Source organism: Rousettus aegyptiacus, unplaced genomic scaffold, assembly GCF_014176215.1.
Source record: "Rousettus aegyptiacus isolate mRouAeg1 unplaced genomic scaffold, mRouAeg1.p scaffold_m13_p_3, whole genome shotgun sequence".
NCBI lineage: Eukaryota > Metazoa > Chordata > Mammalia > Chiroptera > Pteropodidae > Rousettus > Rousettus aegyptiacus.
In genome coordinates, this window is record NW_023416306.1 from 121,613,192 (window position 1) to 121,685,280 (window position 72,089).

The 72,089-nt window shown below is 34.5% G+C and overlaps 1 protein-coding gene across 8 annotated transcripts; it reads right to left on the reverse strand.

Annotated features, from left to right (window-relative positions):
• Nucleotides 1-2,387: 2,387 nt before the first annotated feature.
• GABPB1 (GA binding protein transcription factor subunit beta 1) lies at nucleotides 2,388-58,010 on the reverse strand. 8 transcript variants are annotated; one of them, XM_016128623.2, is made up of 9 exons: nucleotides 57,798-58,010; nucleotides 29,106-29,213; nucleotides 24,878-25,045; nucleotides 23,521-23,715; nucleotides 22,327-22,438; nucleotides 21,833-21,946; nucleotides 12,596-12,781; nucleotides 9,667-9,782; nucleotides 2,388-3,890 (listed from the first exon to the last, which is right to left on the reverse strand). In XM_016128623.2, the coding sequence occupies exons 2-9, from the start codon at nucleotides 29,211-29,213 to the stop codon at nucleotides 3,738-3,740; spliced, it is 1,152 nt and encodes a 383-aa protein (XP_015984109.1). In that variant the 5' UTR covers nucleotides 57,798-58,010; the 3' UTR covers nucleotides 2,388-3,737. The 8 variants fall into 8 exon arrangements, with proteins under 8 accessions (XP_015984109.1, XP_015984102.1, XP_015984104.1 ...); XM_016128616.2 differs by having other exon boundaries at nucleotides 22,291-22,438; nucleotides 57,798-58,006; XM_016128618.2 differs by lacking the exon at nucleotides 57,798-58,010 and adding an exon at nucleotides 56,988-57,145 and having other exon boundaries at nucleotides 22,291-22,438.
• Between the last annotated feature and the right edge of the window lie 14,079 nt (nucleotides 58,011-72,089).

A 72,089-nucleotide genomic window follows, 5' to 3' on the forward strand; every position in this document is an offset into this window, starting at 1 on the left:
CTATATATCAATATACTTAGAAAATACTATTAACAAGTCATAAAAATATTGGTATCAAAATTTTTATTTGGAACCTGAAGTATATTTCCAGTGATGATATTGTTTCCCATCACAAATTACACAAAGTAATCTGAGACTAAATTCAGAGAGCTTACGTCAAACTGAATCCATCTACATTGAGATGTTCTCATCTAACATAGAGAAAGCAAACAGCAAACATCATTTAAAACTACAACAGACTAGCTATCTATAATAAAATCCAAGTACGGTAAATATTACTTAATGAATTAACAAATATATTAGTTAGTTCATTCCTAAGTTGACCTGACATGATGGAGGAGTTATTTATTCAACAGAAGCTAGGTGAATAGAAAAGATTTTTTTTCTATTTGCTGTATAAGCCTGAGTGCTTACGCCTTGGGAACCCATCCATATGGACATAGAGGTTCCTACAATTGTTTTGATTTTTATCTGAAAAGGTTTTTCTTCTTGATATATTTTGACTCGGTTTTCAAGGTCTTCCAGGTATTAAAGCACAAAGAAACTATAGATTTTATCTAAAAGAAACTTTGTATGGAGTAATATAGAAAAAAATCCGTCATATCAGCATAAAGTATCCATGTATATGTGTATCAACTCATCAATTCTCATTATGGGGAAGGGTTTCTTCTAATTTTCAATAAACAATATCATAAATGATTTTTTTAAAGAAACAGGATCTATGCCACATACTGGCATAGATTTTCATTAGCAATGTTTTGGATAAAGATATTTGTACACAAATCTTGTTGTAAACAAGCATATTCCCCTAACTTTGCTCTTTTGAATATCATAGTAGAAAGCTCCCCTACTCCTGACCTTCCACCATCATAAGCAAACAGGGCAATCCAGTGGCAGAGTAGAACAGTGTAACTACTCTGCCATTCTTATCATGCAAGATTGAAGAAAATAATTCCTAAAAGCCAAAGGAAAAAATAATCACAATCCCTTTTGGGAAGTAATTAAAATATGATATAAAACAAATAACACTAAACGAAAATTAGTTGAGAAGCATAGTCCCTACAGATGACTCTCACCAGATGAGGTTTTCCCAAAGCATCACAGACTCAACTCAGAATTTGTAACCCTAGAGTTCTAGTACATAGGGAAGTGTTAAATCTGAATAAAGAAATTAGGCAATCAACATCTAACGAGCTCAGTGTCTAAGAAAGTACATAACCAGTATTATTCTAGGTGTATAGGAAATAAACTAATTCATTACAAGAAATTAATTCATTAGGCCCTAATACTTAGTGCATTAGGGCTTGATTCTCTCACAGCACCATTCTTGAGAAAGACTGCTCTGGAAGCTGTTGGTTTGCACATAAACAGAAATAATTAACCATCAATGTGGCAAATCCATCATTACCTAATAAAAATACATTAAGTGTGGATTTCTGAAAATTTTTTTATTCTGTGAGCTCTTTTAATCCTCTGCTCAGAGCACCATTGAGAATAATTAGAATGTAAAGCTTTTCTGGCCCAAACGAAAATAGAAGCTAAAGAAAAAAAGAAAAAGGCAACCCATTGTTAAGTTTTATACATTCTTGCCTAAATAATTTCAGTAAATTAGGTGTAGATGAGAAGTTACACAAATCCAACATATCATATCTAAAGTGACTGTCCCCCCAAACAGCTGAATATCCATCTGATACAATCATAGACTTAACTCCTTTTAAGTAACAGTAACTTCCTCCCATCTATGCCAAATGTTCCTATAGATCAACATTCTTTCTTGCACCAGGCAAGTTTCTAGAACAGCAGACTAAAAGCCAAAGCATTAAAGCTTTCAGAAGCTTGTTTCCAACAGTCTCAAGGTTCTTCAGGGCCGACCTCGTCTAGAAATAAAACTATACATTGGCTGCACCCTAAGGTGAACACTCTAGCCTTTCTCTGCTCCAGCACTGCGTATGCCAGGGCACTCTGCCTAACAAATCCATAAACGCACTAAATGAAAAACAGACAGAAAAAGAATCTTCGTGCTACTGAAAATATGTCCTGGCATTTGTAAAACATAGTTTTAGATAATATAACATATATATACATGTGTCAAATTTAGTGGAAAACTGAAAATAGATTTTTTCTCTTCTTTACAGAGTTCTTAATTTGTCCTAAAACCTAAGTTTCCAAATAGTAGCTATCAGGCTGATAGTCACAGATCCTTTTATTACATTCGCAACTACACTGATAACTCCAGTGAGAAATAACAAATTCCCAAGTTACGTCAAGGACTTTTAAGACACAGTGTGAAGATGTATTTTCATATGGTGAAATAAGGTTTTAATAAACAGAATAAAATTTTTAATGTGTGAATAAAATGTGGTCAAAATATAAGTCTACACTGAACATATGTGGAAAAGATATTTAATTGTAAAATAGAAAAGTAGACCAGAGTACAGTTTTAAGGGTAATAGCTTCTTTATACAGTATAGGTAATCTAGAAGGGTTTTAGGGTTAAACATTTTCATAAAGCAATAAAACATCAAAAAATAAAGAAAAAAGGTTTGAAGTTATGTTTTACAAAAAAAGAATGAATTGACAGAGTTTAATATCCATACATTCTGGAATTCAACAATATTGTGATGAGAGCAAATCACAGCACATACAGCTTTCACAAGACAAAGGAAAAGTTATGGTAGACATATCCCATAGCATCACTATAGTACAAAAAGTTCTTGTTCTAGATACAAAAGCAATTTTTTTCCATAAGAATTTCCTGGGGGGGGAGGGGGGTAATGAGTCCATGAAATATTTCAGACATCCATATCCTTTGAATTTTCCAAAAACATTATCTTAAAATTTAGTGCCTTAAAGTGCTTTCATGTGGAAATCATGATGAAAGGCACAGAATACAGTTTCACGTCCCCACTATGAAATTTTCAAAAAAGAGCATAGAGTTTGCAGTTTGCAAATTCAAGTTATCTTAAAAGCTGCTCTTTCCAAGAACATTGTCATTCCAATAAAACCAGCTGCTAGCTTACTTAGTTGAGCTACAGAATAAAAGGGCTTTTATTTCCCCTAGTAACTTTCATCATCTTTCTGGGAAAAAATACCTTTGCAAGTGATGCATTTTGAAATTATAAAACATGCAGAATATGTACAAACACAAAGTTTAAAAAATATTTGCTTCATATACATGTAAATCTACTTGGATATAGCTGAAGTTGAACAAATATAAAAATCTGCTTTCTAAAAAATGTTTTCAGAGAATCTGAGACAACTTAAAGCTGTACAAGATTTCCTGGGAGAAATCTTCTCTTCATACAGAAGTTTATACCTACAGGAGTAATTCCAGCATCAGTCCACCACATAATTACTGCACATCATTTGGTCTAATTAACAACGATCACCTTCAAAACTGCTCTTTCTGAGAAATTAAGGTTTGTACTAAAATCAAAAAGAATTCACAAAAACAGTGGCTTATTGTGTTTTTGGATCTCTTCAACAATCTTTATCAACTCATTTGGAACTGTAAAAAAAAACAAAAACTATTTACAGAATTCAGTTTTAAATACATTTCACAACTTCTAATGTAAAGTTTTATTTTACAAGAATTCAGAGCTCATGGCTTAAGTCCAATTATCAACCGGTAGTCTCTTCTATTATCCTGTCTTCCCATGACTGCACCTTATTGTGTACAGTTCAAGATTGTATGCTTTCTTGACCAAAAGTAAACTCAAACTACATGTTCATTTCAATTAAACAGCTTCTTTATTAGTCTGAAGACGAGTCATAGCTTCTAATTTCTGTCTGTAGGCCTCTGCTTCTTGTTCTTTCTTTAGAAGCTGCTGTCGATATTTTTGTGCTTCTCTATTTGCTTCATCCAGCTGTTTCTGAAGAGCTTCTCTTTCCTAATTAAAAAAGAAAGTTTCTTTTCAATTTTTGTACAAAGACATTAACACATATAAGCATGCATCCTTTAAATAAAAAAAAATCTATGGTAGCTAAAAGTAGCCACGAATTGATATTTCCTAGACGTCTTGCATTTTCAACCGGTTTGCTACTAAAGCTCCTAATTTTTTGCTCCACACTGTGCGATAAAGATTATAGTTCCTCACTTCGAGGAAATTATTTCCTAATTAGAAATAAGACTAACATAATGAACCCAAATTGGGTACCTGTACGTTTATAGGTACTCCAAAAAATACTAGTGAAGAGCTTTAAGAGGAAATATGCAACCATTATCTCTTTACATCTCTGTGATGCTTTTGTCTAAAGTTAATACTTATATACAATATTTATTTAGCATCCATTGTATGACTAAAAAAGGTGATTTCCAATAACAAGCCTCAAGGATAGATTTTACAGATGAGAAAAATAATGCTCAGAGATGATATAACTTTCTAATGGTAACCGAATAAGGGGTTGGAGTTATGAGATTCTAATATTACTGTTTTTGAAACTATTTTCCTCTATGATAGCAAGGAAGATTCCTCATCTCTAAAAGAACAAGTTCTGGTCGAGATTATTATTTCCTAAATTATACTCTTTTATAAATCAATAAAATACTAATTTTTCTACTGTGACATAATGAATTATAAGGTATAAAATACATGAATTCCTCAACATATTGAGAGCTGAAACAAATTATTTCCAATGAAAATGGTATTCTTTCTCCTCCTGTCTCTATTCAGTTGCCTCACCAAAAAAAAAAAAAAAAAAAAAAAAAAAACGAGGGAAAACATTTGATTCCTCTCCCATGGAAAAAACCAAGCACATGGACAAAAGCTCAACTTGCACAGGTCCAAGCTTAACCTCATTACAAAGGCCCAGGACCTCTTAGCGGGGTGGTAGACCAAGGTTAGGACTATTAATCACAAGAAAGGCCAGGCTCACACTGGTCAAGACACTTGACTAGAGGGAACTGAACGCAAGGGGTCAGCAGCTTGCCGGGGAAGAGGACAGTATGAATTTCTTTTCTACTGTCTCCTTGACCCTTGTCCATTGTGGACACCAAAATGTTCCCTCCTTCACTATTCACATAGCCCACAAGGAGCATATTTAAGAGTTTTGCCTTCTTGTGATACCACACTGGGAATGAAGCTAGATCCAAGTTATTTTTCCCGTGGAGCCATCAAATGTGGGAGTGATTGATTATACAAGTAGCCTTCAAATCTTGCAATTACTCAAAATGTGTAAGTAGGATAAAGGTGTGACCTTTGTCTCCAACTGAAGAAATGCCAAACTACCCTGCCACCCTTTTCTTACCCCGCTCTTACCCTTATACTCCAGGCAAGATGACAAAGTAGGAACAAGTCAGAAAGGACACCCAAGAGATGAGCCTCATCTAAGCAGTCAATGCCAGTGCCCTGGCAGTGAACTATGGAGGACTTTGAGCACATCAACGGGAAGGGTGGGTATTGGGTGCCACTTCCCCAGGAGCCAGACCAGACTTCTGGCAGGAACACTCAAAGCCATCCATAAGTGTTTTAAAATTTTACATGTGTTAAGAAGATCCTTCTGTAGCCAAAGTTTTGAATATGGATAGAAAACTTGCCCTGACTTGGTGGAAAAGATACTCTAAGGTATCTTCTGGTATTAGCTATTTATTAAGATTTAGAAACAGCAAAAGATTGTTTCGGAACATAAACACAAACCAAGTAAGGCAAACAATCTAACAGTGAATACAATTTAATACTATTTTCCTTATTGGATATTTTTATTTCAATTAGTAGAATATATCTTAATATAAATGAAAACATAGCTCCCTTCTGCTACTAAGCCAAACAAAAGACTCATTTTACACTGCATTTCTTGAATAAATCTGTAAAATCTGAAAGACAAAGATTACTAGCACTACCCTTTGAATAAATTTAATGCTCAAGACTGAAAGCGCAGTTAAATGTTATTAAGGTTTTTTTTAAGTGTTTTCACTTTTTACTTCTCAGAAATATAGGTATTTAGGAAGAGAATCTTTTTCTCATCTCACTTTTCAAAACAAATAAAAATATCTAAAAAGTTAAAAAATATCACTTATTTTACTCAAAAAGATCCTTTTTCCAAATTTATTTGTCAAATATTTACTTAACATATATTACTTGCAAGACACTTCCTTAAGGCCAACAGTAATTTGGTTGTTTCACACATAAATAGTGCCGCGGACTGACATTTGATATTTATGTTTAAATAGATATGCTAATACAATGGCTTTGACCTTTTGCAACAAAACCACAAAAGAGGATTTTGACATTTTAAAATATGCGTTAGCTGACTAATATGTAGTACTAAAGAATTTTTCCTTTAACAGTATAACATTGAAAAATTCAAAGAAAAATAAATCCTGATAATAATCAAGATTTGGTAGCAATAAAAAAAGGTATTTATCTTATACAACAATTCCAAACCCAAGCAATATATTAATTATATTAGGCAATGAAATAAGAGAGCAAGGAAAAACTTAAATTTGCTTCTTTACTTTCAAACAAGATTCCTGAATTCTGCCTCAGCTAGTAGCAATTATCTCTTAATTGTTTTATCATTTTTAATATATAATTTTCTAATATTCAAATTTATTTTACTTTAGCTATTATAAGGCAAAAAAAAAAGTCATTATAGTGATTTTTCTCTACCATATCCCAATATAAATTTTAGAGGATAATAATAGCAATTAATATTTACCAAGCATTTACTGTATGCCTACCATAGTACTAGTCCTTCACATGTATTCTCCTTTAAATCTTAAAACATGCTGATAATGTAAATATTGTTTTCCTCTTTTTACTGAGGGGGAAGCCAAGCCATAAAAGATTAAATAACTAGACTAAGACAATCAGAAAATTATAAAATATAATTCAAACTTAAATCTGATTCTAGATCCATATTCTTAATCATTAATTTTTTTAAAAAAAAAAAAAAAGAGAGAAACTGGGCAGGATGTGTGTGCTGTCCATTTGCTTGCATGTAAGCATCAATTTTCTAACTGCCATGGGCAAAATATGATCCTGTTTTTACAAAGTTTTATCAAAGTACAGCTCTATCTACTCTTTTCCAAATTGTCTATAGCTGCTTTCCTGCTACAATAGCAAAACTGAGTAGTGAAACAGACTGTATAGCCCATAAAGCCAAAACTATTTGCTATCTGACACTTAACAGAAAAAACTTTGCCTACTCCGGCCCTACAGAAAAATGAAACACTGTATAAAGTTTACAGAAACCAATTTTTAAAAGAACATTAAAGATCCCAATCTATCACTAGTTAAAAGAAACAAAGTCTATAAAAATAAATCAATAAAACTTGCTAATAAACCTCCATAGCAAAGAAAAGGTAAAACTATTTCCTGAATTCACACTAATAGAAAAAAAAAAATGTGCCTCCTAATGTACTAGTTACATCTCTTCTCTCCTACATGCACAAAGAAAGTGTTAATTTCATCAGAATAGGATATTTATGGAAGAAATTCATAAACAGTACACTTCTTCCTAATATATGTTGTGTAGTAATACCAAGGAATGATAACAAAATGATATACAGTATTGCAATTTGGTCTTATTCATACCTCCCCTCTAAAAAACAAACCTATTTCTTTTCCTATATTGTTATAATACAGATGTAAAAACCACAACATTTACAATACATTTTCTACACTTTAAATGGATTTTTCCAGAGACTATTTGATAAACCTCTCCACTGTTAGCTAGGAAACTGTAAACATTAATTCTTAGCACTTTCTTTATTGCCACTCTTGTAGTAGTGGACACACAGAGAAAATCCAAACATGTTAGATTCTGTATAAAAAGTCAAGTTTTAAGTTCCTTTACAGCAGAGTTTCTCAGTCTCAGCACTGATATCTTGGACCAGATAATTCTTTATTGTGAAGGTCTGTCCTGTACATTGTAGGATGTTTAGCAGCATCCCTGGCCTCTACCCACTAAATGTGGCACCCACCTAGCTGTGACAACCCAAAATGTCTCCAGACATTGCTGAAGGTCCTGTGGGGTCAAAACTTCCCCAGAGAACCACTGCCATAGAGAAACATTTTGGATGAATGGCCAAACTATCACTTAGAGAGGAGTATAAAATCTACCCCAAGACAACTCTATTGGTCATCTAAGGAAACAAAACCAGTTCATGTACTACAAGGAAATAATTACGAGGGGTCTCTCTTCAGTCTACACCCCTAGCCCACCTCTACCATCTAAACTCACTGCTTCAAGGTCTCTCAGTAATGGCTCTAAGAAATCACACAATCTTGGCTTGAACATTTCTGGTGATGAAGAACAAGATTTCTATTACCAGAAAGCTCTAATTACTAAAAAACACCTCTTTACAGGAAGCTAAAACTCCATCTCCCTGAAGTTCTATCTTCTTGGTTCTAATTTATTGATATACCTCAATTCATACTTTCCTGTTATTTGCAATTATTCTCCTTAGTCTCTGAAAGACTGAGAGGAATGAAGTGGAATTCTGAGGAAAACAGCAACTCTTACTGGCTGTTAGGTAAATATGTAGACAGACTACACAGTCAATGTTTTGAAAATACAATTTGTTGAACTGGGTAAGTTTATGTTTAATAAAAATTCAAGTAATTTAAAAAATTTTATTAAATAGTTAAAGTGACGTACATAACAAAAATATTTTTTACTTTACATGCCAGAAAAAAAAAAGATTCTCTGACATACCAGAAAAAGATATTAGAAAGATCAATTTTACCAAATATTCTGGCTATACCATGAATCAGATAATCTTTTTAATTCAGTAACATATTCTTTGTGATTGTGGCCAAAGATATACTGGTCTTACATTTAAATTAATTTGGGCGATGACATTTTCTAATTTTCCTCAGAAAGATTATATTGCCTTTTAGTGATTTTTTTCCCCAAATCCTCTCTTTTCTATGGTAACAGAAACCTTAAATATTCACCAACATTTACTATTCACATATATCATATATTGTGAGTATGTATATAATGAGTATACTTTTTCAATTCTCATAAAAACTCCAAAATAACTTTTTGAATAACTTTATTTTCATTTGATATGTAAATATAAATTTTCGAGGTCATTATTTTATTTACAGTCATGTGAGAAAAAATGCTCTGAAGTTACCATGGGTTGGTTATACTTACACACTGGTTTACACTCACAGTCTAACGAGGGAGATAAAGAAAAAGTTGAATCCCACCAATGGTTAGTCTAAACTTAATTTCCTCAAAGGACTTACTAGTGAAATAAGCAGCTGTCTACAGCTTTTTAATAACCCAGCTCACAAATATCAACCTTTTTTAAAAGGATCCTCCAACCCAAATAGGCATTTGCATTTTACTTTTGAAAGAAAAAATTTTTTTAGTCAATATATAGTGATATTTCCCTCAGTGAGTTGTGAGAATGATGCATGTAAATTAAGGAAAAACAAAGGATCAAGTGTAAGAACCAAAGACATTCCAAAGTTACCAGGGTGACAGACTTTGTTACAAACAAATTCTTCACTCATTCATTCATTCATTCAATATTTATTTATTGAGGGCTTCTAGATGTATAAGGCAAAAATTAAACAAAAGAATACTAAGTACTCTCATTCTGTATCAAAACAACACTGTCAGTAATAAATATATAAGACAAAAAAATAAAGGCAATTGAATTTATTTTGGATGACTGCAGCAAAACACACCGGGCAAAAGACTCCTTACTTCTATTTCTGCAGATTCCACCCGATTTTCAATTATTTCGATACATTGTCTCTTAGCTGGTGGTTCTTCACTTATAACAGTTTCTTCAGCAATGTCTGTTGCTGGTACTGTTAATACTAAAATGAAAAAAATATATGTATTACTTAATTTTCAGAAAGGTTTAGTAGAAATAAAACTAGTTGACATTGTTGATGCAACTCATCTAAAATATATTCCAAAACAATAAATTCAAAACACCGATTTGCTTTCTATGAGGATGTCCATACTTGTCTTCACTCTCGTTTTTTTTTTTTTTACTAAAAATCACTTTGTTTAAAGTACCTATTTATTTTTTAAAATTATTTAGAGATAATACTTTCATGTCTCAAAATCAAAACAATATTTAACAAACATATTTTGAGGTTTTACTATACTCCTACTAACACAGATAATCACTTTTATTTCTGTATTGTTCTGGTGTTATTTACATAAAAACACAGGTATACACTCTCATTTTCCTTTCTTACACAAAAGATAGCATACACACAAAACATGGATACACTGTTCTGCAATTCCTTTTTTCACTCCATGCATCTACAATATCTTTCATCACTACAAAGATTTCTTTTATTTAGCTGCGTAATATTCTACTATGTGGCAACACCATTTGAATGTCATCTGTTTATAAAATTTGCTTATTTTTCTATTAGGTTATTGTACTATGTTCCAATTTTTAGTTATCTCTTTAAATAAATGTAAATATAGAGAGAGAGGCTGCCCTTGCTCCACATAGCACTGCAGGACCATAAAATGACTATGCAAGCTCAAACCATGCAAAACAATCTTAATAGTCAACTGGGAAAACTGTAATTGTTCCTGCCTTTAATGTTTTTGTCATTTATAAATATAAACAGAAATGAAAAAAATAAAATTAATGTGTCTTTAGTGCAATGTAATTTAAAACATTAGAAACAGAATTAAAGTGTTTTATTTCTTTTAATTCATATCATATTTTGTTACACTTTAACTCAAGAAGAATCTAAGAACCTTTTATCTGTTTCATTGGACTGTCTACATAGTGGGTATATTTGTGTCATTTACAGGTTTTGACTTATAGAGTCTTTGAAAGTTTAATATTTGGTAAGTTCCTCTTACTGTTCTTCTTTTTCATAGTTTTCCTTATTCTTCTTCCCTCCTCTCCTCGACAATATAAACTTTAGACTCTGTTTGGCTATTTCCAGAAAACGATCTGTTGGTCTTTGTTATGGACTGGACTGAACTGTGTCCCCTCAAAATTTGAATGTTTAAGTTCTAACCCCTAGTACTTCAGAATGTGACTGTGTTTAGAGATAAGGGATTTAAAGAGGCAAATAAGGTAAAATGGGGTCATTTGGATGGGTCCTAATGCAACATGCCTGGCACTGTTATAAGAAGAGACGATTAGGACACAGACAACAAACACAGCCAAGGGACAACCAAGCGAGGACATAGCAGATGGCTAAGGGCAGCTATCTGCAAGCCAGAGAGAGGCCTCAGAAGAAACCGAACCTGGCAATACTTTGACTTGGACTTTAAGCCTCTGTTAAGTCACCCAGTCTGTGGTATTTTGTTATGGCAGCCCTCGCAAGCTAATAGTCTTTTTTCCATAACATGTTACATTTATAAATTAACTCAGGAAGTACTGACGGCTTTATGAAAGTGAGACTTCCCATTCAAAACCATAAGTTTCCTTCCATTTGTTCATCAATGAGATTAGTTTGTATACATGTCAGGTTTGGAAAATAATGTTATTATCTGCTTTATATAAATACCTTGAAAGTTTTCCTCTTTTTTATACAATTAGAATTAGTTCTTTAAACTTAAAGCTTTGTGAAAGCACCTGGGCCTGATACAAATCTTAGAGCAGCAATCGGCAGATTTCTGCAGGGGAAAAGCCTTTCAGGCTTCACACATCAAGGGTTTCCTCCTCTAATGCTACTGTGACAAACCCTTTCCTTGAGATCTGGTCTGTCTATAGTGTCACACCTTCTCTGTCACTAAACCAAACCTAGTTTAGGAGAACTTCTACCTCCAGCCCTTCCCTTTCATAATTCCTTCACTGACCATGAAAAGATATGGTCTTCACAACCCTAGTCATTTTCTAAAAGGTATGTGTATGCACATATTTTTTTATTTCAGGGACTGGGTGCAAGACAGTGCTCAGAATTTTCTGCACCTTTTCTTTCTGCTTCCTCCAGTTTTCATGCTCTATTCTATCTTAGCCTTGCTTGCAGCACTCAATCTGGGCCCTGTCTTTCTCGGAGTGTACATTTATTGCTGATTTCTGAGTTCAATCCTTTTCTTTTCTTGATGTACTACTGTGAGTTTTCATGAGAGTTCTCTTGCCCTGGTTATAATGGACTTAGATGTTTTTGGCAGCACTTAAAATATGGAGTTTTGCATTTTCCTCAACCTTTTAGTTTTACTGAAAATACAGTTGGGGCTTCTATTTCATCCATCTTATTGCTCTCTACAGTTTTCAAGAAGAAAAAAAATGGGAAAATTATCAACGAAGCTGCTAAAAGTTGCCAACACATTCCCGCTTCAAGTCTTCAAGGACTTCTTTTTAAGTAGCCTTTCTTATATGGTATTTCTAAAAGCCCATATATTTTTCTGAATTGCATTAAATGGACTAGGAAATTATTGCCCAATGCTGATTTTGAATTATTTATTTAAGCTCATCTTCCAACTAGAATGCTTTAGAGACAATTCCTTTTTCCATCTAGTACACACTCAGGAGAAAACAAGCTAATTTTAATATCACCCTAAGCAAATAAAATTAGGCAGTTAAATCTGTTGCAAAGGGTTATAAAAATATAATTTAAGACAAAGATAAATGCTTTGAAAACATATTACAATTTCCTGCAAATTGAGAACACACACAAACTTTATACAAATGCCTACTACAAACCTTGTTGTCCATCTGGCATGGTCACGATGATGGGCTGACCTATTCCACTGGTTGGAATGGAATGCAAATTTCCAAGCTGAATTCCATCTGTAACTATTGTGATGACTTGCTGACCCCCTGAACTAACTACTTGTTGAATTGCACCATCCACAGATTCTGCAGTAACTACTTCCTCTGTAGCCACTACTGGAAAAAAATATATATATATGCAAAAATCAGTGAACATATATAAAAGAACTTTCTTTATGCTTTGTTACCTTTGTTTCCCTGCTTCTTTCTTACACAGAAAAGCTTTCACATGGTTTTAAATTTTAGTCTCCAATGATGCTATTTAAACAGTTGATTACAAGTCACAATTAACAGTAAGTGAGTTCCAACTATCTATACATATATGTGTTTAAATAAACAGTTCTTCATTTAGTTAGATGATGTACAAAATTTTAAGATCTCCTAAGGTCACAGATATGACAAAGTTTATATCTGCTTAATAAAACTCCACAATCCAAAAGAGAATTTTGTACGTGGTTATATTCCACTTACATTTACATATGAGTTGATAAACAATTCCATATTTAATGAAATATCAAAATGTATTTTTTCAAGTAGACAAAAGAAGCAGTATTCTCTTTTTGGATTGTGTGAGCAAAGGTTGCCTTGAGAGTACGTGGAATATAGATCTGGTACTGTTTGCTGGTGAATAATACAATATATTGACATTTGTATCGATAAAATCCAAAACTATGCTCTTAATACTTTATGGAGGGCTCAGGGAGGTCTCTGGCACCTGAAAAGAGCACCCCTAACTTTATTTAGGTAAAGAAATCATAAGTTAATACTGCCAAAATCCTTTCCCACAGGCAATTCTATGACCAACTACTGATCCTAAAAAAACACACAAAAGCATTCATAGCAAGTACTTAAAAGTCAAAAACTTGAAACAAATGAAGTATCCATCAAAAATAGAATAAAAAGTGATAGATTCATATATTAATACTACACAGCAATTTAAGTAACTAAATGCAAAACATAAATAAATGTGAAAAACATAATGCTGAGTGATATAAGTCAGACACAATATATACTGTGTACTTTCCATTTATGAACTGAGCAATGATTATACTGCATACTTATGATTTACACATGTTCCTGTATGCATGTTATACTTCAATTAAAAAATGTCCAAAGGAATAATGACAGTAATGGACATTGAATTTTTAAAAATCTATCTAGAATAATACCTCATGAAAAAGGAGAGGAATAGGGATAGAGGAAAGGTCTTCTTGATAAAAGAGTCATATCTAATTGGCAAAATAAGAAACCTTACTATTATAACCCCAATGTAATAACTGATTCAAGCAAGGATGACTAATGGATGTTAAAACCGTTGGTGAAATTTGTGGAGGAAACAAGATATTCAAATGTTCTCAGAGTATCACACCAAAGATTAGTATTAGTTACAAAAAGAAAAATGTGCCTATCAAGACCTGGCAATCACCACTCTCACCAAGGGGTCATTATCAAGATGGCCTGACATTATATACTCTTAATGTGATGCAATGAGAGATTATGAAATATCATTTGTGTTCTTCCTGGAAATGTCTAACCTGAGTCTAATTATTAAACAATAAATAAGTCCAGAATATGGGGGATCCTGCAGACAACTGACTTAGACTCTACAAAGAATTCAATGTCATGGAGGCAGTAGAACTGTCCTAGATTGGGGGAGTCAAGAGAGACACAAAAATCAAACATATGAACTTTGATAGACTCTTGGATGAAAACCAGTTATAAAGGACATCTTGAGGATATTGGGGAAACTCGAATTACAGATGTCAGATAATGTTACTAAATTAAGGTTGATGTTTTAAGGAAATAAAATAGAGCTGTGAATATGTAGGAGATTGTCCTTGTTCTTGGGAGATACATGCTGAGGTATTTAAGGATGAAGTGTCATGATGTCTGCAGCCTACTATCAGATAATTTAGCAAAATAAAAGTGTGTGTGTGTGAAAGAGAGAGAGAAGATGCAGGTGTGGCAAGATGTTAACAGCTGTTAAATATAGGTGAAAGGTAGAAAATTCATCTTCTAATGTTTTTACGGGTTTGAAACTGTCAACATAAAAAATGTTTTAATAGGATTAGATCTAAACAAAGAAATGGCATAAAAACTATTTCTAAATGATATGACCCTATAAATGTGTTATTTGAGGCAACACTTTACCAAAAGTGTAATTAAATAAAGCCATTATCTCCAGAAGTCATGCCACCATTCAGATATACAGCTGCTCTGAAACATGTTATACTGCTACCGGTTTCCAGCAGAACATCATGGACATCAATGACCACAGGATTTATTAAAGACAGAGGTCCTAGTTATATGAACTTTTTTTTTTTAAGGCAAGATAAGTACTAGGACCCTGGTTTTCAAAGATGCATTCATGGCAACAGGCCTTGCAGCAACCCTGTTATGGTTTATTTGATAATCCAGGGTCACAATACAAACTGCAGAAGTAACATTTAAAGTGCAAACAACCTTTGTGTTTTGAGTTCTCTCAGTTTTGTTTGTCTTAAACTATAATTAGGCTTTATCACCAAGCACTTAAGAAAATTTCAGGAAGATAAACATAAAATAAAATACAGGGGATAAAACAGTAATATATTCAATAGAACAACTACTAAGGTTTTCAAACACATTAACTATAGCTTTGATTTTTAAAAACATATCCATATGAAAAAGAAATGTTCACTCTGGTTGAGTGATAACTACAAGTAGTAAATATTTTAAAACATAATCATACCTAAGAAATTTCTGAGATCACACACAATCAAGGCACAACTCAAGAACTTTCATCTTTGCACTACTTGCAATGACTATCATTAATAGAGTTCTTGCCTTTCATCTAAAAAGCTTTCTTTTTAAGTTGTGCTTTGGTAAGGAATTTTTTAAAAAATTATAAGGAAATCAATTACATAAAAGACAAAGTGCACCCCCCACCCCAGAAATCCTAAGAACAATAATGCAATGTTGAAATAATAAAAAAATCATAAAAATTTTAATTATTAAAAAAACATATATAATATTCAAGTAATGATATATATACATACACAAATATGTACATATATATAATATTTTAGGAACAAAGAACTATGTGCAAAGGAGAACTGATTCAAATGTCACTATTAGGAGAAAGGAGGGAAATAACCACCAGATACATTACATCTTTGGAAAAACCACCTTATTAACAATTAGAGGAAGGGTGGTCATAGATGTCTACTTAATCAAAGGATTATATAGCTGGGCCACAATGAAGAATAAGGCTAACCAAAGCAAAGTCAACATACGGCTACAGGCTACAGTCGTATGAGCTTATCTTAAAAAGACCAAACTACACTGCAAATATAAGGTCTCTATCTAACCAATTATAACTTCTGATTCTATGTTCCAAATAATTTGCAAATGTATTCATTTCTCATCTCTTTGCCAAATCCTAATCCTAGCTACCAATATCTCTTCCCTAGCTGACTACATTAGACTCCTAACTAAATTCCCTTCCAGAGTCTGCCAAGGTCATCGTTTTAAAAATCCTGTGTAATATTACTTTAACCACTGTGAGTTACTACTCTCCCACTCACTAGGCTCGGCTACACTGGCCTCTAAATCCGCTGAAAGGACAAGTTCTTTCCTGCCTCAAAAACTTCACATGTCCCTCTTCCTAAAAAATTCTTTCCCCAAGTTTTGCTCTATTAATTCTGATTGAATCTTTAGCTTACATCTTAAATGTCTTTCTCTGGGAAGATTCTCTGATCCACCGGATTAGGTTAAAACTTTGTATTCTTTATATGTAGCACTAATCACAATTATTTATCTGAGTAAATAACTGTTTAATATCTCATTCTACCAAAAGACTGCACCTTCCATAAAGGTTGGGAATGTATCTGATGGTTTGCCATTTTCTCTCTAGCACCTAGCATACTACCCAGGACATGAGAGATGTTTGACAAAAATCTGTCCAATGAATGAATAAATATTTTCCTCATTGTAAATGAACAGCTATTGGTAAACCAAGAAATGGAAATTTTAGCTTAATACTTTTGAGTTACTCCTTTAACACAAAACCTGATATATCCCCTCCATGAATTATTATTTGTACATTTTTCTTTTGTTTTAAAGCAGGAAGAAAGGGAGTAGGGTGTGAGTTTCCTGGAATTTTGATTTTTCAAATAGAAAACGCCTATAACAGAGTAGCCTACAAGCTTTGGTCAAAAGAAAGGACTGCTTCTGCTTATTAATAAATAGTGTACTACACAGCAGTGGTTTTCCTCCTGAGGAAAAAGGCAGTTGCAATACTCAAAAGAAAACTTTTACTTTTCTGTGTCCTTATTCTGGAGTAACTTCCAAAATGGAATAACTTGAATGATTTCTCATCTATCTAACTCCCTAAATCCCATCCACACTTCAGGGTGCCACCCCACTCCACCTGCTCTGTGCTCAACTTCAGCTAAAAATAATGTCTTTCCTCTGAAGAATGACAACAGTAACTGTCTAAATAATTTATTTACAAATCTCCTATATAACAATTCTCAAACAATTTAACCTCTGACTTTTCATGTTTGTTTCTTGTTTCTCTAATAAGATTATATGTTCCTAACTGTAACTTTCCCCTTGCTTTTTCCCTGACTTCAGTCTCCTTCTTACATTTCCTAGACTGAAATGCTAAGCTTCAAATTTGTTGACAATTCTTTGGAAAATAAGCCGCTAAGAGCTGGCTCCAAAAGAGCTGCCCTGTCATTCTACTTCTGGAGTACAGACATCTAAGAACCAAGCTTAAAACCCTGAAAGGAAATAAAACCTCACTTTAGTTTCATGCACAGGAAAATATACTATGAGAACACTTCAAATATCTATGTTTCAAGAAAATGCTTGTTTTCCAAAATTAGTAAAATGAGAACATAAGAAAAAAATAATAAAGTATGTTAACAGAATCTCTGTAAATCTTGCCAATCCAGGGAAATATTCAATTGTGCCTAAACACATAGAACTAGTACATTATTTTCTGATGCTAAATCTCCTACCTGGCTAGGTAATTACCACAACAAATCGAATAAAGCAAAGTACCTAAATACTAAAGAGGAAAAAGGAGCCAAAACTAGACTGCAAATTAGACCTGTTATATGATACAAGAACATGAAATATCAGTCAATAGAAAAGTGTAACTCCAAAAATCATCAAGCCTAATTAAGGGAACTTCCAGAAATATGGTAGAAACCTACTTAACTTAGAGACCAGTAAAATGTATATGTTCTCTTAGTTTAAGTAGGTAACCACACTAGTACCCTGAAACAATTCTTTTTTTCTTAATAAAACAGAGGTCAATAATATTAATTTTCTTTAAACTACAATTTTCGCAATGCTCACTGATCAGTATCTTTCAGAGATACAATTTCATAGGAATTCCCATGAAATACAAAAGTTTTCTGATCTCTCTGAACAAAAATCGATGTATTAGGATAATAGTATATATAAAAATGGAAAACTTATAGAGGCACATAAATTAGAGATAAGTACATCCTACTGGGTCTACAGCCTGTTGGCAATGAATAATTAATCTGTTTTGTTTCATTCTTAAAGTGCACATCATGATAAACACTCTTTTCATCTCGATATGAGTAATCTGGTCTTGATAATCAATGTTATATTTTTGTTTTAATTATATCCTAATTACCTGAAGCCTGCTTCTTAATTATCCAACTCCTGAAAAGATTAAGTAGCAAGCATCTAAACATATTTAACTATTAAAGCTATTACAAAAGGCATTCCTCTCGCTCATATCTTTTCCTTAATAGAGGTCACTTATGTGACCCATATATAATTGAATATTAAATTACAGGCAAAAATAACATACATTATTTAAGCAAACCTTCGGTATAGTACACTTAAAATCTTCAGATATTGACTATACCAAATTTAGTAATAAAAATAGACCTTATAAAACTTGGGTCAAATTCTTAAACCTTGGTATATCATCAGAATCACATTTGGGAGTATGTTCGAAATACAGATTTCAGGGCCCCACCCCAAACCTACTCAACCAGAATCTACTGGGCTAGAACTGGAACAAATGTATTGTTAAGAAGATTCTGATTCACACGAAATTTAAGGACCCTGCTTGCTATTGTCACCATTATCATATTAAGTCTAAGTGAGAGGAATTCAAATTAGTAGAAAACTAGAATTAGAGACTATTTAAAGGAATATAGCCTTCTAATCATTGGGTATATAAATTAATAAGCTAATTCCTAACTATTTCCAAGCAGAAGTTCTACTAGTTTGTTTCAATATATAAAAGAGAATTAAAATTACTGTATTAATGTTGAACTACTTGGTATTTCTCCTGAATTACTCTAAAATTCTGAAGGATGGTTTAAACAAATTTTTGAAAATTATGTGTGTATAATTTTTAAAAGCTGTAAATTTTTTTTACTGATTTGTTTCCAAAATGAGTAAGTTAATTGCACGTATCAAAAGACAACTGCATGTTCTCTTAATAAATAACAGCCTTTTGATTTACATATCCCCTTTTTATGAGTTGGCTGAATGTGAGTCAGTCCTTTGTATGAACTGAGGATACACTAATACAATATTTTTGCAATCTCAAAGCTGTAACTTAAACCTTGGTCAATGGTCAAAAATAGTACTTTAATTCAAATGACTACTATGGGAACAAAATGAAACAATGTATGTAAAGCACTTAGCACAGTAACAAGCATATAGCAAGAACCCAATAAATATTAGCCATTTTTTTCTATAATTCATTATGCCAAATTAAATTTATGGTTAATATCAATTGTTTTATCATCTTTTCTTTTTTTTTTTTTCTGGCCTGGTCTGGACCCGGATAGAGCTAATGATTATTTAACACAGTTATGAACACAGCATAGGCCTATGTGCTCAGGAACTAAAATACATAATTCCTAACAAAATCCATCATTTATTAAAAATGAGCATTAGCAACAAACTCCTCAGAGCATATTAAGACTTACCAAATTATTTTCTATACATTTATTAAGGAGATAAAGAATCAAAAAAATTATGCATGGAAATTTAAAAATAAACAATTTAAATACTTGATAAAATAAAAGTTTATGAGGAAAGAATAAAACTGGAAATATTTACATGAAAAAAATTCTAGTAAGAAAGCAATTCAATGAGATATTATAATCATCAAACAATGACAATCTGCAGTTATATTTGCTTGCAACATAAAGAAAAGACAGCAATGTCATCTGGTTTTATAATGAAAGCATTAAAGACTGATGTCCTTTATAAGGTTCCACTGGACTAACATTAAGATTAGTTTTATTTGTGAAAGATGGTCCTAATGTAATCATGAGGTGCTATTTAAAGCCATAGTTCCCAAGTGAAATGGCATGGTATCCTAGACTATCACAAATACCTTCCCTCTATATATAGGACCATGTCAGCCAGCCAGCCTCCATTTCAAATGCAGTCCATCTGCTGCTACATTCTGGCTATTTGGTATCCAGATGTGTTTATTGTATTACTTAGCTGGTAAAAGAAAAGAATATGAGCAGCACCAATTAGTGTACTATGGTTCTTATATTTTGGTTTTCAATTATTTAAAAATGGCAAAAGTAGAAAACATTTCAACAGACTCTTCAACAAACACACCTCAGTAGTAAAAGCAAGAATAGTGATACTTTTAAGACAAAATGATAATTACACAAATATTTATTCCTATCACAAATCAAATTATAAACATTAGAGGGACCAGTCCTCGGATCACCTGAAGAAACTGTATAGAGGAGACAGTATGTTATAGTGGTAATAGACACACAATTTTGGAATCAGACCTTGAGCACAAAGCTCCTTTTACCATTTAATAGCTCTGTTATTTTAGGCAAAATTACTGAACCTCCATGAACCTTGGTTTAATCATATTTAATATGGAAGTACTACTTTATTTCCCACATCCTAAGATATCTTTTGAAAAATACATATAAACATTTCTCAAATGAGGTTGAAAAATGACAGCTAATGTTAAAAGAAACTAGAGAGGCAAAAGGCAGAAAAAAAAATTTGCCCGATCATATGTAAATTGAGCTGTGGGAAGATATTTCTTTAGATTATATACTTCGGCTGAGTTGTTTAACTGGTGGCATTGTAGTCACCGGAACTTTAACTCAACTCAAGCTCTTAAAATATCTTCAAAAACATTCGACTATGACATAGCACTAAAAGGAAAAATTATTGTGCTCATAGAACACTGTAAGTCCCATGCAATAAAAGTCTATTGAAATTACTAATTCACTCAGACTAGACCACACATAACACTTTCAAAGGTAGAAGTTAGAGAAGTTAGTATGACCAATTCATGGAGATAAATATTCAAATGTCAAAACTTCTAGAAGGCTTTCAAGAAAAATTATTTAATTTTCAGATATATACTTTAAATAAAGACAAAAAAATTATAAGTTTAACCAAATAGAACCCCATCAATGAAATTAATTTTCTTTGACACGCTTATGTAATTACAAAAATGCTAAAGAAATCTAGGCATGGATTATAAAAGCAGCACGTCAATAGGATACACATAACTACTAATAGCCAAAAGTGATTCAGAAAAATCTGAAGACTCTCAAAAACAAAAGCTTAAATTAAAACATTAATTATGATGCTAGAGAAACTGGAGAATGGATAAATGTTTATCACTAGTTAGTAGAGAAACTATCAGTTATTAATACTGTTTGTTATCCCTTACTGGTGGTGTCGGTATGCTATTTCCTAGTTCTGTCAACCATTAAATTTTATATCATTCTCACTGAACTGACAAAAATAAAAAGTTATGAAAAGACAGCAAATTCCTATGTATATATCTACATACTTTATTTAAACGAAAAGACTAATAAACAAAGGCCAAATTGGGTACAAAGACATATTTTCTGTGAACCACACATTTGTTTTTAATTGTAATTAAGTTTTAATTAATTGTCAAGATTTAATATGCTTTTAAAATCCAGGTTTCCAACTTCCCATCAAAAAACAGAATCTGGCATCACTATAATCAGCTACAGCTGAATGACCCCGGCCTTGCCCCACTCCTTTCAGATGGCCATAATCTCAATGCTGTCCACTTCAGCCTTTTACATTACCTTCTTGCACTTTGTAAATATTTGAATCACCAACTTTTAATGTGCACATTTGACTTATCTTTCTAACCTGGAGTTTCTGAAGAATTGGACAAGGGAGCAGATGCTTCAGCTAAGGCAGCTAATGTAGCTAATACTGACGTAGAGGAGTTTCCGAACTGAACAGCAGACACACCCGTTTCATCTACGAGAAGAGAGAAGATTTGAATTTTTAAGAAAGGTAACCTAATGCATGCTTCTGATATTGTGTTTTACTTTATTCAATTCTTAAATGAGCTTGGAAAATATTAGTTTTGTGAAAACAGGCTTGGATAGAGTTAGTTTTTGGAAGATAATATGGTAATACGTTTTGCAGTATCACATTCTTTAGATAATTTTGTCTAATAAAAATTTGTGTTGTCAATTATATAATGAAAACCAAGATGGCTAAAATATTCTTACCCTCATTCTCCAACTGTCCTTTCTTAAAAGGATGAATATGTACTAAAGCATAAAATCCCAACAGCTATCCTATATGCATCTCAATACCTGTTGCCTTGGATGAATTTTCTGAAGATACCAGACCTGTTAGGTTCACCACCCCTCCAGGTCCAATGATAAACTGTGGTGTTGCAGCATGTATCGTCACAGTGTCGGGACTCTCTGGGTTTGTGTTGATTTGGTTCTGCATAGCAATCTGAGGGACAAATCACAATGGTTTCAGGTTATAATCAGAACATATTGCACTGACTCTCAATGTAGTACAAACATAAATATAAAGGAACATTCTGTAATTTAAGAATCATATAATACAAATGGAAATCTTTATTTATGGTCTACTAAGGTACAGTGGTAAATCAGAGGTATGAACTTATATTCTAAGTGTCCCTGCTAAGTAAAGCAGCTAAATCCCATGAGAGGAGAAATAGGTAGCTGAAAGGCTTTTACATAGAACACAACTGAATGATATTCTGCTGCCCTGTGACTAAAACACTATTTACATCAAATTATTTCCTCTATACTATATTCAGTAATATATAACACTACATATATAAAACATGTCCTTCCCAAATAATTGTTCTCCATCTTCGACCTTAACCCCAAAACTGCACTCCTAAGAGTAAAAGAATTAGAAGAGGACGGGCAAAATTCACTTTTCTCAACATATAACATCTTTTAAGTACTAGTTGAAGTTCAATAGAGTCAGACCGTCTTAGAGAAGAGTTTAACTAGGAAGGAAAACAAGATAAGCAAGAAGAGGAAGTAAGTTAAAGAAGTTAATTTATATCAATGCTGAAAAAAAGAGAAGTAATGTTAGTTATTCAAAAAATTTGCGGAAATGCCATAAGTAACCGTGCCTCCAGATTTTTCGAGAACGGTGAAAAATAAACCAATCAGATTGATAAAGACAGTATCACTCACTCAGGGGACATTATTATGGTTGCTAAAAAAAAAATTAGTTTTTAGTGGAAGCATAACAGACTTTGAAAAACCATATGGTATGCAACAAAAATAATAGAATAAAATATCTTAAAGGAGATTCAGCAACTTAAAAACACAGAAAAGTAATCATCTTATCTAATATTCTAATGTTACATGCAAAGTGTATGGTCTTACAGTCAGGAAAATGAACAGTAATGAACAAAGAGGAAATGCAAGAGGAAAAGGCCTGTCCAAAATAACCAATCCAAAATCAAAAGCTACAAACTAAATAGTTCAAATCATCCACAAGACAGAAATCCTTTTGTTTATTTTCTTAAATTCAAAGTCAAAACTTACCTGTAATATTTCTGCTAAATCTTCATTCCCATTGTCTATTGAAATATCAAATGCAGTTTTACAAAATTTACTTTGCGTGTGTACATCAGCACCGTATTTGATTAAAAGTTCCACCACCTCTTGATGATTGTGTTCTGTGGCCCAATGTAGGGCTGTCATCTTTAACATGTCCTTTGCATTGACATCAGCACCATGCTACAAAAATATTTCAAAATAAGAGATTTCTAATATATGAAATATTTTAAATTCCTGAAAAAAAAACTAGATATTATACTTTAAAGAATTTACTATCAATATGATCAACTCTTTTTTTTTTTTGCTGAATAATATACACATCCCAGAAATCACCACACATCTGTCATTTAATGTGCTTTCTATCATGCTGACTTTCCTAACTGCTTTCTTTCTATTTTCTTAGGAGTGCAGCAGTTGTTTTTTCAGTCACCAGCTATGAGCATGAAGGGCTAGACTGGCATAAGAAGTGAAGGAAAACTATGAGCATTCCTCTCAAACTCTCTTTAATTCTAGTTCCTTATGTACACAAAAATATCCTTTGTTTTCAAAAGCAGTACAATATAAAGAATTAAAAGGGAGCTAACTAGAGGCACACTGTCCAATATGGTAGCCACTAGACACACATAGCTATTAAAGCATGTAAAATACAACTAGTCTGAAGAAAGAAGTGCTATATGTATAAATATACACTAGAATTCAAAGACAACACCAAAAAATAATGTAAAATATCTCATTAATATTTTATATTGGTTTCATGTTGAAATGACAATATTTTGTATATGTTGGGTTAAATAAAACATAATATTAAAATCATTTTTTTTTATCTTTTTTTAAGATAGCTAATAGAAAATCTAGAATTACATATGATTCACATTTGTGGCTAATTACATTGCATTTCTTTTGGACAGGTTAATCTAGAGGCTAGACTATAAAAAGGATTAAGAATCTAAATCTATCAGTCTGTTTCAGATTTTTCTCTTTGGCATAAATTAATTAAAGAAAAATTCCCATTTGCATTATTTATTTGTTTGTTAATCATCCAACCCTAACAGTTCCTCCATAAGCATTTTAACTGTGTTGAGTAAAACAAAACTGTGGTACCTCACCATGGCAGAGACCAAGGTCTAAAATCAATTGTTTGACTTAACAAAATACCTAGAGGAAGAGGTTTTCCCCTCACAAAGGAAACCTTTAAGATAATTTTCACTTGATATTCTTACAGATAAAAAAATGAGATAACAAGACATTCAACAAAATTAGTTCCCTTCTCCCTCTTATAAAACTATAAAATCTTTGGGTGCTTACTTTTAAAAAGCAAAGTGCAAAAAGAGAGAACACATACCTTAAGTAAAACTTCTACTATGCTGGCATGGCCTTCAGAAGCTGCCATATGTAATGGCGTTCGGTCCACTTTGGTTCTGGCATCCCTACTTACACCAGCTCGGAGTAGTACTTCTGTGGTGGAATAATGTCCGTACTGTGCTGCCAAATGAAGTGGAGAAGTTCCCAGCTATATCCCAAGGAAAAAAAAAAAAACCCACATTGACAGTCACTTTTAATACACTTCTATTCCTACCTTTTTAAAAAATATATTTTGTTTACTTAACAGATGATATTATCTGTTTACATAGTAACTCAAAATTCAAAAGAAATCATTTGTTATTGCATTCTCTTCATAGAGGCCTTCAAGAGTTCCCACACTTCTCAGTGAGGAAGAAGTCAATATTTCATTTAGCTCAAACTTGCTTTCTTCATTATTTTTAATCAGATAAACAGCCTAATCAAAATTATTTTTTATCAGGAGTTAGAGATAATTAGGGTTTGAGAAATTTTTCTGAGTATTAAAATCTTCTGCCCATATCAGAAGATTTTCCTCATACAAAATTTATTTTCATCTATGAAATTCATATCAAATAAATGTTACAGTGTACTGTTTTACATTAAAATTGTTTTATAGGACTTAAAAATAAATTAATTAAAGTACCTCAATGATATTTTTAAAGGAGTTCATGTAGTCATTTTTCAAGGGAAAAATCTGATCTGAGGTGCACTTGCCAAATGTCAGTCAGGACAGAACCAAAATAGAGCACAGTTCTCCTAAAATTGATTCCATGTGGTCTAGCACCACATTAACACTACATTCACAATATGCAGGGAAAGTACTAAAATGTGAGTGAAGAATCTATTAGAGGCATAACTTTTAATAGGTGGAAATTAGAATTAAGTTGTATCACACACATTTAGAGGCACAGAAAGTACCTACAACTCTCTAACTACTAAGGCACTGATGTTCTAAAGAACCAAAATAGTTTGCTAGAACATGAAATTTGTTAAGACCAATACTGTAACAATAGCAACTAAGGCTTTTCTTTTTAAGCACTTTCCATGGCAAGCACTATTCTAAGACCTTTACACATATTATCACTTAATCTCCTAAGTACTATTAATATCCTCATTTGGCAATAAAAGAACCTAAGACACAATGAGGTTACTAATTTGCCGGAAGTCACACAAGTTAAGAGTCATAATGCAAAACTATGCATGTACTCTCAATTCATGGTAAAAATAAGAATAATTTATCCTGGGAGTAATTATTTTATTACTGTTAAAGCCTTGTATTTTTAAGGAAAGGTCTTTCCAGCAGATCAAAGAGGGTTCTTAAACAGTCCTTTCTCCAAGCTTTTTCATAATTTTCTATTAACCAGCCCTTTCTACACTCATAAATTCTAATATTTCGTGAAGCATCTCAACATCCCATTTAGCAAATATGAATTCCGCTCAGTGTAATAATAGGGTTTACTTTGCACTTTTTCTTCTTGAGATTTTACCTTTTTGGCTAATAATACCCCACACACACACACACACACACACACACACACACACACACACTTTAAAGAAAAAAAAGGTAAACACTCATGAAATCACCATCGCAGTCCAGAAAAAAAAATACTGCCAGCACTTTAAAGTCTTCCCATGTGCCACTCCCCTCCCTCAACCTGAGGTAATTACTATTCTGAATTTTACAATAAATATTGCTTTATTTTGCTTTTTTAAAATCAATTATATACCCTTAAATAATATACTTTGGTTTTGCCTGTTTTGAACTTTATTTAAATAAAAACATTCTGCATATATTTCTCTAAAACTTACCTTTCTTTGATTAGCATTGTGATCATGAGATTCACACATGTTGGTGAATATAAGTATAGTTCAATGATTTTCTCTGCTCTATAATATTCCACTGAATGAATAAATCAAAATTAATTTAACCAATCTACTGATGAACATTTGCGTTATTTCAGGTTTTTGTTATTATGAATAATGTTACTGTTAAAAAGTCTTATACATGTTCAAGTACATGAACAAGAGTTTTCTTGGGAATATTTTTAGAAGTTCAATAGCTACATCATAGGGTATTTACATGTTCAAATTTATTAGGTACTGTCAAATTGTCTCCAAAATGTTTGTAGCAATTCACACATCTCACCAACACTTGGTACTGAGAGATCTTTTTTGGCTAAACTGGTGGATATACAATGGTATATCATGATTTTACTTTGAATTTGTTCAATTATTAATGTAGTTGAGCATCTCTTCTCGTTTACTGGTAAAATCTTCCCTTTAGTAAAGTACCATATCAAATCATTTGCCTAGTCTTGTCTTTTTGTCTTTTTATTACTGTCATGAGAATTCCTTATGTATTATGAATACCTATCCTTCTTAAGATCCTTTTGTCTTGACGTACTTCTGGATCACTATGATATATCTAGATACAAATTTTTTTATTGATCTCGCTGGAAATTTGATGGGTTACTTGAATCTATGAGCTGTCATTTTGATCAGTCCTAGAAAAATTTCATCCCCAAGTCTTGAAATTATTTCATCCCTAAGTTTCTCTCTTTGTGGATTTATGATTACATATATGTTGGACTCTCACCCTAGCATTCATGACTCCTGACATCTTTTATACTTTATATCTATTTCTCTCTTTTGTATTCTCTATGATTTTTTTTCATATTTTTCAGTTTACTAATTTCTCCTTAGCTGTTCCCAATCTGCTATTAAAATTTTATCTAAAGTCCATGTAAATCTGCTTCTGTTGTCAGTTGTTTCAGTAGGTTATTGTCTAAGTTCTCTTGTGTGTGTAGTTGTTTTTGACTGTTCATTTTCATTGGAATTTCATTTGTGGATATAAAGCCTAAAATGCAGGTAGGCTCCTCCAGAAAGGATATTCATTTGCTTTCTGCCATGAACCTAGGATAATCCCTAGTCCAAAGATCACTTAAATTCATTTTTTCGGTTTATGGTTTTACAGAATGCACAGTATTTATGGGTTAAGGAGACAAATGTGTGTGAGGAATAGCATGTGATTCCAAATTCTCATCAATAAAATTTTCCTCTCTACATTTGGTGCCTTGGTTCAAGTCAGTTCCTTTTCTTTGCGGTAACCTAAAAACAGAGGCAGAGGTAGGAGCAGGTAGGAGGGGCTGGAGGTACTTCCAGTTTATCCTTGCACTGAAGTTGCATCTTTTTGGGATTCCAGAATTATGGGGAGAGGCTCTTCTAAGAGACTTCTCTCCACAAGCAGAAGGCAAATTTACTAAGTTCAGCAAATGTTCTTAGGGCAAAATTTCTCTGAGTTCTGGCCTTCACTTAGTTTTTCAGGCTGATAATCTCTTATTTTCCCTCTAACCTGTGAGTGTGTTTAAGATTTTTTTAAATACTTAATCAAAAAAACTTTATCTTTTAAAAACAGATATTAAAATATATATGGATGAAATAAAATTGTTCTTAGAATTTGTTTAAAATAATACAGAACAAAAAAAGTGGACAGGGTTATAGAAGAAACAAGATTCATCATGATGTGATCATTGTTAAAGTTGACATGTTTGAAATTTTCCATAATAAAAAAATTTTTATTTTTAAATGAAAAGTACAAAGAGCAAGGGAAAAGTAAGCCAAAAGAAACAAAATCAAAAATCTGGAATTTTTATTGTTACCAGTGGAAGAGTTAATTCAGATTCCTAACTCTTTCGATTTACCCCACAGAATTAAATAAAGTTATGGTTTTTGTCTTCCTCACAATTGCCGTCTGTACTTACTAAGAACTTCTTTCCATTCCTTTCTTAACTTTTGGTCATGTTTGCAAATAGTTTCATAAGTATCAATTAAAATGCAAATATTTTTTCTTTTTAGAAGCAATTATAACATTAACCCCAATCTTTATCTGTTATTTTCTGAATTGTAAATTCAACCTGTGCTATTTGTAAGACTTTTAAATTAAATCCCAAGCAGCTACATTTTACATTCGTCCTTCATTATGGAACTTCATAGTTTAAAAGAAAAACCCTTTTGTGGATAGAATATTTATTTGGTAAGGTCGTCATATATAGAAAAATAAAAAAAAGAAATGAACCATTCCCTTTAAAAGACAGTTATAATTCTAAAATTGCAAACAAGTTTGCAAAAGAAAATTTCTTACCACTCATAAACACAATACTGACTAAATTTTTATCTGGAAAAAATTAAAAATGAGAAGGAAAACACACAACATTAAAATCATTCTTTACCCAGTCTGTAGTAAAAGGAGCTCCATTTGCCATCAAAATACGAACTTCATCATCTTGACCTGCTCGTGCCGCTTCTAAAAGCTTCTTTCCCAAATCTACCAGGGACATCTAAACAAAACATAGATGAATTTAACATCTCCAAAGTTACAGAAATGTCCCAGCCTACTGAGCCACCAATAAACTGTCCCACTTCTGAGATCTATCCTGAAGGAAACATAAAAATATATTGAAACATCTATCAATAAAGATAGCTACATATATACTACGTATAATCCTTTTTTTAATGGAAATAATCTTAAGGTAGGAAAATAGTTAAATTGTTAAATCTAGTAGAAAAAGATGCAGTAATTTAAAATAGTATTAAGTTATATAATAATATTAAAAAGTTATGCCATGTTAAAAGATAAGATAAAAACTAATTCTTGAATGTCAAAATATGCACACATAACAAAATATTGAAAAATAGTAAAAACTGTTAGAGTGGTATGGTTATAGGAAAACCTGTCTCCATTTTACAAAGTTTCTGCCAAATGACTATATTATCTTCCTAATTTAAAGTTTCTTAAGAGACAAATTATATTGTATGACTATCAAATAAGTAAGTGCTAACATTTAGGAAAGCTATATATTACTGACCTATAAAACAGAGTGAAAAAAAAAATAAAGAAAATGCAGGATATTGAGGACTTGAAATAACAACCTTATTGATGTTATAAAAATTGCAACAAAACAATGATACATTTGAACAAATCAACTTCTCTCATAATTCTGCGATTTAATTTTTCAAAACATAACATATTTAAGAAGCTAAGACACTTGAATTTCAAACATGCCACTGAATATATCTAAGGCTAGAATTTAATATGCAAACAATATGTATTTTTCCAGTTAATGTACCCCAAATTTCCAAAATTTAACCATATTGCAAATCTATTTGTTTTGTTCAGAACTTTACTGAGCTGTTCAGCATTTTAGAAAATCATGTCACCAATATCAATGTCACATGGGTATCTAAATCACCAATACAACACTATATCAATCACGCTTCTACAGCTACCACGTTCATAATGATTCTTACAGGTGTAAGCATTTGACTGTCTCTTGTGCCACCTAGTGTAGTCCGCTCAGGCATTTACATATTGAAATACACATTTCATTATAAATTGCTTTCTTTTTATTTCTGCTACTTATAATAATTAGGGTAGTATAATGACGTTTTAAAATTATGCAGATAGGTAATATTAACAATGATTTTCATTTCGAATTAGCAAAAGGAGCAACACAGAATATTTATTATAAAAAGGCAATGAGGGAGAGAGGAAAAAATGGCATAGATGATAGAGGCTCTGTTAATTCCTCTGGCAACCAAATCAAAGTTGTGACGGAAACAAGGAGCAACAGCAAGGAAAAATCACCTGGGATCTAGATGAATAAGCCACACAAACAGGAAGAAGTCCAAGAAATCACCCTGCAATGGCAGAAGGTAGGACCACGCAAGGATGCAGGTTGCCCAGTCCCAAGCGACCGAGATGGAGGCAGTGGCAGATACCTCTTAAAGCGGCCACATCCACAAGCGGATTTTCACAGTGACGGACCTGCTCACTCTGAGCACCAATGCTCGGCTGTGCAGGGGGCACCAGGGATTTACAGTGAAGGCCTAGGTGGGACTCGCTCAGTACAGAAGTGCCGGCAGTGTCCACTGTTCCCTGGTGAGCCCTCCCCCTACCAGTGCACTGGATACAATGCCGCCATAGCCGTGACATCATCAAACTGGGTAACAGAGGTTGCTCTGCCCAGAGGATTCCCTGAAACCCTGCCTACCCCAACTCTTTGCCCCACCCAAGCCACATCCAAGTGTATCCTCAGCGAGTCAGGTGCTCCTTGCTGAGACTCACACTGGTGGAGGCAACTGGCCTCTGTTTCTGGTGTGGCCTTTTGAAGCAACTATAAGCACAGCATCTGTGGGTTGCTTGCTGAATCTTAACATGTGACCCTGAGTGGGCACAGGCTTGGGCTAAATTTGGCCGACATCTGAACCCCTCTCAGGACTGTGCCACTGGACACCTACTTCACAAATCCACACTAATAAGATTGGTAGACTTAGGATCATTGCTTTAGTATACAGAAACAGACACGGAAAGGCAGCCAAAATGGGAAGACAAAGAAGTAGAAACCATATGACAGAACAGAACAGAGATCTAGATATAATGGAGTTAAGTAATCTAACAGATGCAGAGTTCAAAACACTAGTTATAAAGATGCTCACTGAACTTTTGGGAAGTGTAGAGATCTCCAATAAAGAGATAAAAACAGAAATGGAAATTATAAAAGAGAACCAGTCTGAAATGGAGAACACATTATCTGAGATGAGAAGTATATTAAATGGAATAAACAAAGGAATAAACAAAGTAAATAAAGAAGAGGATCACATGCCCTATCTAGAGGACAGGAGAGCCAGCCAATCAGGACACTCAATCAGAATGGCAAGAAAAAAGGTGCCAAGGCTATAAAAATAATTTAAAGAGGATATGGGACACTCTTAAGGCTCCAAATATTCATCTGATTGATGTAAATGAAGAAAATTGAGATGTTGAACAGCTGTTTGAAAAAATGATGGAAAACTTCCCTAACCTGGTCAAGGAAGTGGACATAATACCTTAGGAAACTCAAAGAATCCTCAAAACCAGGGATCCAAAGAGGCCCACACCAAGAGAAATCAGAATTAAAATGTCAAAGAGTAAATACAAAGAAAGAATATTAAAAACTGGAAGAGAAAAACAAATAATTACATATAAGGTAACAACCATATGACTGGCAGCTGATTTCTCTAAAGAAAGTATGCAGAACAGAAGGGCCTGGCACAAAATATTTGACAGGATGAAGACCCAGGATCTACAACCAAGAATAATTTATCCAGCAAAGCTATCATTTAGAGTTGAAGGACAAATAAAGAGCTTCCCAGACAAAAATAAACTAAAGGAATTTATCACTACCAAGCCAGAATTACAAGAAACGTTGGAGAGACCTCTTTAAGAAGAAAAAACATGTATCAAAAACAGGAATAAAGAATGGTAACAACTACATTCCTATCAATAAGTATCTTAAATGGAAAAGAATTAAATGCTCCAACCAAAAGATAGAGTGGCTGAAAGGATAAGAAATCAAGACCCCTACATATGAAAAGAAAGGGAATGGAAAAAGATACTGCTCTGATGAACCTAGAAGGTATTTAAGCCAGACAGAGAATGATAAACACTATATGGCTTCACTTATATGTGGAATTTAAAGAATAAACAGAACAAACTAATCAAAAACAGACTCACAAATATAGTGGACAATTTGGTGATGGACAGAGGGGAGTGAGGTTTGGGGGGCTAGGAGAATGGGGTGAAGAGTTAAAGAAGTTAAAATTAGGAGCTGATGGATGGTCATGGGGATGTGGAGCACGGCACAGGGAATGCAATTAGCATTAATGCATTGGCTAGTTGGAGGGTCAGGGGAGGGAGGGAGCAATTGGGGGGAATCATTTTACTTATTATATAGATGTCTAACCAATGTACTGTATACTTGAAACTAATTAAAATTTTTAAATTAAAAAATTAAAAAAAAATTTTTAAAGGCAATGGATCTAATAAGATTGAAAAATCAATGGAAAAAAGATACACATGACATTAAGACCGAAATCAAAGGTGCTCTAATTTTCTTATTATAATTAGTAAAACTTAAAATAATGAAAATATGAAATGTAGCAATTTCACCTCTGATTCTCACCCAAGGAGCAGCACACACATCATAATAGAATAATTCTGACCTTTAGAGCAACTCAATTGCATTAAGACAACAAAATTGATGAAGGGAACCACACAGCTCCAGATCAAGCCCTTATTTTACTTAGTACTTCATTAACTATATATTAAATCCTCAGAGATACAGTAGTATTAAATTTAAATAAAACCAGTTAAAAGCTTAGCAGTAAATAGTTTTGGCATACCAAATAACAAATAACAAAGCTTAATTCAATTCAGTAAGTTTTAATGAGTGTTAAAATACTAAAAATATACTTTCTGTATGGCACTGAATGTCATCTAGTTTTACTCCTTTCATCTTGAGAAAAAAAGCAACCCAAAAACCCACTATAATAAATTCCATTTTTAATTTCTTTAGTATTCCTAAAGAAGCTAATCACAAGCTGATACAAATCATTATTTTCTTTACACTAATTAAAATGAATTTTAATAAAATCTACGGAGGAACTACGAAATGTCTATAGGAGAATCTACTTTTGCTCAAAAGTACATGCTGAGAGGGCCATCTAGTGGTAATAATAGAAATTACCACCACTAATTAAATTTTTAGTCTTTTGCTTTAAATTTCTGTAATTCATGTTACAGAGCGAAATTATAGCATCTCCTGGATATAAAAACTCTCTATAAAACTGTAAAGTACTAGTTCTATGTAAATTGTTACTAGCACTCTGTAAAAAGAATATGAACAAAAACACTAGAAAATCTAATCATATTATAAACTTAAAAATAAACCTTGATTCTCATTAAAAATTTCAGAATAAACTTACACTATCGCTCCTATAATACAATTGTAACCAATAGAATTCTCTTAAAAGTTCTTCATCAAGCAATTTAGCACTATGTATACATCAAAAGCCTTTAAAATGTTCATACTCTTTGACCTAGTAATTCCACTCAAATAAATATCATAAACTATCTGAAACATTACTATTGTATAGATATTACGATAGTAATGTTGTAAAATAGGGAAAAACTGAAATTCTCTACTATAAATAATAAAGAAATTCAAATAGATCATAATAGAATATCATAGTCTTTAATATTTTTACTTTTTATTATAGAAAATTCTGAGCAAATATGAAAGACACTATGCTATAATGAACTCACACATAGCCACATACTAGCTTCAATATTATCAATTTATGGCCAACCCATTTCCCATGCACACATATTACTTTGAAGCAAATACTAGAAAATATATCTTTTAGACATAATAGTATAGGCATTTGAGAACATTGTTTATAAAAAATAATATAGCAGTATAAGAAATAGTATATCTTTTAAACATAATACTACAGTAATTTAAAAATATTATTTACAGGTTCCAGTTCAAGATGGCGACGCCTGGGGACCCTGAGGCCACCTCCACCCAGGACACACTGAGCCCACAGCCACAAACGGAACCACCTCCTCAGAAGATCATCAGCTGGCAGGGCAACACCAAGACCCCTTGCCTGGGACACAGAGGCCATGCGAAGCAGAAATGGAATTTGCACTGAAGAGCAAAGCCAGGACCATACTAATACTGCAAGATCTTCCTAGCTCTTCAAAAAGGTCTTTTTCTGGGTTCTCAATTCTGTTACTTTATCCATTTGCCAATATTGATGCTGGTACTACACTGTCTTGATTATGGTATCTTATGATTTTACAGTCAACTGGTCATTCTTTAAAAACATCCTCTGAGATTTTTGACTTGAAACACATGTAAACTGTAGATAAGTTTGTGGAGAGCTGACATCCTAATATTTACTATTCTAATTCATGAACATGGCAAATCCACCATTTCTTTAGGTTTTCTTTAATTTATCCCATTAATATTTTATAATTTTTCATGTAAAATTTTGCACATCTTTTGTTAAATGTATTGCCAAGTGCTTCATCTTTTTAGAAAGCATTGTAAATGAGATTTTTTAAAATTTTCATTTGTCAATTTTTGCTCCTCATATAAAAAATGAAATTGGTTCATATAATAAAATATATTAAAATATATATAACCTACGAATAGAATGTGACAGTATAAGAATCAGGATTCTAAACTGAATAAATACCATGATCTTAACTATGTAAAAAAAAAATGCATAGAAAAATACCTAAAAACAATTTATCATAATTAAAATTATAGATTTTCCCTTTTTTCTGTTCTCTACTTTATGTTTTCTGTAATGAGCACGTGTTACTCATATAATTAAAAATAAACTTATTAATAAAAAGCTTTTCATCAAAATTAGGTAAGATTAATAAACTCTTAATGTTGGAAATCAGACGTTGAAAGCATTTTTTTTAGTAGTAAAAGATGTAAACTGTGACTCCAAGTAAAATTAAGTACATTATAACCATGTGTATATATGTATGAAAGTATTCTTAGGTATCAGAATTTAGTGGCCTACATTCCATAAGAAAACAATGTCAGTAACAGTAAAAGTAGTGCCTGGCATCTTGCCAAATCTTAATCTACGGTGTTTTATTTAATCTGAACAGTTTTACCAAGACAATTATTGTCTCCATTTTGCAAAGGAAGCAAACAAAAAGTAAAAAGATTTATCAAAGAGCCCTAGTTTTGGTCTAAAGACCCATTTTCCTAGCTCTTCTTCTTGTGTCTAAATTAGAGAACTTTGGGAATCTGCCAGGGTAGAAAAAAGCACACCTTACAAGGATTTAAGCTTATTCCCTCTCTGTGTAATTCCTTTGAAAAGAAAAATCATCATATGAACTCTGGTATAATTGGATTTCTCTCCCATTCCCATATACCTTCTGGGTGTTTTTTTTTAACTTAAAAATAACATTTTCAACATAAAGTATCTGGAAAAATTAACTCCCATTTACCCTTATTTCAGAAAGGCACTAGATGTACTCCACTAAAATCAGAAATAAAGAAGAATTAAGGGCTTCAAGAAATAAAGAAGAATTAAGGGCTTCAAGAAATAAGGGATCTAACATAGAGTGGAAGAGGATGTCCCAGATGATGGTAAACGGAGACCTCATGATTAACAGCTGTGCCACAGACCTAGAAAGCAAATCCAGATTGGAGCCAGAGAACACAGGTTCCAGGAAGAAGGTCTCCAAGGAAAAGGAAGGCTGTTAAGTCTGCTAAGAAAAAAATGAAACTTCCTATGGAGAGTTTGAGAAAAGTAAGCCAAAGAAAAAAAAAGACAATTTCTTTTTTTAAAGGAAAAAGAAAAACTATGTAAGAAAGGAAATGTAATCACAATGTACATACGACATGGGTTAGCAAAGAATAGTAGTTCCAGGGCTGTAATGACCACTGCTGAATACTAATGTAAGCAAAATTTTCAGTGTAATTATATTGAAAAGATAAAGGGCAAGGAAAAAATTATGCATACAGGTGGTTTGGTTTAAGAAAGCCAAAGCTTCATCTTTATAAGTAGAAAGTCAAGATCTAAAATAGAAAAATCAAAAAAATAGCATAGGATGTTATTTAGAAATAAGGAAGAAAGTACTAGGAAAAAAACTGAAGAGACATAAACTCTACTGGAAGCAGGCCAGCAGATGGTTTTGAATTAATCAGAGAAGTGTTAACTCACCTTTTTACTATAAAGTGAAGCCAAGAAACTGCTAGATGTTAGAAGTCACAACAGTGAACCATCAATATCCAGCCCAACAGTAAGAATGCATACATTTTGATCTTTTCTCTCTCCAAGATTTCTACTCATCCCTTCCTCTCCACTCCCTCTAGTCTTACACATCCATTGCCTCATACCTTAAACATCACAATAGCCTCTTAGTTGACTTAACTCTAGTTTCTCCATACTGCTGCCAGGCAATCTCCCTAAAATAAAATTTCATTTTCTATAAGTGAGTCTCTACATAGCACCTACCCTCAAAGAATTCACCATTTGGTAAGGAAGATGTATGTCTCATGATTCTCTTGTCAAAAAAGTCTCAACAGTACAACCATTTTTAAGAACAATTTATCAATATCTAGTAGAGTTGAAGATGTGCCTACTCTGTGACCCAAGGATTCCACTGCTGGGAAGCTAACCTATTTCCTTGTGTACTCTAAAACATGTACACAAGGAGAGGAAACATGTATAAGAATACTTGTATAAATATTATTTGTAATAGGAAAAAGGAACTACACACAAGCATCCATCAACAAAAGTATTTTTAAGGTTTTATTATACAATTTTTTATAAAAAGTATATGCATCTACATTCTAAATTAAAAGCTGGCCATATTACTTCATCCTACTACTTTCTTAACACATTTCCCACTTGCCCCAAGAACATTCGCCGGTGACACTTGAGGATGCAGCGTTTACTCTGAGATAACTCACTGATTACAGTCTTAACCTTACCATCAAAGTTTTCCATAAAATATCTCGCTTTTATTATTATTTTCGCATCACTCCAGTATATTTATAGTCTTGAGAAATAAGTGACATCGTTCTACTTGCAGCATTCTGTTTTTAGTAGTGGTAGCTCCATTTACAAAATACAGTAATTCTCAATTGCTGAAAATGTCAAATCCTAGAAAACGCAACATTCCTATGCATTTAACATTGTTCTCCAACAGTTATTAGCCCAAGATTCATCTGGTGAATCTGATTTATGTATACATTTCTGTTACATTAGAATTAGAGACAAGTTCTGTTTAGAAATAACTCCCAGGACAGTTTTTATATTTTATTTTCACACTGAAAACCAGACAGATTTGCTTTGGCCTCAAAGAGCATGTTTATGTAAAATTAATGCGGGCAGTGAGCTACACTTCTTTTCCCAAACTGGAAATGAGTTAAAAGTGTACTTTACAACTGACATGTGACATCTGGTCATTAAATCTCTAAATTATTTTTATTCTAGGGCAATTTCCCTTTCCCCCATCTACCCTACATTGATTTTCTCTCCCATGACATTAAATAACCAGTTCATTGGTAGCTCACATTCTGGACTTTTCTGATTGCTTTCTCAAGAAGTACTTAATTTCTTCATCTCCCATATTCTTATAAACTGAAGTTAGTCTAAAGTTGGCTAAATTTGTATTGTAAATTTTGGACAAAAATATTTCATAGTTGATGCTATATGTATATGATACTGAATCATATCAGGAAGCACATATTTTTTGGTTCATTTTATTGATACTAAAATTAATAACTAGGTTGGTGATAGTCTGATCCTCTCACTGTAAAGTTATACTGTTTTACTTTGAGACCAATTGGTACTCTGTGGAATGTTACTTTGGCATCATGTGAATATCTAATTCCCAATGAACCTTCTGCCTAACAATTTTGGCATCCATTAACGATCCTGATACAGTCAATTATTTTATAACAGGTTATAACAAGTTATGACTTTCTGTAATTCTTTCTATATTTATGACTTGTCATGCCATTAACTGTAGTAATTTCTACTAAAAGCAGTTCAAATGTTTAATCACCAATTTTCAGAGTAAAGAATAGGTATAACAACCATCTCCATTTCTTTTACCTTTTATTGTTATATGTTGTTTCAATAAAGTACTCTTGTTCTTTTTGATGTTCAAAATGTCCCAATTTTGACCAACCAGAGCTTCTTCAGGTTGGCTTTTATGTCTTTAAAAGCTTTCCCACTTCTGGCATAAGATGTCCCAGGTTCATTCTATATGTTCCCTGCCCCAGTCCTGAAATCAGTCATTTATTCAAGGAACTCTAGATTCTAAGTAGAGTTAACAGAAGTACTCATATCTACCAAAGTAATACACTTGTTTCTAGGTCTTTACAATGGATAGAGCTAAGAAAGAAATATACATTTGCACAGAATTTAGATTTTTTTTTTATACCACCAATGAAATTGAATCAGTAATCAAAAACCTCCCAAAAAACGAAAGTCCTGGACCAGATGGCTTCATAGGTGAATTTTACCAAACATTTAAAGAATTAACATCTAATCTTCTCAAACTATTCCAAAAAAATGCAAGAAGATGGAAGACTCCTATGAGGCCACCATTACTTAGATTCCAAAACCAGACAAAAACATTACGAAAAAAAGAAAACTATAGGCTGATATCTCTTATGAACACGGATGGAAAAATCCTCAACAAAACATTAGCAAACCAAACTCAGCAACACATTAAAAATATCCTGTACCAGGATCAAGCTGGATTTGTTCCTGAGATGCAAGGGTGGTACAATATCCACAAATCAATTAATGTGATACACCACATTAACAAATCAAAAGATAAAAACCACATGATCATGTCAATAGATGCAGAAAAAGCATTTGACAAAACCCAGTATTCATTTATGATAAAAACTCTCAGCAAGTGGGAAGAGGGAACATATATCAACATAATAAAGGCTATAAATGACAAACCTACAGTTAACATTATACTCACTGGGGAAAGGCTAAACGTGTTTTCCTTAAGATCAGGAACAAGACAAGGATGCCCACTTTCACCACTCCTCTTCAACACTGTACTGGAAGTCTTAGCCACAGCAGTAAGACAAGAAAGAGAAATAAAAGGCATCTGAATTGGAAAGGAAAAAGTAAAAATCTTGTTATTTGCCAATGATATGATACTACTAGAGAGAGAGAGAGAAAACCCTAAAGATTCCACCAAAAAACCGTTAGAAATCATCAATGAATTAAGAAAAGTAGCAGGAGACAAAATTAATGTTCAGAAGTCAGTGGCATTTTTATACATCAATGATGAACTTTTAAAAAGAGAAATTAAGAAAACAATTTCATTTACAATTGCATCAAAAACAATAAAGTACCTGGGAATCAAATTAACCAAGGAGGTAAAAGGCCTGTTCTCAGAAAATTATATTGGAAAAAGAAATTGAAGACAACACAAATAAATGGAAGCATATATCATGCTCACGGGTAGGAAGAATCAACATTAAAATAGCCATCCTACTCAAAGCAATCTACAGAGTCACTGCAATCTCTATCAAAATATCAATGGCATTTTTCAAAGAGCTAGAACAAGTAATCCCAAAATTTATATGGAACTATAAAAGACCCGGATAGCCATGGCAATCTTGAGAAAGAAGAACAAAGTTGGAGGTATCACACTACGTGATATCAAACTATACTACATGGCTACATAATCAAAACAACATGATACTGGCATAAAATCAGATACATTGACCAATGGAACAGAACTGAGAGCCCAGAAATAAAACCATACCTGTATGTTCACGTATGTTCACTTAATATATGGCAAAGGAAGCAAAAACATACAATAACTAACAACAGTCTCTTCAGTAAACGGTGCTGGGAAAATTGGACAGACACATGAAAAAAAAAAAGAAATTGGATTACCTTCTTACTCCGTATACAAGAATAGACTCAAAATGGATTAAAGACTTAAATAGAAGACCTGAAACCATAAAACTTCTGGAAGAAAACGTAGGCGGTAATCTCTCTGACATTGCTACTAGAAATTTATTTTCAGTCTTATCTCCTCGGGCAAGGAAAACAAAATTAAAAATAAACAAATGGGACTACATCAAACTAAAAAGTTTTTGTACAGCAAAGGAAACCATCAACAAAATGAAAAGACAACCGGCCGAATGGGAGAAGAAATTCACTTATGATAAATCTGATAAGAGGTTAATACTCAAAATACATAACTCTTGCAACTCAACAACAAAAGACAAACTTAAGAATCCAACTTAAAAATGGACAGAAGACCTGAAGATACTTCTCCAAAGAGGAAATACAGATAGTTAAAAGACATATGAAAAGATGCTCAAAGTCGCTAACCATCAGAGAGATGCAAATTAAAACCACAATGAGATAATCACCTCATACCTGTCAGAATGGTTATCATCAATAAATCAAAAAACAAGTGTTGGTGAGGATGAGGAGAAAAGGGAACCCTCATACATTGTTGGTGGGATTGCAAATTAGTACAGCCACTATGGAAAAGTCAAGTTTCTCAAAAAATTAAAAATGGATATAACTTTTCACCCAGCAATTATACTTCTGAGCATTTATCCAAAGAGAATCAAAACACTAATTAGTAAAGATCTATGCACCTCTATGTTCATGGCAGCACAATTTACAATATCCAAGGTATGGAAGCAACCTAAATCCGTATCAACAGATGACTGGAGAAAGACGTTGTGGTTCATATATACAATGAAATATTACTCAGCAATCAAAAAAAAAAATGAAATCTTACCATTTGCAATGACATAGATGGATCTAGAGGTTATTATGCTAAGTGAAATAAGTCAGAGAAAGATAAATACCATATGATATCATTTATATGTGGAATCTAAGGAACAAAAAGAATTAAAAACAGACTCACAACTCTATAGAGGACAATCTAGTGACTGCCAGAGGGGAAGGGGTGCTGGGGAGCTGGGAGAAAAGGGTGAAGGGTTAAAGAAATACAAATTAGTAGTTGATAGAGGGTTACTTGAGATTTTTAAAGTAATTTAGGTTCACAGGGATGGGGAGCACGGCATAGGGAATGCAGTTAGCATAATGTAACGGCTAGGTGGAGAGCCACGGGAGAGAAAGAGCAATTAGGGCGATCGTTTTATAAACTATACACATGTCTAACCAATGTATTGTATACTTGAAACTAATATTAAAAATCTTTAAAAGATGTTTTTTGAATCATAAATTCATATTGACATTTATAATTGAAGTTCAACACTATCAGATTTTTTGCTTAGCTTCTTTGATTTTATACATGCATCTCTATAGGCTCCTAACAAATAAGCACAAAAATCTATTGGCTTTATCCTACAATATATATCAAGAGGTGTAAAAAATAAAAACACCAACATTACAACTAGCAATTAAACGAATGAAATTTAAGATTTTAGTTCTTTTTGTCCTTAGCATATGTCACTTAGTGTTGAGCTCAAGTCACTTGAGATGGTGTTTTCCTTCATGAATTTAAAAAACTTTTTTGATATAAACATAGGTTCATTTGTTCAGGCTTATTCTCAATTTTAGGGATTGTTTTCATTTTCATTTCATTGTAATTTTCAATGTATAAAATATTTCCACAATTCAAAAGTCAAATGTACCACTCTGGTAAGATACTGATGACGGAGGTAGATGGTGTACAGAAAATCTCTGTACTTTCCCCTCCATCTTGCTGTGAACCTAAAGCTACCCTTAAAAAATTGTCTTAAAAAATCATTTTGGAGATAACTGGGGAAATGTGCACACTGCCTAAATACATAATATTACGGAATTATGTTGATATTTTTCTAAATATACTGATATAATTTGTTTATATATTTTTAGAAATAAAAATATATTTATGGATTAAATAATGTGATACTTGAGATTTTTAAAGTAATTTGGGTATATGAAACTAGATTAGTCATAAGTTGATCAATTTTTCAGTTGGGTAATGAATTCATGGGGGTTCATTATACTCTCCTTTTATATATTTAAAGCTTTTCATATACAGATTTTTAAAATTTACCCTCCTAGGTAATACAAGGACCTTAGAATCTAAAACCTCATTATACACCTTTTTTATTACCTTGTCTTCTAATTCATTATTTTTACTGTTGTATAGTCAATATCCACTTTCACTTTCCAAATGTTTCATTTTTCAATTTTCAGCCTTTCATATATTTTATTCCTCCATGTAGTATCAATTTCATTCTGCATGAAGTATATCCTTTAGAATTGCACTATTATGGCCCATGTGGCTAAATTAAAAATTCAGTTCCTCAACAATACTAGACACATTTCAAGTGCTCAAGTTTTATGTAGCTTATAACTACAATATTGACAACACAGATAAAGAATATTTCCATCTTCACAGAAATGTCTACTGAACAGTGCTGGTTTAAATTATCTTTAATGGGTGAGATGTTGATAATAATTGGTTTTTGTCTAAAATATTTGTTTCATCATCATTCTTTAAAGATATTTCACTAGGTATAAAATTCTAGGTTGGCAAGCATTTTCATTTCATATTGAAGACATCATTTCACTATTTTATGACTTCCACTGTTGTTGTTGAGAAGTCATCTTAGCGTAATTCTTATTCCTTTGATGGTTATCTTTTTCTCCAGCTGAGGATTTTTCTTTATGTCACTGGTTTTCTGAAATTTCATTATGATATGTCTACGTGTGGATTTATCTTAATTAGGATATGGTGGGATTCTTAAATCCCAGTTTGGTATCTTTCACTGGTTCTGGAAAATATTAGCCATCATATCTTGCAATGTCCCATTTTCTCTCTCCTCTTCTTCTGAAATTCCAAATAAGACCTTTCTACTCCATGCTCCCTTTCTCTTACCCTGTCTTCTCTATTTTCCACTATTTTGCCTTGAAACTACATCTGGATAATTCTGTCTGGTCTATATTCCAGTTCAATATTTTTTTCTGATGTGTCCAACCTGCTGTAAATTACAAGGCTAAAATTTTAATTAGGTTACTATATTTTTTATTTTCAGCAGTTGTATTTTTTTCAAATCTACAATGCCACTTTTTTTAGTTTCTTATATGCCGTCTTCAAATTTGTCATTTATTTCTGTAAACACAGTAAGAATGGTTGTTTTATCATGTGTCTTCTAATTCTAATACATGATGCTTATGAAAATCTTTTTCTGCTGGTTCTTGCCCATGTTTCCTTCTCTCCTTGTATGTCTGGCTATCTATAACTACATGATATTCAATGTCCTTGAAAAACTATTTGTGGGGTGGCCTAAGATAAAGGAGCATTCCTCAAAGGAATATTTGCATTTGCTTCTGCCAAGCACCTGAGAGGCACTACCAGTCAGGGACCAACCTAAGTTAAGTCATGGCTTAAGGTTCCCTTACCTTGCTAGGCCATGGCCATAACTATGGAGACTTCTGTTTCTTTCTTTTCCTCATGTTCTGCTAATACCAAAACAACTTTCCTTGAAATCCCTTGATATTTAGCCAGAAAGCAGACAATGAAAGGGGAACAGGGGTTAGTTGTGGTTCATCTTTACCCCTCAGATATAGACATACAACTCCAAGCCTAATAGGGAAGGATCTCTTATAAGCCTTTACATGTCCACATGCTGGGTGAGCTCTGAGTCTTGATTTGTCTGTGTTAACCCAAAGGCTGATGATCAGAAACCAAAATTTCTTGATATCAGCAAACATACTCAGGTCAAAAGTGGCTTCAGTTCTCAGGTAGTATGCTAACTTCTCTTGGTTTAGGCTTTCTTCTAGATTCCTATATTTTATTATCTTATCCAGCCAGTGTTTTAAGTTTTTCTCAAAAAGAGGACTGGTCTAAATAAACTAGTCCACCATTACCTAGATGCAAGACATATTTTGAAGTAGAGCTAACAGGACATCCTGATGTATTACATGTCAATGCACAAGAAAAAGAGAACAATAACATTTAGGTTTTTGGCCTGAACGACTTGGTGAAAAGTGGGATTACTTGCTAAAATAAAGACTGCAAAGCGGAATAGGGTGGGTCAAACATTTGACCATAGGCTTGTTAAGTTTGAGATGCTTTAGCTAGGTTACAAATTTCTTCCAGTAGAAACACGACTTTAGTGTAATTTGTACTCATAATTACTTTAGAACAGTGCTGCACACAGTTGGCATTCAAGTAACCAAGAGTTTCTCTACCTCAGTACTATTTACATTTTGGGCCTGACAGTTCTTGGTTGTGGGAAACTGTCCTGTATATTGTAGGATATTTAGCAGCATCCCTTTTCTCTACCCAGTAGAAACCAATAGCACTCTCCTCTACCCCATTTTATGACATTAAAAAAAAAATGTCTCTAGATATCCCTGAGTGTCCCCTGGGGGCAAAATCACCCCTGACTGAGACCATTAATTAAATGCTACTTCAATTAAAGTTAATTTATATACACTATGCTATTACTATCCTTTCATGCAAATAGACACTTCAAAGATATATGAGGCAAGAGTCCATCCAACCCCAAACTGTAGCCCAGCCCAATCCAGCTAAAGAGGATGACAGTACTGAGAAAAGCAATGGGTAAAGAAGTAAGCACAGGCTGGATGTGACATTAACAATTTCACCCTTACTTAAACAAGATCATCTCCAACTGTTACAGGAGTCTATATATAACATTATATTTGTAATTTTTAAAGCATTAAAAAAAAACCTATTGCCAATGAAACATTTTCTCTTCCAATATAATGGTTAAAATTTTTAATCTCAAGATTACTTAACAGCTTTTTTATTCCTATTCCACACCCAAATCTTCATTAACATAAATCTAAAAAAGTACTAAATTTCATTTGCAAGTCCTGACATGTGTTTTATCTGTGCTCTTCTTTTACTTTTCTGACTCTAGCCAAATATAATCAAGTAAAAGTCATACAGAAAAATCAAGACCTTAAAAATCGGATTCTGAACTGTAACTCTCTCAAATAAATTTTAAACCCCAAATTATATAGGAAGAGATTGTTTAAGGCAGTGCCTACAATGTTGTGATTTCTTTCATCCATTAGGGTAAACCTTTGTCTTATATACAGCTACTCCCAAATGTACTTTATATACATACACACATATATATATAATACTTTTATGCTCTACTATAAATGTCCCAGTTTTAATAACATTTTAAATCTTACAATATAATCTCATCTATCCTAAAGATCACTTCGTTATTCAAAGCTATTTTTATTTCTTTGAATTTCAGGTACCAAAAGACATAATTAAATTGGAACCATCCTGCTAAATCAAGTTCCTACATTCCATATAAGTTATTATTCATCAGATATACAATTGCTATTTCTCTATCTACATTCTATCTGTGCATACCAATGTCCCTATTTGTCAAATTATATTACAAAGCTGTTTTCCATAAAACCTAGAATATAAATGTCTCTAAGGATAAAAAATATATATTAATGACCATTTAATATTCATGTTTAAGATAAGCTCAAGTTCCATATCTAGCGTATGTAAATTACACACGAGAACTAAAAAGGAGTAAGTATTCATCAATTGGCATGTCCAGAACTTCCCACACATATACTAAAACCTAATCTTCCTCCTGTATTCCCTGATGATGCTATCACCCAATTCACCTTCTAAATCAGAAATCTAGGAGAAATCCTCAACTCCTTCTTCTTCCTCGTGTCTCTACAAATAGTTGGTCATCAAGTCCTATAGGGTCTATTTCACATCTTTTTTTTTTAAGGCAATTCTTTCATAGACCTCAAAAATCCAAACACAGAAATGTATACATTGAAAAGTCTCAATGGAAGCATTTACACTACTCCTACCCTCCTCCCAGCCACAAGTAATCACTTTTACTAGTTTCATGGGTATCCTTCCAGTATTCTATAATTACCAAAAGACAACATTACTACATACTGTTTTGCACTTGCTTTTCTTACCACATCCTGGAGATCTTTTCCTATTAGTTCATAGAGAGCTTCCTCATTTTTTGTACAGCTGCTTAGTATACTATTGTATGGACAGGCTTTAGTTTACGATAGATGGACACTACTGCTATTATAAACACTGCAATTAGTAACTTTGTAGATGTATCATTTCATTTTGTATAACTGTAAGGATGAATTCCTTGAAGTGGGATTATTGGGACAAAGGCAAAAACAATTGTAATTTTGACAGATATTGTCAAATTGCCCTCACATCATTTTTAAATGTCCTTATCTTACCATTGTCTTTATCACTGTATTATTAATCCTATATTAATGAAGAACCCCTTAAATGGTCTCCCTCTTTCCCCAATCATTGTCCATTCAATTGTCAAAATGATCACTATTTTTTTAATGAGTTTTTAAGTATATAATAGCTAATTTTAAAATGTTAAAGATTACTGAAAAGACTAAAGTCTCCTCTGATCATCCCTATCTCTACTCCCAAAACCCAATCCTTTATCCACAACCTAAGGGTTAACCACTATTATCAGTTTACTATTTATCTTACCAGACCATATTCTCTGCATTTGCAGGCATATATATGTACATACCCACCACCCCCAAAAATAGTAGTATTGATCTGGGTTTTTCTTTATATAAATGCTATCATTCTGTATATACTACTCTACAATGTATCACTCAACAGTATATGTAATTTATTCATTTTAAAAATTGTTAATTATTCCATAGTATAAATATACTAATTTACTTATGACCAATTTTGCTTATTTTTCCAGTTGTTTACTATTAAAAACAATGCTGCAATAAACATACTTTTATCTGCCTCCTTATGCACATATAGAACTGTTCCTCTAATGTAGAAAATGGACGTTGGGAATAGCATTTGAAATTAATAGATAACTACCAAACTATCCACACCAATTTATACCTCCAAACTATATAAATTACACTCCCAACAACAGTTAACAATATTATTTCCTTATATATAAGCCACTCTTAATACTACCAAGCCTTTTAAAGTTTTGACTGTATGACGAGTTTTAAAAAAAATTTAATATGTATCTCTCAAATTACTAACAAGATTGCATATCTTATCAAATGTCTGTTGGCCACTTATGCTTCCTTTTCTGAAACTGCCTGTTCACATTCTTTAATTATTTTTCTATGTCATTATTTCTTTGTAGGAGTATATTATACATCTTTCTGGTTTATTATGTATGTTGCAGATATTCTCAGTCTAAATTTCTATAATTTGAATGTTGTCATAAAGTCTTAAACTATGGTCAAATTTATCAAAATATCTTTCTAAAACATAGATATAATCATGTATTCCAATTACCTACAGAACACAGGATCTAACCATTTGTATTTAACTTGAAGTGAAAAATAATTTAAGTAGTTGGCCACCTACCATTCTACTTCAAAACACAAGTCCCAAAATTAGCCAGAATTGTGAATTTCCCATTTCTTCAGTAGGTCTCAGTTCTCAAATGCTTCTTATAGAGTGAACTTCACATTGCAATGGGTAAAAGTTTAATGTTTAAAAAGACTTTTTTGGTACAACATATTCTATAAATGTAGGTCAACGTCCTCTAGGGCACAACAGAGAAAACAGAGCTGTTTCATCACTAGAGGAAAAACTGGCCATACTGGACTTATTGAGAGATGATATTTCTATTTCCCACATGGCAGCTTCCCACAAATAATTCTGAATATATGTAATTTTCACCTAATTGCAAAATCATTGAATAAGTGATTACATTTCAGACCTTTAAGGATCTGTTCCATGCCTCACTGCAGCTTCATCAACTCACCACTTCCCCCCTGGATTTATACTCCAACAATTCAGTTATCTATAATGACTCTTATGTACTATTCTATCTCATGATACCATTCCTTTATGTTATTCTGCATGAGTAATCTTTGTCTAATCCCAATTTACCTGACCCAATATTCATATTCTTCCTTCAAAACTCAGTTCAGACATTACCTCCTCCAATAAGCTCCCCTTGATCTCAGCAAAAATAATCATTTATCTACTCTCATTGTGTTCTGAACCTACTTCCATTAATATTTGGATTCCGCCATATTTGTCAATGATTAGTTTATAAGCTCTCCTTTCCCATAAGCCTCAGAAATTCAGGCAGGGTTTATCTAATTTTATGTATACGTTAGTATCTAGCAGTTTCTAGAGTCCCACTCAGTAGCTATTTGCTAAATTAAACAAGTCCTCTCTCTTCAGCCCTACAGTTAATACTAAAAAATTACACACACAAAAATTGAAGTTGCAACATTTAACTGAAAATATTTTACAACCTGAAAGAATATGTGATTTTTAAAAAGTAATCTGTATGTAGTTCAACTTTTTATAAGTAGATAGATACCATAAATCAGTGTTTTTAAAACTGTGGGTCATGACCCCTTAACAGACTGTGAAATCATTTTAGTGGGTTAAAGCCAACATTTTAAAAAAATCGGCATATATCAAGTATAATAAAGTTGCATGAATATGTTCCAGTTATATATATGAGTGCACACACACATTCACACCAATGTGTACATACGGTAATGATATAAAATAATTTACTGTGAATGGGTCACAATAAAAAATAATTTGAAAGCCACTTTCATAGTTATACGGGTTCAGAAAAAACTTTAAATTAGCAAGCAAAATGATGCAGTCCAGACTTTGTCAATGAAAGATTGAACCATGTGAAGTGTGTACTACTTCTCTAATCTATCACTCCCTCTTATTCTTCTGCTCTAACTACTCAGTCTCAGTAATTACTCAAATGAGCCAAATTTGTTCTCTCCTTAGGGTCTTGTACATGTTGTTTCCTGTGCCTAGAAAGCTCTTCACTTAAATATCTGCATAGCTAACTCCCTTATTCTAGGACACCCAGAGAGCTTTCCCTATCACCTAAAATAGCAACCATCTCCCACCATTCTATCCCCTTATCCAGTTGTATTCCTTTTCATTGCACTCACAACCACCTGACATTTGTTTACAGTGCCCCTCCTCCTCCCCATCCCTAATGTCAGCTCCACAAAAACAGAGACTTTGTCTTGTTTTGCTCATTAATATAACACCAGAGATTAGAACAGCGCCTGGCACAGGGCAAACATTTCTGAATAGGCTCTGACAGACAAGGAAAAGGAAAAGGAAAAGGAAAAGGAAGAACACATGGAGCTGTGCCTGAACATGGTATATTACAGAGGAAATACTAGCTTAATAATGTTAAGAATAAAGTCGAAGAAGCAGAATAGAATATGAAAAAGGCTTGAAAGCCAGAAAGTAGTTTGGACTTTATTCTGCAGACAACTGGGAGTCATTCAACATTTTGAGCAAAGGGTTATCCATTCCAACATTTTATTAAGCACAAGTTCAATTCACTTTGCCTGGCAAAATGAGTGTGCAAAGGTCAATACCACATGTTCCCTCCTTGGGCTCCTTAAATTTAGTAGCAATGGATTCAAAAAGTGTTTTAGAAAGATTATTCTGGCAGCCATAAGCAGGATGAACTTGGAGAAAGGAGACTAAAGTAAGAAAAGGCAAATAATAGGCAATGAAGAATCCCAGAACAAACAGATCCAGTAAAGAGTAATCTAAAGAACTGTGCTGATCGATGGATATGAGAAATAAAGAAACATATATCACAGACAACTTGAAGTTTTAAGCATGATGATAATAAAACAAAGAAAATGGAGCAGGTTGGAAGTTGGGTAATAACAAATCTAAAAGTGATAAAAATTCCTTGAGACTTCCAAGGGAAATACTTGGTAAACCACTGGAGATAAAAACCTGGAGAGTAGACACTTAGGAGTCATAAGCATATAAAGCAACCACCTGAGACGACAAAAGCGAGGAGCAGAGGACTAACTGCTAAGATCGTGAAACAACAACAAAAAAACAGAATAGTAGTAGTAAAAAAGGAAAAACCAGGATGGCACAGTACTATGAAAGCCAAGGAAAGAATGTTAAGAAGCCTAAGTGGAAATCAATACATTCATGTGCTGCATGATGACATTCCGGTTGACGAGAGACTTCATAAACAACGGTGGTTGCCTAAGATTATAGTGGAGCTGAAAAATTCAACTATCACCTACTGCCAGCATAGCAGTCCTAATGTTGTAGCACAACACATTGCTCATGTGTTTACGGTGATGCTGATGTAAACAAACCTTCACTGCTAGTTGTATAAAACTATAGCACATACAATTATGTATCGTGCATAATTAAAAATGATAATAATCAACTGTTACTGGTTTATATATTTACTATACTACACTTTGAGTATACTCTTTGTATTTAGAAATTTTTTTTTTGCTGTCAAACAGTATGCCATGTTATGCCAGAAGCCTCATCATACATCTCGTGTTTATCGTCTCTTGATTGCATAATTTTCTCTTGTGCTTGATTTAATCTTGTGTTGTTTTGTACAGTAACACATGTACAGACTTGTAGCCTAGGAGTAAGAGGCTAAACTAGACAGCCTATGTGTATAGTAGGCTATACCATCTACATTTGTGTAAGTGCATTCTACATTTACACAATGATGAAAAGGTCTAACAGTTCTATCTCCACCATTAAATGGCCCATGACTGTAGTAATATATATATATATGTATATATATATATATGTATGTATGTATGTGTGTGTGTGTGTGTATATAATATATATATATATTATTCTGGCTGAATAAAATCAGGATGAAGCCAATACTATTGGTAAGGATGTCCCTTGAAGCAATAGTCTAAATATAACATTAGAAAATTGCAGCAAGATACAAAAGAAGTAATTTAAAAAACCTAAGGGCAGCAATTTTAACCAAGATTTTTCAAAAAAAAAAAAAAAAACTAAGAACTAAAAAAGAAAGGAGATAGCTGGAAAGAACAGAAGCAATAGTTAATCAAAGTGGACTTTTTTCTCCCAAAATATAGAAGTCTATACATATTTGAAAGCAGAGAGAAATAACCATTCCAAGTAATGATCGAAGTGATCAGAAGGAAGGAAAGTGTGGCAGCAAGATTCCTAGAAAAGCAAAACATTCCATTTTCATTCAATTTACAAAATAAGATGAAAGAGAGATTTGTCATGGTGACAACGAAAAAAAAATGAGCAAGCATGTACTTATATTTTCATTTTCAGTTAAGTAGAACTCAATGGCATCTTTTGAGAGAAAAGATATGAGACAACAGAAAATATGAGATTTATAAAATAATTGTCAAGGAGTAGCAAGGGCCCACTGGAATTGTTAAGAATAAATTTATAGTGACCAAAAAAAAAATCCTAATTACCCACCTTCCTCCATAAATACACTGCAACCTTTGAGGAAAAAGAGAAAATAGATGGTAGAAAGATATGACAATAGGAGCCTCATAAATATGAAAGAGGTGACTCATGTCAAGTTCAGGCTATATCCAGTGTATACAGAAATAAGCTAAAGGAGAGAAGTTGAGGGTCCCTATGAACAGAATAGATAAAGGAAAAAAGGTGGAGAAATCACATGGGCAAAGATCAGAGTTCACACAAGCCAGTTAAGATGTAAGGGAAACTTTTTAGATCATTCACCTATATACCTACGGTTTCCTATGGTCTGAATGTGTGTATCCCTCCCCACCACCCACGCCAGTCCTCAAATTTGAATGTTGAACACCTAATGACAAAGTGACAGTATTAGAAAGTGAAGCCTTTGAGAGGTGATTAGGTCATGAAAATTAACATAAATGAGATTAGTGCCCCTATAAAACAGACCCAAGGATACCTACCTTGCTCCTTCCACTATGTGATGATACAACACAGAGGTCTACAACCCGAAAGAGGATTCTCACCAGAACCCAGCTATGCTGGTGCCATGATCTTGGACCTCCCAGCCCCCAGAACTTATAAAAACTCTTGTTTATAAGCTACCCAATCTCTGGTATTTTCTAATACCTCTAACAGATTAAGACACTTTTAATTTAAAAAGATATATTCACCCCTATGTTCGCTACAGTACTATTCACAATAGGCAAGACATGGTAGTAACCTAAGTATCCAATGATGTATGAAGATGTGATATATATACACAATGGAATATTATTCAGCCATAAAAAGGAATGAAATCTTGACAGATGGATGTGGGCCTAGAGGGTATTATGCTAAGTGAAGTTAAGACAGAGGAAGTTAAGACAGGGGGGAATAGGTGAAAAAAGTAAAGGAGAGTAAGTACAAACTTATAGTTAAATAAGTCACAAGGTTGTGATGTACAGCATAGGGAATATAGTTAATAGTGTCATTATAACTTTGTACAGTGACAGATGGTTACTAGATTTATCCTGATTACTTCATAAGATATATAAATGTTGAATAACTATGTTGTACACCTCATATAGTGTGTGTCAATTATACTTTAATAAAAATTTTTAAACATCTTCCTCTGCTTGGATAGGGAGAGGATGACTGGATATCAGAGACTGCACATCCAATAACTTTATCATGAGAAGAGGTGACTTAATTCCAATGTTCAGTTCTATATTATGACCTAGGGTAAATATCTATCTCAGTTTCCATATCTACAGAATAGAGGAGTATGTTAAAGAGAGGTACCATGGAGGCCTATACTCACCTCCTTTAAAAAATCACTGCTGTAGTTAACCACCAAAGTAGAAATGTCTCATCCTTCAAGTGTAATGAGACAAAAAAAGCTATCTGTGTTAAAACCCTCAAACCTCTTCTGGACAAAATTCTACACTATGCAATAAAATCACAGTATCGGTGGATTTAGCATATTTTCTAATGAAAGGAAATGGAAGTCAATATTTTGTTATTTTCTAATTTTTCAATTTTAAGTTATCGTGGATTATAAAGTTAAATAATATGAAAAGGTATGTGTTTAATATTAAAATAAAACAAGATTCAAAGTTGAGTAAATAGTCTACAGGTTCCTTAATTACAGTTCCAAAATCCAAAAAAGTTCTGAAACCCAAAATAACTTATTTGGTAGTAAAAACCTTACTTGAACTGACATGAAGCTATTTATAGTCCTTATTTACCTCATTTAGTGTAAACGTTCATACTTTTGTTGCAAAAATAGTAACATGTTTGAAGAGGGATATTGCTCTGGACTCTGTTCAAAGGTTACTAACATTACCGTACCTACATCCCCCCCCCCCAAAAAAATCTTAATTCCAAAACCTATTAGACCCCAAGATTTTAGTGGTTTATGACCCTATAATCGCTAACTTTTACTGAGCTATTAATTATGTGTTAGACATTGTTCTGTTCATTTTATATGCAGTAACTCATTTAATCCTCCCAACCACCATGATGGAGCTATTCTAATTATCCCCATTTTACAAAGGAGGAAAGGGAAGCAAAGATTAATTGCCTAAAATCACATAACTAGAGAATTAACTATGCTAGGATGAATACAATTTAAAATATTACACATAAGTTGAAAAAAACTTAAAACAGAGAACTGATTATGATAGGGTGGTAGGAGTCAGTGACATTTTTCTCTATTCAATTACTTCTAGAATGGTTAAGACTTTTAAAATACAAAACATTTCAAGCACTTGCCAATTCTCATTTATGTGCAATTCCTAATTTGCATTAATTGCATACTATAAAATCCAAACTACTCAGCTTATGTTAATTTCTTTAATTTTTAATTGGCATAAGATCTTAATATCTTTTAAATTACAAGCAATACACAATATATATTCATAAAAGTTAGAAAACTTGGGGAAAAAATAATCGCCTATAAACCTATGCTCAGAAACAACCACTGAACAATGTGGCACATATTCTTCCATGTGTCAATGTTTTTTAAACCAAAATGAAATTGTTTTTAAATGTTTTTACATTTCCATATATCAAGCCATCTTTTCATATCTTTACAATCTTTTTAATAGCTAGACAGTACCCTACTGTCCTGAAGATATAGCCTAACTATCACTGTGAAATATTTAGGTTGTTCACAATTTCATATCATAGTGATCAAGAATCACTCACTGGCTATGGAGTCAAACTGCTTGGATCCAAGTCTTGGCTCTACCACTAATTCAGCTACCAATTTGATAGTACCTTTACTATATCAAGATAAATTCCCTTAAAGGAGTGTTTCCACATCAGAAGGCTTTTGAGTCTGCCAAATTACAGCTGGGTTTAAAGACCTCATCAAATAGCTCTCTCACTTTATAGTCATTTCTCTTCATTCAAGGAAATGAAAACTATGATCCAGTTAAGCTAACCAGCTTGATTTACTCAATTAGCTTTTGTTCTGCTTTTGTACCTGCAAACCTAACCATGTTTCATAAAATCTGCCTGTAAGAACCTGAAGGACACCGGACCCATATTTTCATTCAGCACATCAATTCCTTTACTCGACAATCCCTAACTTTAAGTCAGTGAGAGCAGAAAGCCTACCACCCAAAACATCCCATTATATTTTTACTGTTTTAAATAAAGTTTCCTTGTAAGAATGTTGAAATCTGCCTTCTAACTTCTACCCATTGATCCTAGTTCCTTCTGGGCAGATCAAAAATGATGACCTGTTCAACAGACTTCAAAATATGAGACTATCATTTCTTAAATGAGCTTTTCTTTGAGTCAAACATCATGTTTCTTCAACCTTTCCTCCTTTTCATTTCCTGTATGCAAAGTCCTCTTGATATGTTCTATAGTTCAGTGGTTTTTAAAGTTGAGCATCTACCACCTGGGAAACTTGAGAAAAGGTGTCCCAGATCCTATCCTACTTAAGCTTGGGCCTCTGTGGGTTTTTTAAATTAGCTCTCCAGGTAATTCTGATATAAAGTCTGAGAACTGATAACAAGCTCCCACTTATAAAAGTATACTACCTAAAAAGCTGACCTAATGCCCCAGGTATAATATAACCAGTAAAATGAGGAAAACACCATGTTCTTTCCACATGCTGGTCTACCAACTCCAGAATGACACATTTTTTAAAAATTATACTACAGCAGCAATTCATATTATATATTTGCAGAGAGAGACAGAGATGGAAGCCATCATGAGTTTATCCACATTAAGGCTACTTACAAAGGGACACTGCACCCTTAAAATGAACTCGATTCAAAGGTTTCACATAATGACCTTAATTCCTTATGACTTGTTTGCTTTACCTATTATTATTTCTAATTCATGAGATACTCAAGGACCAAAAAAAAAAGTCCATTCTACGGGAGACGAGGCCCATTATAAATACATCTTTGAGATGGGTAGGTGGGGACAAACCTAGATCCAATCTGATATTTTCACTTGAATAGCAAACATCAAAAATATACCTGGTATTTTCTAACAATTACATGAAGAATGAACAGATGCTTCCTGTCGATGGAACAGTAGAAAACTACAGACTGAGAATTGGACTAGAGTTCACAGAAACAACTGGAATTTAATTTAGCTTCATTTGAAAACCATTAAGTCAAAGTAAGAATGAATTTAAGTTTTCAAGCATTTACAGTATAATTGTCCCCCAACCTAGAAAACCAGATTAATTCAGAGATAGAGAACTCCAACTCTAAATAACAAAGTTAATTCTAAGTGTAAATATATCTATTATAAAAGTATTGTTTCCCCAAAGGTTTCACTGCAGGATTCCTTTTAAATATGCAGGAGCTCCTACAGCGCTTTGAAAAGTGTCCTATCTTCAAAAAGTACATTTACACAAAAGTTTTCACAAGCCTATCTAAAACAGATGCACGTTTTACTTGTGTACATCATTAAAATGTTGTAGAATTAAAAATCAGGTTTAATTACTTAAAATATTTTCAAATGCTCCTGAATCTCCAGGATCACATGTGGATTATGCAATCTTTATTCATAATGTTTATGCTGCTAAATCCCAAATTTTAAAAAGCTAGAGCTTTACAAAAAGTATAGAAATCTTCTTATCCTTATCTTTAAAATGCATCTGGTGTAATATCCTGACTTGACTTGAGGATAGAAATGACATATTTCTCAGTTTAAAAAAAGACATGAGTATACAGTGTTTTCCAGAGGTTACATGGTGATACAACAGATTGAATGCAGATTTAAGACTCTGTCTATTCAACCAGACATTTAAAAAAAACTTGTACAAATGTTAAATGATGTCACTTTTGCCTAACATGTCACTTACGTTAACATGCAATGAACTTATTTTTGTTATTTTTGGGAAAATACTTAAAAAGAAAAAAATAGATAAAGCTCTTTCGTTTCTTTAAATTCAAAGTATGAGTCTGAAAGTGGGAGTGTCAAGGCTGATGGTTATGTCTGTGAGAAATTTAAACCAAGTTGGGTGGGTCGATATTTAAGATTAAGTAAACTATATGCAAAAGAATATTTGATTACTAGCTTCTACATAATGTATGATAGTGCATCTTTAATTCTGAGACGGCAAATTGCAAGGATCCTTTACTGACTACATCAAACCATTTTCCAGATAAAAACTGTACTTTAGAAAGCAACTTGCCTGAATGGAGACAGCAAATCAGTGTTCGGAGAGAGCACTTAAAATATTTCCACATTACCAAGCCCCCTTCAGAAGCACTGTGGTCTCTGCCCCTCCTTTGAACAGATGTCTGCTCGCCACAATCCAATCAGGTTTAAAGCAAGAGTATGTGTACTGCAAACAAGCTTAAGTGGGAAAACACACACAAAGCGGGCCTATCATTCCTTTGGTTTCAGTTTTCACGATGCACCTTAGACGGTAGGCACGCTGATTCAACACGGTAGGAGAGCTTCAACGAAACACACTGAAGACATACTGATTAACTGCTCTAGAAAAAATAACCTGGTAAAATTCTCAACTTCTTTCCCGAAACCATGCACCCGCAGATCCCGGCGGTCAAGTCCTCAAAGCAGATGTCCCAAGCATCCGAAGTGACAGGCTTCTTGCCCTCAAGACTCAAGTCCCCGCAGCCGAGGCTGTCGCTGTGGCAGTCCCGCGCGGGACGGAACTGGCTCTCCCGTTAACCCTGTCCCGACCCGCCGCTCTCGCTGCCGCCCAAGCGCCTCCCGGCCCTAGGGGCCCCGCAACATAGCGCGCCCAGAGCCGGCCTTCCCCGCCGCCCCGTCTCGGCTCCAGCGAGCCCGGCGGGGCGGTCAGGCCGCCCAAACAAAGAGACCCGCGCCCCCTGGGGCAGTGGGCGCCGAGACCAGGGGGCGCCTGCCTCCCTCCCTCGCCCGCCCACCGCCCGCATCCCGACGTCCGCAGAGGCCCTGCCGCCCCGGTCCGACCCCATCCCCACCCCAGGGCGGCCGCTCGGGACCAGCCCGGCGAGGAGCGGTGGGAAGGCCGCGGCGCGCTGGGGCCGGGGAGGGGGCGGCGGCCGCCACCATGTCTGCCCGCCCCTCCCAGAAGCGAGGTGCCCAGCGGACAATGCGCCGCGGCGGCGCGGGCGGAACAGGCGCCCAGGCCGACCCGGCCGACCCCCGCGGAATAAGCGGGGCCAGGAGCCCCGGAAACCCGGCGCCTTAATGCAATAAACAGGAAATCGCGGGGATGATCTGGGTTCCGGGGGAAGTGGAATTATTTTTTACCAGCGAAGAGATCAACTTCCACATCCGGTGGTAACAGGGCCCTACACAGACCCGCACTGACCTGGAAAAGCTTCGGGAGCGGCGACGGGGGAGCAGCAGGAGGTGATGCGGCGACCCAAGGCGCTTCGTACCCGGCCGGGCTGACGCGGCCCTGTTACACACAAAGCGCTTCAGCTGCACAGGGCGCTATTTTCCGAAAATGCCGCGTCTGGTCGGCGCCCAAAATCCCCACCGAAAAGTCCCCCGTGCTGCGCGCGGAGGGACACATGGTGTGCGAGTGAGTCAAAGCTCCCAGCATCCCTCCCGGACCCGTCCCTCGGCAACCCCGCGCCTGATCCTTTCCGCCTCTTCCTTCGGCACCAGATCCCTCTTCCACCCACTCCCCGAACCCATTCCGGAGGGAGGAAGGGGGCGAAAGGGTCTGGTTTTCTTTTTTAACAGAGGGGAGAGAAATAGGCCATTTGCAGAGCCTAAGCCACACAAAGAAAGCGGCGGAATGATCCGCTCTCGGCGACCGCAAGTCCCGGCTCTCCAGGCGCCTGCGCGGCTCGGGGGTGGGCGCTGCAGCCGGCCATGTGCGCGGTGCAAGCCGCCCGGCGGGCCGCGGCGCTTTCCCGCCTCTTCCAGGGGGTGCTAGGAGTTGGGAAACTTAAGTGCGTGTGCTAACCTTTCTGTTTCCGCGGCATGACCCCTGAGAGACGGGGAATCCAGCCAGATTTATCTGAGATTAAACCGAATCACCTACCAGAGTACTGGGAGATGGAAGGGCAGCCAGACTTTAACTTAAAGGTCTCCCAAGATTAGTTACCTAGGCAGACTGGGGTAGGAGTTGTTGAGGTACAAGGGGAGAACGAAGGATGGTCAAGTTTGAAACTAAGACGTACATATTTCTGTAGTTTTTTAAGCATTCTGATGCTGTCTCGCTTCGTAAACCCTAATAATTGCTGAATTCCTTTGGATATTGTCACCTCAGATGTGCATTTTCGTGGCTAGAATGTCAAGATTTTTGTTGTGTTGCAATTTGGTGAGAAAGTTGCAAAAGTTTACTTGGAGATGGTGATTTGCAAAGTAAAAGCCTTATGAATTTAATTACATGGGCTGATTTGTTATGTTTTTAATAGAGAACCCTTGGAATGACTCCCGCGAGCTTTCCCAGCCTGCTAACTGCAATTTTTGGCATCCTACATCTAGAAACAATATCTGAGATAAATCCAGGAGAGCTGACAGGTTTAATGAAATCCATATTGTCCACTGATTTTTGTGGCCTCAGATAACTAATCTTGCCCTCTGCTTTCCCTCTTATGATATTGATGTAGTAAAGATGTGTAAAATCTGTGTGTAATGTCTTAAAGCATTGTGCCTAAAATAGAAGCAAAGTAAATGGCATATGAGCCATGTTTTGTATTTTCTTTTGATCTAATATTTTCATTGCTTCAGTTGATAAAAATTTGTCAACTTTTTGATGTCATGATTATCTTTAAGATTGAGTTTATTTGAATTTATTTAGCTAATGATTTCTCTAGAATCCTTGCCCTTATTGATCTTATGTTATATGTAGATGCACACAATAAGTATCCTCGGTAGTAAAATGAGGGTAAAGTGCTGAATACTATGAAATTTCATACAGAAGGAATCTCTTAGTCACCTTGGGAAGCAGAAATGGAATGGGACTAGAAAAGCAGTTAACTTTAATAAGGGGATTGGAGAAAGGCATACCAGAGAGAGGAAGCAGCTTGTGCAAAGGTTAAGAGGGAAACTCTGGAGAGATTATTGGGTCAAGAAAATAATGCTTTTTCAGGGCAGTGCCTGTGATGTTCCTGAGGAGGTCTAGTCCTGAAGGCCTAGAATGCCGTATGCAGGAATTAGCTTTTGAGAGCTAAGGGGAAGTGGTTGAAATATTTTAAATAGAAGCATCATAAGATTTGATTTGCATTTTAGACAGATGACTGTATGCAGAAATCAGAGGCATGGAAAGCAGTTTGGAGAAGACAATAATCTGTGAGAGATAAATGACTAGGACTGATATAGTGGCACATAGGAGTAAAGAACACAACCAATGTGGTTATTGAGAGCTTGGTGATTTGGTTGACTGGATAAGGGAATGACAGGGAGATGTCAAAAGATGACTCCCAAGATTGTTGGGGGAAAAGCTGGGGAGATGGTAATATCTTCATTGAAATTAGAAACCAGAGAAGAGGAATACATGTTAGAAAAGAAAGGGTTTTTTGACCATGTTGAATTTGAAGTGCTTGTGAACCAACCAAGCAGATACGTCTTATAGGTAGATATTTACTCATTTACATTGTTTCAAGAGCACTTAATTGGCACTATTCTACACACTAGACTAGATTAAGCAGCAAAAAAAACAGCAAAGGCTCCCTTTTCTCATGGAGGGAACAGACTATAAACAACTTTTACAAAAGAAATGGAAAGATATCCAAAGTATGTTCCATGAAGAAAATTAGGGTATTCGGATAAAGCCTTCCTCTGGGGGAGAGAATAGGCAAAATTTTGTTGGTCAAAGATGGCCTCACTATGAAGGTATTTTCTAAGACAGGGTTCCCTAACTCCCTGGGCCAACAACCAGTTACCAGTCTGTAGCCTGTTAGGAACTGGGCCGCACAGCAGGAGGTGAGCGACAGGTGAGCAAGGGTTTCATCTGTATTTGCATCCACTCCCCAGCGCTAGTATCACCGCCTCAGCTAGCTCCACCTCAGATCATCAGGCATTAAGATACTCATAGGAGCACTGGTCCCTGGTGCCCAAAAGGTGGGGACCACTGTTCTAAGACCTAAATGGAAATAAGTTAAGGGCAGTATTTGAGACCAAAGGGAATAGCAGAGCAAAATCCTAAAGTGAGAAAGAGATCAATGTGTTTAGCGAGGAGGCCAGTGTAGAAGATAAAGTCTGCATCCTTAGTAAGTTTAAGTGCCCTAGAAGCAATTGAAGCATTTTAAGGAATAGGGTAACCTGGAAAGTAGCAGTAGAGATAAAATGGATGGGTTGAAGATATATTTTGTTGTTAATGAGTCAAACATGAATCAAGGTAAGAGAGGAATCAAGAGTGATCCTAAGGTTTAGAGCATAGTTGTCTAGGCCAGCACAGTCCAATTTATATATAAGACAAGACTTATTTGTAATTTTATAGTAGCCACATTAGAAAAATAAAAAGGAACAGTTGAAATTAATTTTAATGTCTTATTTAACCCTGTATATCCAAGATAATTTCACATCATCAATATTAAAAAGTACTAAATATTTTTAAATGTTTTATATTTTTCTCATTACTAAGTAAGCGTTTGAAAACTGGTGTGTGTTTTATACTGACAGCATATCCCAGTAGTTGATTTCATAAGATGTACAGTTGAAAAAGTATACTCATGTCATTCCAAACATGCTTAAGTTTTGGAGTAATTGAATTATATATCAGATTTTTAAATAATAAAGATTAAAATTTTAATAGCAGCATTTCAAGTGCTCCATAGCCACATGTGGCTAGTTGCTACTATACTAGACAGTGAAGTCTGATTGAATAGAGAGTAGTAGAAAATCAGACTAAAAAAATTGTGTAGAACCACCCTGGAAGTCCTTGGATGCCATGTTAAAGGACTGGGATTTTACCCTAAAGACAGGGGAAAGAGCAGATATTTTTTGAGCTAGGGAGTGACAATGTTCCTCTTGAGGCTAGAAAAAGTCCACTAGGTGGCCAACTGGTAACTCAGGACCAAGAGTAACCCTTCACTTGAGTCCCCATATTTTGTGTCCTGACTTCACTCACCCCTTTGGATTCAGAAGTCTGATTTTTGTCAGTGCTCGAGAGCAATGTCACCAAAAGTATGGTCGACAAGCCAGTGCCCATCTGCAAACCCTGTGTTATTGGTTCATAACATGGCATTTACGGAAATTGAGGCTAATAATTTAGAAACTTTTATAGCAATTTAACACTAATTCTATGTCTGTGGATCTAATAAAAATTTTGGTCTTGTATTCTTGTGTATGTCTTTGTTTTTATTTCCCTTTTATAGTTATTTTTATATTTTATAAAATTGTCTATGACTTTTCACCACAGATAATTTTTGAAACATTGCCACGGAGGCACTAAAGACAAAGGGAGTCAGGAGGACCAGGTTCCCAGAATACTTAACTAAATCCAAATGTCATTTTTTACTCATAGTGAGAAATAGAATGGCTAGGAGAGGAATGGACATCTGCTTAATTTCTTTCATATAGAAATGGAAGTCTACATGGAAATAACCAAATTTATAATAGCTACCATTTATTAAATGTTTCCTGTGTGCTAGGCACTATGCAAAGCCTATTATATATATTGTCTCATTTAATCCTCAACTCTATAAAATGTTATTAGCCCTATTTTTCTGACAAGGAAACTAAGGCTAAATTAAGTAAAAGATTTGCCTAAAATCACTAAGCTGGTAAATGTTAAGAGACAGGATTCCAGTATAGATTTTATTACAAAGCTATTGTTCTTATGTACTTTGTTTTTGTTTTTGTTTTTTGCATTATTTCCCCAGTATCTAACAAATTTCTCTGGCACAACAATTCCATGTTGTTTCAGGAAATATGTGAAGTTGAGCATACCTTATGTTTTTTATACTTCACAGATGTTGCATATTTTAGAAATTGAAGGCAAGACCTTCCACCAACAAAAGGATTACAACAACTGGCTTTATGGCAATTCTCGCTTTATTGCAGTGGTGTGGAACTGAACTCATAGTATCTCCAAGGTATTCTTGTACATTTCTCCTAGAGGATTCATTGATGAAATTGGGAGCATAGTAATGGAGTTAATGGTATTCTGACGGCATCCAGCAAATCCATTCGTTTCCACAATAGAAATATGTCTGTTTAGCTTCTATCTAGAATTTACAGGCACCCAAAAATCAAAAAATTTAATAGGTAAGAGACTTTATAAAAGAGGGTATCTAAATGGCCAATAAACATCAAGGTGCTCAACTTTTTTAATCATTAGGGAAATGCAAATCAAAACCATAATGTGGTACTGCTGCACACTCACAAAAATGACTAAATGTATAACAGAAAATTCCAGTGTTGGCCATGGGTTGCAACAATTAAAGCTACACTACTGGTGGGAACGTATATTGGTATAGCCACCTTGGAAAATTCAAAGTTCAAAAAGCAGGCCAAACCAAACTAGATTAGGAATATTTGTTTAGGTAGTAAAAGCTTAGGAATAGGTGAGCTTTGGTGGGGGTTTGGGGGGAGTAACGCTTGGGAGGGTACAAGGGAACTTTGGAGGTGCTCTAGTGTGCTGTTTCTTGACCTGAGTGGGGATTACATGGGTGTTTATGATTCACTGAGCTGTAGGTTTGGGGGTGGGTATACTTTTCAGGTTGTATATTATATATTTCATGGTTGAAAAAATTTGCTGGGCAATGCTGGATATATGTTCCCAACTGTTAACCTTCCTGACTGAGCCAGTCTTTCTATATGTGCATTACAAATGTGAAAGATAAGGTAGGCTTGAATTCTGGGAATGGCAATAGTGAAGAAGAGAGACATGTAAAACAATACTGAAGAACTTGAGGCACTATAGGAAGGGGAAAGCATGACAGTTGGAGTGAGGAGCCTCAAATTCAAGGCTTAAATGGTTTTTAGTTTAGGTTCTAACCACTCGGCATATGACCTGGGCATATCTCATTTTTCTCACCTGTGGCAGGGATATTTAATATAATTGTCATTTTTCATTTATAACCCTTTGCTATTAACGTGGCATATAAAACTTTATTCATGTCTGATTCAATGTGATGGGAAAGGGGTAAAGTTAAAGAGGGTTGAGATTTTGAGCCTGAACGATGGACGTGATAGTAATAGCATGAACAAAATGGAGAAACCAAGAGAAGGAGAAGCACATTTGGAAAAAGATGACACTCTTAATTTACGCAGGTTGAGTAGTCTGGAAAAAAAGGTCAGAAATGGTGATAGAAAATTAGAAGTTATCCAAAAGAAGGGTAATAATTAAAGCCATGGAAGTGAATAAGATCATGTGGAGAAAATATAGAAGAAATAGAGTGCTGAGGACAGAGACAAGAGAGAAGTAAAGGAAGAGAGAAGTAAAGAGGAGGAAATAAATCAGCATTCATTGAGCACCTATTAAACTGTTCCAGCTGTTCTACATTTGTCATCATTTATCATCATCAAATTCAAAGGTAGCTATTCAGCTTCATTTGGCTGACTGACTTTGTAGACAGCAAGACAAAGAGCTAGCGTTTAAAACCAGCTTGACTCTAGTTAATACAGTGTACTAAAAACTATTCCTGAAGAACCAGGTTATCTCTTGCAGAAGCCCATAATGAGAATTTGAGTCAAGGGAAGATAAGCCCTAAGAAAAAAAAACCATTGGATTTTTGTAATTCATGTGCAGGGGGTTCCTGGAACATGTGTAGCAACTCCTATTTGTTATGTTTCTATGAGAGGGTAATCCAGACAAACATTTGTATTCTAGACCGATGAAAAAAGTCAAGATGGCAACTGTAAAAATTAGCATAGTGAAAACAAAGTCAGTTTTTAAAGCCTAGCTAGATACTCTTGCCAGACAAGTGCTTTGAATCTAAAGGCTTGAAAGAGAGACAGGAATAACTCACTACATGATTTGATGTTTGCTGCTTTGTTCATGTACTGCCTGGAACCATCCTGAGTATCACCAGTGGTATGAGTCCTTTACCTTGGAAACACTGGAATGTTACATAATACTGTTTACAATGCAATTTCAGTCACCTGAAATTCTGATAGAAAAGATCAAGATGGCTTTGCCAGCCAAGGTCATTAAAACTTGGAATGAATATAATTTCTGCTGGTTATGAAGACGTGCCTTTTGGAAAGCAACCACATCTTCTCAAATTTTAGAGTAATCCACTGTAATCAATGATGAAGATTTTTCTCTACTAGATTTATTAAAACTTTACTATTAGGATAACATTTAAACATTAAAGAAAGGTAGAAAATATTCCACCACAATACAATTACTGGTTTCTTCCTGCATATTTTTAGATTTATAGATGAATAATGTGTGCATTTTTGGCATACGTACTGCTGAAGAATTTTAAATTGATTGCAGGAGCATGATGTCTTCTATCTTTGTCTATCTCCTCTTTCTGAGTTCTAGAGAATACCTCCAGTAAGCAAGTGAAATTCTTTAGCAAAGTTACTGATTTCAGAATTCCCCAGAGGCACTGAGAACTTTGTTTTCCAAGAATTGGTTAGGCATGGTCACTTTACTTGACCTTCTGTTTTACACCTCACAGTTAAGGTTGCATTCGGGCATCCTTACTTTCTTAGTCTACTTTAAGGCAGAGAACATTCAATAACTGTTGTTTGTTTATGGCTCCCAGCCAGATTTTTAAAAAATTACTTGCATAGATAATCTATCCACTGATACAAAAACACTTTAAACAACTGTCTTCCATTCATATACTTCCCACCCCCAGTGTAACCTCTACTTTTCTTGTGTATTCTTTCAGTTTTTTTCATGCCTATATATATAAGAATAAGTATTCTTATTTTTCTCTTTTTATATAATAAGGAGGATACCATATATATTCTTCTGTACTTTGCTATTAAGACATCTTGAGCTTTTTCATATAAATGCATAAAAGACATCTTTTCTTACCCATGAGTATATTTAACCAGTCATTATCTAATTGAGGGACATTGAGTTTCTAAATTTTGTATTCTAATTAGTGTTTAAATAAATATCTTTGTATATACATCTTCTTTTAAGTATGCCTCATCTCAGTTCTCAGAGTGGAACTGCTCTATAAAAGGACATATATGTATTTTTAATTTTGACGAGTACTGCCATATTACCCTCCATGTACCAAATGTTTCTCCATGGCATCAATGACAAACTATAGAGTGTCAACCAAATTTTTAGGTTTTTCTCTGCCAGCTTTTGAAGGGCAGATTATTTCAAATCCTACCTAATATTCTTATGATCAATAACGAAGTCATTTGGATAATTAGGGGAAACGGGGATCAGTTTACAGAATTTGTTCAGGACCTAAAAATTCTTTGCTGCAGCTCCTGCAGCTACACACCCACAACTAGTAAAAACATGGTTGCTTATGCAGTCCAAGCGGCCAGCGAACCTGGAAAGGGGCCAAGAATGACTACAAACAGCTCCACCTACACTTTTTTTTTTTTTTTTTTTTGGCAAATTTGCAAGCTTAGCAGGATCCAAAAAGATCCTTCAGCCTTTATTTAAATTGCAGAGAATCAACCTGGTAAGAGGGAGGAAATTATCATTTTGTGAAAAATTCCCTTCATGTCCCTGTTTAAGAAAAAAAAAAAATTCTCCTAATATAATAGGAGCTGAAAATTTTATGTAATTTGCTTCAGTGCTGAGGTGGCACAAGGAGAGAGGAAATAAGGATATTAGGTTATGAACTCCACCTGCACTGGGGTCGTATTAAGGTGTAAAGAAAGATTTCCAGGAATGATGATCTCAGATATTTAGAGCCAAAGTAATTTAGGGAGAGGTAAAGAATTAAATGTGTGCTAGCTTACTGGCTTTTTGAACTTTTTAATCATTTTATAAATTTGTAGCTTTGTTATAGACTGAATGTTTGTGTCCCCCTAAAACCCCTAATGTAATGGTATTTGGAGATGGGGGCCTTTGGGAGATAATTAGGGTTCAATTAGGTCATGAGAGCAGAGCCTAATCCCTCATGATGGTATTAGTGGCCTTATAATAAGAGGAAAAGAGATCTCTCAGCTTGAGCAAAGAGGAAAAGCCATATGAGAACACAGTGAGAGCTCTCTCCAGGAACCAATGGACCAGCAGCTTGATCTCAGACTTCCCAGCCTCCAGAACTGTGAGGAATAAATTGTTGTTTAAACCACCCCATCTATGGTAGTTTGTTATGGCAGCCTGAGTTGACTAAGACAATGTATCTCTAGTTTTCCAAAGATTCATAAAGTTCTTTCCAAAATAAAATTGTCTTAAATAATAATATTCTGTCTGTCTTCAGATTAACTGCAACCAACATACTATCTGTGTAGTTCTTGCACAGTTTGGAAATAATGACCTTGTTACGCATGGAAGGTGACTTTTGGGAAAGCCGCCAGTTTGTTCAGTATCCCCCAATCTGAATTTGCATCTCGGTAATGGCTTGGGATTTGGAATCCTGTCTCTTGAGTTGAAATAAGTAGTATATAAATACAGGTGAAAACTCATTCACTTAGTGGACTGTAAGTTAGTGTTACACACTGGCAATTGATTGGATATTTAATGATACCAAGGAATCTCATTATTTTTGTTGAGCTATGATGTTTTGTGACAATAATAGTGTTATAACTAAGATTTTTAAACAAAACTCTTTGAGAGAGACATTGAAATATTTAAGAGGAAATTACATGATATCTAGGATTTGTTTCAGAATAATCTAGAGTCATGACAGGGTATGAATTGCTGGCAGTATCAAGGAAACAAGTAGTCAGGGTAATTGTAGAAGCTGGATGATAGATACATGGGGGTTCTTTATATTCTGTATATTTCTATATATGTGAAATTTCCTATACTATAAAGATTGTTTCAGTAATTTATGATTGTGTATTAGTAATGACTACAATTGTGCTTTCTTTGTCTTACCTTCCATTATTCTACGAGATTCTGATGCCTACTAAAATTATATATAAAGAATCTTCAACTTGGCTGGATTCAGCCTGTAGGCCATACAGTTTGCCAGTCCCTGGACTAAAGTCAGGTTCTAACTTTTGGATTCTTTTGGTTCTTATCAAAAAGCCCTAGCCAATTCTTAAGGAGTAGAGTTTATAAGGATAAATATGCACCTGTGTAATTGGAACTCTGGAAAACAAAATAGGCAAATCTGAGATGAAAGACATTCAGTAGTCTGTTATTTGTCAAAAGCTTTCAGGTAAATATTCCTGATACTATCTGTAATCTACTCTCACTGGGGAAGAATTATAATCTTTTCAGGGGAAGCAGAGTTTGCCACCCCAAAATATGCCTTTTGGGATACTGATTATTTTTAGCTGATCATTTTCAAGAAATTAAAGACTCAGGAAAAAACTTCAACCTTCCCCCTAGATCCCTAAAAGAATTTAGATAGAAGATATTATCATAGATAATGATATTTTAATATGAACTAAGTATGATAGAAAAGAACTTAGCAAGACCCATTTGATGAAAATCCTCTCTGTCTTTCATGGTTAAATATGGCTCAGCAAACATTTATTTACCAAACATTTGATTTTCCATCTCCATGTGAATTGCCTTGCTGCCCTTTGAAGTGCCAAACTACACACACACACACTTTTTCCTTAGTTCCAGATGTATAAATCTTAACTGCCCAATCTGTCCTCAGGTCTCATTTTTAGGAAACCCCTGTATGTACATACATAATAAAATTGGCTATATTCTCCTGTTAAAAAAAAAAAAATCTTCAACTTAATTGTCTTACCTACTATGAAAATTAAGATGCTAGACATTAGTGCACGTTGGATTTTATTTACCATGTATTTGTTTAGAAGCTATTTAATGCTTCCACATAAATATTCTCATTCAATCTCTGTAAAAATAGATGTTATCCCCATTTTACAAATGAAAAAAAAAATACAGACTCTAGCTAAGTAAAATGTAAAAAATAGGAAAATTAGGATTTTTTCCTAATTTGGTCTGCCTCCCAATATTTATATTTTATATCTATACCGTGCTGCTTCTCAGACATAACTGACTACCCTTTCTTTCATGCTGTTTTCCTTGTAGGAGTGAAAGCCTGGCACAACAGGTAGAACAGATCCACATGTGAAAATGTGAAGGATTACTGGGGCTTTTGCCCTCTCCTTTCCTGTTGAGGCAGCTAGAGTCCCAAAGCAAGAGTTAAGGGTATATGGCACCTTAAGGAAACCATGGAACAGTGAAGTGATAAAATTCTAGACCTAACTCGCCAGGCTTTGGTTCTCCAAGAATTCATTTGATTGTCATTACACGTATTTGTGTCAGTTACTGTTCAAGATACTGAACTGATACTCTCATCTCACTTTCAGAACATAAGAGCTCAACCTTGAGGGTATTTCACACTAAGTGAAATAAGACAGAGAAAGACAAGTACTGTATGATCTCATTTATATATGGAATCTGAAAAAAACTAACTTGTAAGAAACAGTAAATTGGTGGTTGCCATGAGTGGAGTTAGGGGGTGTGGTGGTAATGAGAGGAATGAGTGAAAGTGTGAAAGGGTACAAACTCCCAGTTGTAAGGTGAATACGTTCTGGTGATCTAATATACAGCATGGTAACTGTAGTTAACGATATTGTATTGTATATTTGAAATTTGCTAAGAGAATAGATCTTCAGAAGTCCTCACCACCAAAAAAAAAAAAAAATGGTAACTATGTGAGGTGATGGTTGTGTTTACTAATTGTGGCAATCATTTCTCAATATATACATACACCACATCATCATGTCATACAGCTTAAATTTACACAATGTTACATGTCAATTGTATCTCAATAAAACTTGGGGGGTGAGAAAGCTTGGTCCTAACACACTTACCACTATCCTCTTCCTCCTGCATCCCTACTCCACCTTGTCAACTTACATCCTCTCAATTGAAGCCATGCCAAAGCAGCTCAGGAAATGGATTAAGTGCAAAGTAGAAACATCTCCCAATTTACATCAAGCAGCTAGTACCAACAGTCATTGCTTTCTCCTTTCTCTTCCCAAAGAAATGCCAAGCTTGCAATTTAAGGGAGTTTGGGACAACCTCCTGCTCCTAAGTAGGTTGTAACAAGAGAGCTTTAAAAATACTTACGTTTAGTATGGCAGAGCTTAACAAAAGTCCCATCCTGAAGTGTGTGGAGGGAAGAGATCAGATCTTATAAATACTTGTAGTTAAAACAGGACTCGAATCCAAGAAGGGCCTACCCATTAAGGCCTCATGTAGGATCTGGGTATTTACCCTCCTTTATTCCCCCTCACCCACCCATCCCGTTAAATTAAAAGCACCATATTTAGTCAGATCTAGACTCAACTATGCTTAAAACAATTCCTTGTTGACTAGCCCATAGAATGGGTCATGTGAGATATTCTTACAGCTCCATGCTGCTCTTTTCCTGCCTCTGGATGTCTGCATCTCCAGGCCAGAGTAAGTTAACAGCAGAGTGAAGAGCCAAACTCCCAGTTTTATCCACGGAAGTGTGTTTTGACCAGGCAAAAACACTGACTCATTGGAGAAGCTGTACCATGTTGGATGCTAGAAAATCTCAATTTAGAGTTAGAGAACAACTACAGATTATTTAAGGACATAAATTCAAAAATGCCCCTGCTCAACCTCCAGAGAAGGCTTTCAGTAGGATAGAAAGCTAACAGCTGCCTTTTCTTCCCAGCTAACCCACCTCTCCCTGGCAGCAGGCAAACAAATAGGTAGAGTGCTATTTATTTAGTAAAACACTAATCTTAAAGTCTTGGTTTAAATTTAGATTTTTAGTTTTTCACATGTACTGAAAATGGATTTTTCTGCCATCAGCATACACATGCATACAGGACCTAAAAGAAAGTACTTGGGTTTCCCTCTTCCCCTTCAACTCTTCAAATGAAACTTGTTTTGCTTTCCCCGTCCCACCCCACAAAGGTACCACCCTTCATAGTTCAGGCTCAAAACTCTTTTTTGTTTGTTTGTTTAGTTTTTATTTCATAATTATAAATTTAACCCTGCAATCTAGCTAGACTTGGAGGACTGCAGTGAGAGCACAAAATTTTAAAAATATAGTGAGCAGATGAGGGTGTCAGGGTGCTTTCCTGAGCTACAGAAGAAATGGTCTAGAGATTAAGATAAAACACAAGTCAAATTTCTTGGAGTTGTCCAGTCAGCAATAGTGAGCTTGGTGGTCCTGCCATTTCTGGACCTAAGCGTTCCATAACTTCCACAATTTCATGCCCTCTTCCAACTGGCCAAAGACCACATGTTTGCCATCCAACCACTCATTCTTGGCAGTGCAGTATGCATACTATGTGAGGTGATAGCACCATTTGTGTTTGGTTCAGCATTTGCTATGGAAAAGATGCCAGGACCTACATGTATACTTCAGAATGTAACTCTCATCACCAAATTTCTCACCACAGATGGACTTGCTGCCAGTGTCATTATGGTTTGTGAAGTCATCATTCTGGCACGTAAACCCTGGAATTCTGTGAAAGCGGGAACCTTTATAACCACATTTTTTTCCCCCGGTGCTCAGAGCATGAAAGTTTTCTAACTGCCTTTGGAACTCTGTCTGTAAACAACTAGAAAGAGACATGGCCCAAGGGCTTGCCGTGGACAGCAATGTGTCCAAGGACAGGGTGGGGTTGCCTTTGGCTGGGTAGTAGCAACACCAGAATACGCAAAGCCAAATTTTCTTCATTTTTTAGTCCCAATTGCTTGTCCTCCCTGGAAAGAAATCTTTTTTTGTATTTATACCTTTATGTTCACAAGCAAGGACTCTACCCTAAATAAGTCTTTATAATTTTTCTTTCAGATTACTGAGTCTTGTTGCCATCTTTGGATTCAACCTTTTCTTCCTGCCCCCAGACCATCCTGCCTACCTTGTTGATCTTCCTCAAATACTGCTTTCATTGAGACTCCTCTGAGCATTATCCTGCAGGGTATCTAGATAGACATCTAGGCTCCTCCTTGATCCAGCCCTATCCAGCCCTGGGTTTGGGCAGTCCGGCAGTTAAGGATGATAGTATTTGAAAAAACTTAGCATCATTACTGACCCCATAGCGGACCCTGTTAGCTTCTTTTTCCTCTTCTTATCAAGTTAGTTTCTTTACTGCCAAAGACTGCCAATGGTTATATCTGCATCATAGATTATTCTCCCTTCAAGAAATGTATTTACTCCAATCTTCTGCCTTTCCAAATCTATCAAATTCAAATTGAACAAACTCGAATTTTACCTTCACATTGTAAAGCAATCTCAAAAGTCACAAAAGTAGGAACAAATGGAAAAACATACCTTATTCTTGGCTAAGAAATTCAGCCTCATGAAAGTACTGCTTATCTTAATATATTTTATTTAATTTTCAAAAATATGAACAAGGTTTTCTGGAGAGCAAAGGAAATGAGAGAGGGAGCTAGCCAAGGTGATTCTAAGACTCCTATGAAAAAAATAAATGAACAAAAATGGCCAGAAAACCCTGTCAAAGAAGAGCGATAAAAAAAACTAGCATCCGCTAAATATTAGTCAGATTGTAAAGCCTCAATAAGGGCACTAATCTACTCTAATAGCCTAAATACCTCCAAATATCAGAATATTGGGGATTAGGTTTCAACATACAAATTTTGAGAGAATACAAACATTCAATCTATAGC

Bases quoted from the DNA above. Each gene is read 5' to 3' on its own strand.
- GABPB1 (XM_016128616.2), bottom strand. From the start codon at position 29,213: ATGTCCCTGGTAGATTTGGGAAAGAAGCTTTTAGAAGCGGCACGAGCA. The intron at 22,439-23,520 runs GTAAGTTTTGAC...TTTGTCCCTCAG, and splicing joins ATTTAGCAGAAATATTACAG to ATTGCTATGCAGAACCAAAT. The intron at 21,947-22,290 runs GTATTGAGATGC...CTCTTCTCGTAG, and splicing joins AAATTCATCCAAGGCAACAG to ATGAAACGGGTGTGTCTGCT.